Source organism: Procambarus clarkii, chromosome 17 (genome assembly GCF_040958095.1).
Source record: "Procambarus clarkii isolate CNS0578487 chromosome 17, FALCON_Pclarkii_2.0, whole genome shotgun sequence".
NCBI classification, from domain to species: Eukaryota; Metazoa; Arthropoda; class Malacostraca; order Decapoda; family Cambaridae; genus Procambarus; species Procambarus clarkii.
The window spans coordinates 44,324,826-44,396,914 of record NC_091166.1 but is presented as its reverse complement, the minus strand read 5'-3'; the positions used below and the strand labels follow the sequence as shown (position 1 = coordinate 44,396,914).

The 72,089-nt window shown below is 41.6% G+C and overlaps 2 protein-coding genes and 1 long non-coding RNA gene across 7 annotated transcripts in view; 1 reads left to right on the top strand and 2 right to left on the bottom strand.

The window, feature by feature from the left end:
• LOC123772512 (ufm1-specific protease 1) overlaps positions 1-17,004 on the top strand; it is a 28,910-nt gene extending 11,906 nt beyond the window's left edge. For 3 of the 4 annotated variants that reach the window (XM_045765749.2, XM_069325921.1, XM_069325923.1), the window contains one exon: positions 5,896-6,061. In XM_045765749.2, coding sequence (XP_045621705.1) covers positions 5,896-6,045 — 150 coding nt within the window. In that variant the 3' untranslated portion in view covers positions 6,046-6,061. Of the gene's footprint in view, positions 1-5,895; positions 6,062-15,759 lie in introns of those variants that run through there. The other variant, XM_069325924.1, reaches the window with a different exon arrangement.
• Positions 17,005-27,593: 10,589 nt separating this feature from the next.
• On the bottom strand, positions 27,594-62,216 carry LOC123772509 (zinc finger protein 271). Of its 2 annotated transcripts, none has more exons than XM_045765742.2 (2): positions 62,083-62,216; positions 27,594-33,047 (listed from the first exon to the last, which is right to left on the bottom strand). In XM_045765742.2, the coding sequence occupies exon 2, from the start codon at positions 31,182-31,184 to the stop codon at positions 29,793-29,795; it is 1,392 nt and encodes a 463-aa protein (XP_045621698.2). In that variant the 5' UTR covers positions 31,185-33,047; positions 62,083-62,216; the 3' UTR covers positions 27,594-29,792. The 2 variants fall into 2 exon arrangements, with proteins under 2 accessions (XP_045621698.2, XP_069182014.1); XM_069325913.1 differs by lacking the exon at positions 62,083-62,216 and adding an exon at positions 33,879-35,034.
• Positions 62,217-63,450: 1,234 nt separating this feature from the next.
• Positions 63,451-70,798, bottom strand: LOC138365533 (uncharacterized). The gene is made up of 3 exons (XR_011228906.1): positions 70,473-70,798; positions 68,980-69,065; positions 63,451-64,637 (listed from the first exon to the last, which is right to left on the bottom strand). It is a non-coding gene; the product is annotated as an uncharacterized lncRNA (long non-coding RNA).
• Between the last annotated feature and the right edge of the window lie 1,291 nt (positions 70,799-72,089).

Below are 72,089 nucleotides of genomic sequence, written 5' to 3'. Positions count from 1 at the left end.
GTTCTTTCTGTTGTCTTCTTCTTTGTGCTCCCTCTTTGTTCCAGGATGTCTTTTCTGGGGGAGGGGGTGAATGGTGGTTTTTGATAAGTATAAGATAAGTATAGATAATCCCTTAGACTTTGTCTAATAGGGTGATTTGCATGTGTATTGTGTCTTAAGAATAGTGTCTGTTTTATGGGTGTATTTACGTGCCTCACTTGTTGCAGGTACTTTAGTTTGCTACAAGCTGCTTATGATTAGAGTGACCCTTCCCTAAATGCTTCTTAGCATCATCCCTGCTCTGACAGAGTATCTTCTCTGGTGTTTTGGGGACTGTGCCCCTGAGAGGCCAGGCTACTGTGTAGAGTGCCTTGTCTTGGGTAGCACACAAGTCCTTGACTCCTTTGCAAGGCCCTGTGGTTGGGGGCAGTCAGAGTATCAGTATTGTGGGGTGCACTAGGGTTTTGCTTGCTTGTTAATATGGCTGATGTCCAATGCAGCTGCATTTATCTTCAGGTCTGTGTTAGGTGTCAGTTCTCTTGGTGAGCATTCCTATTGCCTGAGGAGGATCCTGCTTGGTGATTGCCTTTAGGCTCTGGTAACTTTCCACTGGTCTTGGATGTGACCTGAAATGGATCGATCCGCCTAGTCCACACTCACAACATGAGTGATTGAAGGATGTCCATTGGTGTTACTACATATCGATAGACACTTTGTCTGCGCTATGCTTCCTTTTCATTCAGTGATACTGTACAGTACTTTCAATCCTGAGGCCTGTAGCATTTGTGTCCATTGGTCCTTTATTTTAGCTGAAAAGCCTCTAGACAGAGGCTTTTCAGGTAGCTCGCATGTGTTGTTTGTGGCAGGGTGCTTGAATGGATACTCTGGAGTTAGCCACCCTTTGGTGTTTAGGGACTCGGAGTTGGAGGGGTTGGTGATTTGCCTTCTTGAGATGATTTCAGGGTTTTTTAGTGTCCCCGCGGCCCGGTCTTGACCAGGCCTCTACCCCCAGGAAGCAGCCCATGACAGCTGACTAACACCCAGGTACCTATTTTACTGCTAGGTAACAGGGGCATAGGGTGAAAGAAACTCTGCCCGTTGTTTCTCGCCGGCGCCTGGGATCGAACCCAGGACCACAGGATCACAAGTCCAGCGTGCTGTCCGCTCGGCCGACCGGCTCCCCTGCCTGCTCAAAGTTTGCTTTCTCCTCCTCCCCCTATTTTGTCAGGTGTGGTTCATCTTACATTTGTTCCTCCCCAGCTGCTTCTGGCCCTGAAACATCTGAATGTTTTCTGGCTGGGCAGGATTTAGCTCTGGGTGTAGCTCGGCTGCCTCCTAGGTTTGTTCCATCCACGTCATAGGTGGAGACTGTTGAACTGTTCCTTCCTGTTAGGGTTTCAGAGTTACCTTTCTGCTTCTCAGGGAAAGGATGGGGGGTTTGCCAAGCTCCACTCCTATACCATGGGTGGATGCCTTCCTATCTGTCCCACCATCAGGCATGGAATATGGTTCTGCTCTGGGGTAGTCATGTGTGACCTCTGGGAGATGACAGAGAGCCTGAGGAGGGTCCCCTGGGTGCCCTTCAACTTTACCTGGTCTCTGATCCCTTCTGCGGAAGGTTTTCTGGGGGGGAAGAGGCTTCCTGAAGCTACTAGCGCTGATAGTGGCCATCAACTAGGTCTCATCAACCACAGCGTTCTATAGGCCTATTAGGAATCAGAGCCAAAATCTGCACCTCCCCCTCCCCCCCCCTCACAGAGGCACAAGGAGTGCTGATATTTATTAACTCAACAAACTGGGAAGCAACCTGAAAGTCAGCGAGACAAAACAGACCCTTGCTGGCTTTTAATGGTGACCGAAAGCTGCCAAAAGAACTACTAGTATGTAAGAAATGATAGAAATCTCTCCAAACTAGTGCAAGCTCGTCAGGTGCGCCTGACAGCTGGGTGGACAGCGCTTCGGATTCATAGTCCTGAGGTTCCGAGTTCGATTCCCGGTGGAGGTGGAGACAAATGGGCAAAAATGTTTCTCTCACCCTGATGCCCCTGTTACCTAGTAGTAAATAGGTACTTGGAAGTTAGACAGCTGCTACGGGCTGCTTCAAAAAGGAAGCAGCCCATAGCTGCTTCCTTTGTGTGATAACAAAAAGAATGTGTAACAAAACAAAAAGGGTGTGTAACAAAAAGGAGGCCTGGTCGAGGACCGGGACACGGGACGCTAAGCCCCGAAACCATCTCAAGATAACCTCAAGATAACCCCACCTTCCCCACTCGTTTGTGGGGAGGAAGGAGGCAACCCACAGTCAGCTGGCTATTTCACCCTCAGATCTATGCTGATGTGTGTGTGTGTGCCTCGTTGCTTCTATGCTACTTGGGCTCTGATGTTTTGCTGTTACAGCTGAGTTGTGATTTTTTACCTTGTTGGCATGTCCTTACACTTTGTAGTGTAATATGAGCTGTATTTTAAGAGTGCTTGGAGCTGCATGTGCACAGGGTTCTCTTCCCTGTCTGATTCCTGGTGCTGCCCTTGCACTGCCAGGGTTCGCTTCCCAGAGGGTTTGGGAGCCTCTTCCTTAGAGGTCCTCCTTGCTTGTCATGGCCCTTGCCTAGTGTGAGGTAAGTGTCTTGGGAACTTCCTGTCTTAACTTGGGTCAGGAGTGACATTGGCTGACCTGGGGTGCACTGCACACTCCAAGAGTGCTGAGGTGGGTCTTCGCAGCTGGGTGAAACAGGCTGTGCTGGCTTACTTCGCTATTTCTATATTCCTATTCTCAAAAATTTATGCGACACCCTTCAATTAAAGGTCTGGCATTGTGTCACAATGCCTGGGTGTCCTGTTTGATCAATTCTTTTGGGGCCTGGAAATCTCCTGTAGGTTAGGTATTCACCTAGTTGTATTCACCTAGTTGTGTTTGCGGGGGTGGAGCTTTGCTCTTTCGGCCCGCCTCTCAACTGTCAATCAACCGATTATTAACTATTTTTTTTTCCACACCACACTCACACCCCAGGAAGCAGCCCATGACAGCTGACTAACTCCCAGGTACCTATTTGCTGCTAGGTAACAGGGGCATTCAGGGTGAAAGAAACTTTGCCCATTTGTTTCTGCCTGGTGCGGGAATCGAACCTGCGCCACAGAATTACGAGTCCTGCGCGCTATCCACCAGGCTACCAGGACCCCCTTGCCTGGGGGTGATTTGTTGATTGATTTTCTTGATTTGTTAGGTGGTCCCATGGATATTTCCCTGTACCTGCTTTCGCTTTGCGCGAGTTTCAGGGTTGCACACCATCCATCCCACGTGGTGACAGTCATTCCTTCTACCTCCACCATGCTGCCTGTTGGGTCTACCTACCTACCTTGTGTGGTTTCTGGGGATCAACAGCCCCGTGGCTCGGTCTCCAACCTGGCCTCCCGGTTGCTCATCTAGTCAACCAGGCTGTTGGCTGCGGCTGCTCACAGCTTGATGTATGTATCACAGCCTGGTTGATCAGGTATTCTTTGGAGGTATTTGTCAAGTTAGCTCTTGAACACTGTGAGAGGCCAGCCAGTTATGCTCCTTACGTGTAGCGGGAAAGTGTTGAAAAGTCTTGGCCCCTTGACGTTGATGCAGTTGTCCCTCGGCGTATCTATTGCCTTTCTGCTTTTCAATGGGGCTATTTTGCACATCCTGCCATGTCTATTGGTTTCAAGTGATTTAATCTCCATATTCAGATTTGGAACCAGTCCCTCTAATATCTTCCACGTATAGATTATTATGTATCTCTTTTGCCTGCACTCTAGAGAATACATATTCAGAACTTTTAATTGCTCCCAATAATTAAGATGACTTATGTAGTGGATTCTAGCGGTAAAGGATATCTGCATGCTTTCTAGGTCAGCAATTTCTCCGACTCTAAATGAGGCTGTTAGTGTGCAACAATATTCCACACTAGAGAGCACTAGTGTCTTGAAAAGTATCATCATTGATATGGCATCCCTTGTTTGGAAGGTCCTTGTTATCCAACCTGTCAGTTTTCTTGCATTTGTGACAGCTACTTTGTCTTCGATAAAGGTAAGGTCTTCCAGCATGATTACTCCTAGATTCTTTACATTGCCTTTTCGTTCTATAGTGTAATTTGATTCCATTTGATATATGGTTTCTGTGTTTACATTTTCGTTATTTTCCATTGCGCAGGAGCTGGAACTTATTTCCATAGCTCAGGAGCTGAAACTTATTTTCATTAAGTGTAGTTTACCCTTCTTCTGAACCCCCCTCCCCCCACTTCTGGTCCTGAAGCATCTGAGAATTTCGGGGTCGTAGCTCGTGATGTGGATCTGGGTGATTTTTATCATCCTGACCCACGTCATAGTGTTGGATGATGTGGGTCGGGATGAAGCCGCCGACAGAACCTGAGCAACACAGTCCTCCGGAAATAACAGGGGACAGAACAGAGATGAGGACTGCAAAACCAGGGCCCAAGCAGAATCTGAAGAGAGCTAGGATGGCCTGCTGACACGCGAGACGAGAGGTAAAAACACACACTGCCTCCCGGAGGATCAATGCAAAAAGCTTAAGCAGAGCAGCCGAAACCGGAACCCCGGCTGAAGACCCTCCCCCCCACTCAACACTGCCACATCCTCTGAAAGACAGTCTGAGGATAGCTCCAGCAGACCAAAGTAGCACAAGACAGACGCCAAATGACCACGAGTTCGATAGTCATCTGCCGCCAAGACAGCTGAGAGAGAGAGAACCTGAGCATGTAACTGCACCAGACCCACATCACGAGAAAGTGCAGGGGTGAAGAGGCACTCATTGAGGAACTCCTAGGAGCCCCCCTAAGAACACCTGCAACACCAACAAAACCTCTCGCCACTCAAGTGTGTGGGTCTGACAAAACCCGTGCCAAACCCGCAAAGAAAAGAAAGGGCAGTCTGCCAGCCAGGAAGACTCCAGACCACCCTCGTTCTACACCCAATACAGTGAATAAGAACTGAACTTAATTAAATGAAGACGGATCCATTATAAAGGCGTAAATCCATTATAAAGGCATAGTGCAGTGCAAATAATTGACACAAGCCAAACAACCACCATTAGTGTTTGAACACGTGTAGTGGTGGCTTAATAATACCTGTACAGTGTATTTGCTTTTGGCTGTTCTGTGTGCATATGTTTAAATATTAGTATTTTATAATATAATTTGTAAAGTTTCAAGTCATATTTAACATTTATTGCATGTTTCTAAGCACTGTACTATTGTTTACATCTTGATTAGGTGCATCATGAATAATAACACAACCATCAGTTGATGCTCAAACTTGGTGAAAACTTGGACAGTCCTCGCTTAATTGAACATGTGTATGTTCCACTGGAAAACTTGTTCTGACCATCTGGGAATTTGTTAGAGCAGGGTTTGCTAGAGTGGGGGCTGCACTGTACTTCATTGGAGTTTGTCGTAGCTTTTCTTGTACATACACACTGGAGTGGCATGAGGTGTCATCTGTGTTGCAGGTTTGTGGTTCTTTAGATCTGGGCTAATGTGGATAACTTGGAATGCCAGGAGCTCCCAGCAGTGCTGTCACCTGTCGGCAGTCGGTCATTACTTGGGGTTTAAAACTATTGTTCTTACCAAGTAAATAATTTACAGAATCTTATTGTTGCTCCATGGCCCGTCTTGCTAGGAATCTGATAGTTGTCTGTATTGCTTCACTTACTTTCTGGATATTTCCTTTGGTGTAGATGATCATTAAAGAATTCCACCTCCCTGTGCCTCTGTGAGGGAGCTGGGTTCTGCCACTGATCCTCCAGTAGGTTATTAAAGACTTCTTTGGCTGATGTGACTTGTAGTGTGAAGCAACCTCAGGGAGATAGGGAGCCACCGAGGCCCAACCAGGAGGAGGCATTTCATTACATTCAACACTGGCCTTCTTTTTCATTGACAGGATCCACACTTTTGGGGTGAAGCTACAAATGCAGCACTACTACAAGCCAGTGAATGGGCTAAATGGCAGCCTCTAAGTGACTTTAATGAATCCTCATTCTATAATGTGTGTCTTCCACAGTGCACTGCCATAGAATTAATAAATAAATAAATGTTTGCTAAATTGTTCTACTCTGTTCATTTTCCATATTTTAATAATTTCATCGTTATATGATTTATGCATTTTCCCATTCAGCAAATTTGACAGGTTTTCTTAAACATATTAATGGAACTAATAATAAATAATACATGTGTAATGCAATACTCTTGTCTTGGTTGGTTTAACATATTTATCTCACTTTTATATTATTCCATTAAGTTAATGTACCAGTGTGGATGTCAGGTGCTCTCTGGGGTATGAGTACACAAGCTATCAGTGTGGATGCCAGGTACCGATTGGCATACCAGTACTTGAGCTACCAGTGTGGTTGCCAGGTACTGTCTAGCATACCAGTACTTGAGCTATCAGTGCAGGTTTCAGGAGTTGTGCACAATGTCACCAGAAGATGTAAACACTGACATCTGATGATATGACTACTGCCACTAGATGTTGCGATTTAAAATAACAGAATTATGAACATCAATATAAATTAATAAACCCTCAACCAGTCTCTCAGAGATGTACCAATCGGCTTAAAACACAATGAATTTACAAAGGAATAGGTTACTGAAATCACCTATAATTTTAATATTGAAATATATTAACTGTTACACATTTATATTATTATCTATTTCACACCATCACAAGATTAAAAATCTCTTAAGCCTGGATAAATACCAAGCCAGGTTACTGCAAACCACATTCCTTGACCATACCGGCCCATACTCCTGGACTCTTAAACCCGGTTCACACAATGAACCCTGCCCAGTCCACATAACACTAACATCCTATCCCTATCTTAGAATTTACTTAGGTCAGTCCCCGGAAAAATCAGTCATCCATACCCATGCTCACCCATACTTACACACCAAAGGAGTTCGACCTACACTGTCTCATGAGCTGGTCCATACTTGGTACTGGGGACCTAATCTTTACACCGAGTACTCCAGCCAATCCTGAGGTCCTGGCTTCCCTTCTCCGAGGTCTTGGCTAGACTTCTCCGAGGTCCTGGCTAGACTGACTCGATGACCACTGATATCTCTGCCATGACATTCTTAAAACCTGGCAACTGCCAAAATGTCAGATCATGTATCACGTGATCAAGTCATGCCTTGCCCCTTGCCGAAAGGTAGCGACAGGATGTGCTCAACCTGTCAAGTCAATTGCCCACCTGGGGTGATCTCGCATCCTCAAAGATCTGACCTTTGTTAATCTCTCTGACCACTGCTATCTCCACACAGCTTGAGCCACAAATCACTGCTCATTGACTTGTACTCATTTGCTTGAAAGACTTAATAAATTCTCTAGCTAAATATATACTTTATAATATACAGGTGCTGCCTGGAATACCAGTACACCAGCTACCAATCTTGATGCCAGGTGCAGTTCAAACAAGCCAGCCTTGTCGGAAAAATCAATACCATTTACTAACATTTAGTATAAAAACTACAGTACTGTAGATACTCGATTATCCAGGATTCGAATATCCAGAAAAAGCCTTTATACGGCCAAACTCGTGACCCGAAAAAGTTATCTCAGTATCCGGCCAAAATATCCATAGGAGCCGGAAAATCGGGTGTTTGACCAGATAAAAAATCTGGGCCGGTTAACTTGCTGCCAATGTTGCACTATCCGGACAGTCAGTCGGACAAGCAGTGAATTGTCCGGATACGAAAGCCAGTCGGCGAGCCGTACCGTATTAATCCCGCATGGCTGTGGCTCAAGGCACATGGTGGAGGAGGGGGTGGGGTAGGTGGGTGGTGTTGGGAGAGAGGAGAGCGTTGGGAGGGATTACCTAGGTACAGGAATTACCATTAATTTTAGAACAATTTATCATAGCCAAAAACAAAAGAAATACTAGTAATTATGTAATAACAAATATATGTTTCCTAAAAACAGTTTGCATAGGCTGAAGTTTCCTTCAAAAATATTGTGAGTTTTTCCTCCTGGCGGCCTACATAACCTGTTATAGCTGCCCCAAGTGGACCCGTCCAGGCCTGGTCAACCCATGTGCTCCTGTCCCTCGAGTTATACCACAATGCCACCCCATTAGTGAAATATTTTTTTAAATAACCTTTTTATTTTCATAGTAACTTTGAACATTTTTGGCCAAGACTATGTCTGGTAGCAGCATCAATCGTTCTGGAGGTGTTAAGAGGAAGAAGGTTGTCCTAACAATTAAAGACAAGTTACGTGTTATACACCTCAACCAGTGAGGTATCACAGGCAAGCCAAGCGCCTTCAACCAGTGAGGCCTCACAGGCAACCCAAGTGCCTGTGATTAATTGAGATTAAAGTATAAAATGTGTTGAGAACAAATAAAAATAAAAAGGGGGGGAACATGGCTGAAAAAGCAGCACAAATACAATTAGGTCGACAAACAGCATTGTTTAAAAATAACAGACATGGGTTGACATTATAGGGGTAAGGTAGGTTACAGGGAGTTAATTAGGTAATGCTCAGTTATTATCTTAAACTGGTTAAGAAAGGTACAATCTTTAACATGATTGGGAAGGTCACTCCACATTCTGGGTCCCTTGATTTGTAGAGCATTTCTAATTTGATTAAGTCGTACTCTTGGAATATCAAAAAGGTGTTTGTTTCTGGTGTGGTGCTCATGGGTTCTGTTACAACCTTCAATGAAGCTTTTAAGGTCAGGATTGGCATTACAGTTCAGCGTTTTATATATATATAATACACATGAGAGGATGTGCAGTGACTTAATATCTAACATATTCAGAGATTTGAGAAGGGGTACCGAGTGATGTCTGGGGCCAGAGTTGGATATTGTCCTAATAGTAGCTTTGTGTTGAGTAATTAGAGGACGTAAATGATTTTGGGTAGTAGAACCCCAAGCACAGATACCATAGTTGAGATAAGGATAGATGAGGGAGTAATAGAGTGTCACCAGGGCAGGGCGAGGTACATAATATCTGATCTTAGAAAGAATGCCAACAGTTTTTGAAACTTTTTTTTTATATATTTAGAATGTGTCCTTGGAAAAACTTTCATAGTAACAACACTACCGTGCAGCATATTGATGAAGTAGAACCTAGGAGTTAGGATCCACATTTCATTGAAAGTTGCACAGTAAGTGGGTGTAGTAAAAAATGCCAACCAACCCCAAGTCAAACGAACGTTTGAATTTAAGGAAACGTAAGTGTAAGTTCAATTACGTAAGTTCAATTTATCCAATTTACCTGAGGGACACTAACCCTAGTGGCCTCGATGAGGACAGGAAGCCGATGGCTTGTCGAAGGTCTCCCCATTTGCCTTGATGATCTTTTCCAGGTAGATTTTAAAAGTTAACAGAGTTTTGGCATTTATGCCTACGGCGGGTATGAGGTTCCATGGGTTTATAACCCTGTGGGTGAAAAAGTGTCTGTTCTCAGTCCTACAGTGTGACTTGTTGAATTTGAAACCGTTGCTCCTTGTTTGTGTTACACCTGACCTTTTGAAGAATTGTTTGAATCAACATCCTCTAACTTGTTAAGTTTCAGTTATTTTAAAAGTTTAAATAAGATTCTCCCCGTTATGTCTGGTTTGCAGAGTTGTTAGTCCTGTGGCCTTCAACCGTTTCTGATACGAGAGATGACTTGGATCTAGAATGACTTGTTGCCAGGTGTTGCATTTTCTCCTGAGCATCTATGTCCTTCTGAAATTGAAGTCTCCATGCTTGGATACAGTAATCCAAATGGGGGCACACCAGAGAATTGTATAGTTGAATCATTACCTTCTTTTCAAAAGTATGCTTGATTATTCCAAGTTTGGTTAGTTTTTACATGTTGTGCAACTTTTAGTAAGTGGTTAGGTCCTTTTTTCCTCAATCTGCTGTAATGTAATGCTATTAATTTGGTAGTTGTGGCGTGGGTTGTTATGCCCTACATGCAAGCTCTTACATTTGTCGATATTAAAAAGCATTTGCCAGTCTTCTGACTATTTGGACTTTTCCCAGAACACTATGCGTATTAGTGGCTTTAGATATTATATGTACTAGTTCTATCTATAAATCCAACATTATGTTTGTAAATCAACTATGTATGTACTTTTCCTGAATAAAAAATTTAATTTAATTTAATTTAATTTGTGGAGTTACTGTAGATCTTTCTGTAAGGGTTCAATATCATTATTTCCCACTTTACAAGTAATCTCTGATACACCCCATCTGGACTACTGTGTCCAAGCAGGGAGACCTCGCCTTCAGGAGGTCACATCTGCTCTGAAGGAAGCAGAAGGCAGAAAGGTAAAAATTATCCCAGAACTAAGTCAACTCTTACCAGAAATAGTTGAGAGCCACAGGACTAACAATACTGCAAACTAGACATGACAGGGGTTACTTGTCAAGACCTTTAAAATACTGTACTGAACAATCTATAGAGGATATTAATCTAGGCTACTTTAAAAGGTCTAATGTAACACATACAAGGATCAACAGCTTCAATCTCCAAAGCCACAAATGTAGGACAAAAAACGGAGTTTTTTTTTTTCACTCATAGGGATAGGAACCCATGGAAACACCTACCCGCCGAAACAGTAAATGCTTTAGTTCAAGATCCAAAAAGGAAAAAATCCTCAGGAGCAATATCGAAGGACCTTTGATAAGCCGCCGACTTTCTGTCCCCAGTCGAGGCTACTAAGAAGATACTGACTCCCGGGGTTATTCCGGACATAAGTGACCTTAAAGTAAACGTGACCCATTTTGAATCTGTATATAAACACCATGGCACCTGAGGCTATTTATTCAAATAGAGTAACTCCCTAATAGTCTTAACATAATAATTATATTTAAGTTAAAGTACATATATACAAAATAGGTTACAAGCTGAATATTCGATTTGTAAATAGTTAGTATATACTATGCTTTAAGCCACTAATAGCTGTGATGCTATAAAGGCGTATCGCAAGTTTTTTGGGTGAAGGGTGGAATTGGTGCGCAGGACGTTGGCTTTTGTTTCATTTTTGCTTAATTTACCGGATAAAGGTGCACTTCAGAGGGGAACCAGACGCTTATCCGGTCACAGATCCTAGACTTGATCTTTACGACAACTACTGTTGCACCACTAGACGTAATCGACGATGGCGGACCCCAACTGCTGTTCAGCAGTGCCACAGCCTAATAGGGTCTGTTGAACCCCACAACTCTCACTGCTCTTGAGGAGGTGCATCTGATTCCCACCCCACCTCGTCACTACCTTGCAGCCAGGACGGTGTTCATCCGCAGAGTGAACACCGATCTCCACCAATTTTCCTGATCTCTGAGAAAGTAGTCACCGACGTCATCGTCAGCATCAACGACCAGAACTCTTCGCTGACTGCTGTCACTCTCAAGTTCATCACTATAACTGACACCCACCTCGCCTTCATGAAGGTTACTTTTACATTGTCTGAGGAAGCTACCTGACAACAGATTCCGGTGCTATAGTATCGCCAGCACACCTCACCAGATCACCAAGAAACACTACTACCAACTTCGTCAATGCTACAAGTGCTACAGCTACGATCACTTCACGAACAAGTGCACCCATCCGGACCAAATGTGCAGCAAGTGCGCTGGGAACCACCATTTCAAGGACTGACGAATATCTTCACTACTTTGAAGAACATACTGCTGTCTGCTGAGTGCTCTGAACGAATCAGAGAAATCAAGAAGATATCTGAAACCAGGCAGGCCTCCGCCACTCGCTGTGCACCAATGACTTTCATGGTTCAAGCCGCCAACTTCTCGGAGCTTCTGGGTGAAGGTGGGGCTACAATGCAGCCTACAAGCCAATGGGGGCCTAGCTCCCAGTCCCCCAACTGTTCATCGACTCAGCCGCCATCGCCACCACCTCCCTCTGGCCAATCATCAAGCCAGCATTCACACCAGTTGTCGGCTCCCTACATCGTTAATATCCCGGCTCCCTACATTGTCAATATCCCGGCTCCCTACATTGTCTTCGCACTTACGCGACTGGCCGAAATAATGACAGGCACGAACTACAAGGAATTCGTTCAAATTCTCAACAAACTCTACTTTGCAAATGGACTTCCAACATTTACTGTTCCAGAGGAACTCCTCACGACTTCAGCGTCAGCCACTACTACTATTTCAGCTTCTGATATTTCAATCTCTCCAGCTGTACTCGCAGATCTCTTATCTGCTGACTCACAACCTTAGCAACCGTCTTCTGGTCAACTGCCTCCTGAAATTACTGCTTCGCCTCCTGCACCTGTCGAATCTGTTCCAGATCCTCCTGCTATGCTTAAGTCTGAAACCTACAGTCATACAATGGCGACTCTGTAGATGTCGTCAACTCTTCTATCTCCACACCTCAAACGCCTGCTCACTCTCTTGCACCTCCTCTACTCTCTCCACACCTCCCAATCTCTGCCAAGCCTGAATATTTTGGAATAACTGATGGGGAAAACCTAGAAATGTCCTATCACGACTACACAAAATCTGAAAAACAGGACACTACAAGAAGCTTCTGCTATGCCCTCTATGTTAATGGCGAGAAGTTTAATGGCAACCACAGCACCAGACAACACCTAGCGCGACAATGTAACTTTATCATCTCCATGAACAAAGAAAAATACCCACATCCCATTGTTGTTCGTGCTAATTCCATGTACTGGTACTCCTTTGTAGACCTAGATAAGACAAGACCTTTCCATACTGAAACCGGAGAACGACGACATGGAATTTCCACAAGATTTCCTAGAGGAACCATACTATAGCTTGAATTGGACGACGATCCTGAAAGAGCCAAACCATCACCGCTGTGCTGTGCACTCATTAGACGTCGCCCGTTGATGCCGACAAAGGAATGGCAATGGATGAAGAAGACAGAAGACTCAAGTTTAGTAGAAAAAAAAAGCCTCAAGATTTACACCTTAAAAAGAAGAAAATAATGACGGAAGAAGAAAAAGAAGAAGAAACAAGAAATGAAGACACCATATCAGAAGACAGAATGTCACCACTTTGAATAAAAAAGCACTGCCATTGCCGCCTTCTCCTGACCCGACTCAACGCTTAGCCAGTTGTAGGGGGAGTTGTTCCAGCATCGATTCAAGACACGCAGCTGGGTTTAGCCCTGACTCTTTTTCTACATCTTCAGCGCTTCCTCTCACCGACTTCTCTTCAGCCGTTCCCACTTCAAGCTTGCCCAATGGGTATCTTATCCTGTACCTTTGTACTTGTGTGCTTGTCTCCCGGCCCCATTCACTTGTCGCGAGCAGTCAAAGCCATGCCCTCGTCAAAAACTTCCCTCAGCCAATTCTATGAACAAGTCAACGCTATTCACGGCTATTCATGTGTGATTAAAAAAATCTTAAAAACTAAGACTTAAAACTAATTGATATCAAAAGCATGATATTGAATTGAAGTATAAAAAAAGAAATGACAATACATACATGTTGAATAGAACAGCAGTTTTTAGTTTAGTTCGTTTATTATGCACCCCATACCCATCTTGTGGACGTTAGTGGAAAGAGTTACAGAGGCACATAATAGGCTCAAGGACTGAACCCCACAATTAATTTAGCTAAGCAAGTTAAAATGTTGATGAGCTAGTTACAAAATTCAATGCACATCTTCACATCAACAATGGGGTCGAGACCGACCACAAGTACAGTTTCTAAATTAAGCAACTGACATGTGAAGAGTTAGTGTCACAACTTTTATTTTTTTATTTGGTCGCCAGGTGGTGTGAGCGTCACTGCCCTCCCAATGTTGTTGCCTGCCTGGCTGCGTGCTGACGTGGCAGTTTTGACATGGGGGGCCTTGCAATTCCTCCTGTTCTGCGGGTGAATTCCGTGGGACTGGAGTTCTCGTGTAAGGCTGGTTATCCAGCCATTGAGTTGGTGATGTAATTACCTAAGTGTAATTACCTAAGTGTAGTTACAGGATGAGAGCTACGCTCGTGGTGTCCCGTCTTCCCAGCACTCTTTGACATATAACGCTTTGAAACTACTGGCCTCCACCACCTTTTCACCCAACTTGTTCCAACTGTCTACCACTCTGTTTGCGAAAGTGAATTTTCTTATATTTCTTCGGCATCTGTGTTTAGCTAGTTTATAGCTATGACCTCTTGTTCTTAAAGTTCCAGGTCTCAGGAAATCTTCCCTATCAATTTTATCAATTTCTGTTACTATTTTGTATGTAGTGATCATATCACCTCTTTTTCTTGTCTTCTGGTTTTGGCATATTTAATGCCTCTAACCTCTCCTCGTAGCTCTTGCCCTTCAGTTCTGGGAGCCACTTAGTAGCATGTCTTTGCACCTTTTCTAGTTTGTTGATGTGCTTCTTAAGATATGGGCACCACACAACCGCTGCATATTCTAGCTTTGGCCTAACAAAAGTCGTGAACAATTTCTTTAGTATATCGCCATCCATGTATTTAAAAGCAATTCTGAAGTTAGAAAGCGTGGCATAGGCTCCTCGTACAATATTCTTTATGTGGTCCTCAGGTGATAGTTTTCTATCTAGAACCACCCCTAGATCTCTTTCTTTATCAGAATTCTTTAAAGATTTCTCACATAATATATAGGTTGTGTGGGGTCTATGTTCTCCAATTCCACATTCCATAACATGGCATTTATGTCGCACCCGACATGTGCGACATGCTTCGTGTCCCGGTGGAGGCTGTCTACGGAGTTGAGCTTGTTACGGCCCACCGGGTGATTATCAAGTTCGTGCGGGAGGAGGAGTATCGGGACTTCCTCCGTCAGTACGAAGGGCGTTCGTTGCAGTTGCCGGATGGCGCCGGCTCTGTTGCGGTCTCGGACCGAAGTGGTGCCCTGACTTATGTCAGTGTACACGGTGCGCCCCTGGAGTTTCCTGAAGACCTTCTCCGGCACTTCTTCGGGAGGTATGGTGCAGTCATCCGTGTGCGGGTGAACACACTTTCCTCGGGGAAGTATGCTGGGAAGGAGACGAACATCCGTACCTTAGGCATGCGCCTGCGGTCGGATATCCCATCTTCTGTCCGGCTGCTGGGTTACTACGTTCGGGTGTATTATGCCCGGCAGCCCCGTACCTGTTTCCGATGTGGCCAGTTAGGGCATCAGGCTGCCGGGTGCTCTGAGGCCCCTGCTGCACCTGTTAACTTGTTCCGGGTAGAGGATTTCCCGCCGCTCCCTCAGGGCATGGATTCCGGAGATGAAGAGGGGCAGGTCCCGTTCACTGCTGATGCGGCCCCCCCCCCCCCCCCGCGTCACCCGACATGCCCCCGGTGGTTGTTGTCCCTCCTCCGGGTGTTCCGGTGGCTCCTGTCGCTGGTCACTTCTCTGTACCAGTTGCTCCCGAGGGTCTTCCGGATGGTCTCTGCGAGTCGTCTTCATCTTCCTCGTCTCCTGCTGCTGCGCCTGGTCCTGCACCCTCGCCAGGTGTTACGGCTGTGCTGGGTGTTGGGGGGGCTGTGGAGCGTCCTGTTGTGTGCGGCCCGGTTTCCCCTGTGGTTGAGGCTGCTGCCGTACTGCGACGGGCGTCGGTTCGCCCGGTTTGTGAGGCCCGTGGTTCTGGGTCCACCTCCGGCTGTGAGGATATGCGGCCAGTGCCCAAGCGTTCCAGGCGTTCTTCTACTGCTTGAGCTGATGTGGAGGGCTTCGACGCAGGTGGAGCTTCGGATGATGATGTGGCGGTTCCGGGTGCTTCGCGCTCTACGTCGCTGGTGGTTGCTGACGTCCATGTGTCTGCTGTTGACGATGGTTGTGTGTATGATTTACCTCCTGTTCTTTCTCCTGCAGAAGGTTCTCCGCAGTGGGAGGTGGTTGCTCCTACAGACGTGGGTGGTGAGGGTTCTGGTGCGAGCCGAGGCCTCAAGCTGGTGCTGAAGAAGGATGCCAAGCGTAGGGGGTCCCTGCAGGTACAACGTCCGGTGGTTGACGCGGAGCCCTGTGAGGCAGCCGAGGAGGCTCCCAGTGCGCTGCCCATTGCCCGGCCTCGTGGGAAGGAGCCTCTCCCTCTCGTCTTGGCCTCCGGCGTGGCGTATGATGATAAGAATCCTTTGCGGTTTGAAATTGTTGACCACGTGCATCCTGTTCCGTGGTGCCCTTCTTCCATCTGGGTTCAGCGGGCTCGGTGTTTTGTTGTGGGTGTGCCGGAGTTGATGTCTGATCCTCGTACGGTTCATAATGAACCTGTTCTGGAGGACGTCATGTTACTTTGGGAGGCATATTGTGTTCGTTTCCCGGCGGCGGAGTGGCCGGATAAGTATGAGAAATTTGAGTAGTCTGTGTGCTTGCTGTGTGCTTGGACCTGTGGTTTGTTTGCAATGTGTTGTACCTCTTGTGCGCCCTTCAGGCCGGTGTTATGTTTGTTCTCATGACCGTTGTTTTGTTGTATTTCTTGTATGTCCGGTATTGTTTCTTTTTCCTGTGTTTCATTATGTTTCTGTTCATTGTTGTGTTTTTGTTGTCGGCCCTTCAGGCCGGTATTTAGTGTCTTAGTATAAATTTGTATTAATTTGTTTTGTGCTGGAGTGTCTTGTTATGTTTCTTGATGTACTTTCTGTTGTGTTTTATTCTCGGTCCTTCAGGCCAGTGCATGTATGTTGTTGTGTTTGTACCTGTTTTGTTTTCAGGTGTGCGTGTTTTGCTTGTTTATTTTTATTGTTTATTTTGGCCTCGCCCTTTGTTTGTTACGGGGCGGATGGCTTGGTGTGTGTGTTTTTATTCCTGTATTGTTTCTGTGCTGTACGTTTGACCTGGTGTTTTCATATTGCTTTACCTGTTGTACGTGTTTGTTCTTTATGTTTCGTTTGGAATGTATTGTGTTTGCCCTGTTATGTTTCCTGTTATGCCTCTTGATGTATGTTTTGTTTTATGAAGGTTTTGTTTTGTGATGTTACTGTGATTGCTAGTTTGCCATTGTCTTATGTTTTATGCCTTGATGTATGCTGTATTTTTCTATGCATTTATCATGTTTGTGTTTTGTTGTGCTATGCTGTCGGCCCTTCTGGCCAGTGGTCTATTGTTTTATTTTGTTCTGTTCTGTATTCTGTATTGTTTTTATTGTATTTAAATTGCATGCTTTGCATGTAAAAATAAAAATGAAAAAAAAACTTTTATTCTTTTCAGATACATACAAGAGTTGTTACATTCTTGACTTGAATGATATATTGATATATTGATATATTTATCCTGCACACCGCCCCCCATCCAGTGGGCAGCAGTGGATCACTTAGTTACTACCTACAGTTAGCAAACTGGAGACATTTGGCTAAAATTTCTGGTAGCAGATCACGCTGAATGAAATATTTACACATATCTCTCAAATGCACTTCACAATATTAACTGGGAATCTGAATTCAATAATACCCAGGATATAAACTCATTAACTAACCTCTTTCTCTTCAAAACTCTAAGCCTCTACAACACTCACTGTCCCCTCCTTACCAAACAAGTAACTGACAAAAGAATAAACAATCCGTGGCTCACAAGTGGCATACTCAAATCAATCAACAAAAAACATGAATATGAAAAGAAATTTAGAATTGGCCTAGTTACAAAGGAAGTAGTTAAAAGATACTCATCAGTGCTTACCAGTATCATAAGAAAAACTAAACTTTCATATTATGAGACTAGATTCAAAGAAGCAAAAGGCAACATGAAAAGCACATGGAATACCATCTCTAATATCCTAGGAGCTAAACAACACTCCCACAACCAGATAACACTCTAAGGATGGCTTCACACCATCAACTGATTTAGAAATGGCAAATGAATTTAATAGCTTCTTTCCATCGGTTGGTGCTAACCTTGCCAGTAAAATCCCACAGACTCAGACACATATCAATACATATCTCTCAGGCAGCTATCCAAACTCTCTTCTCCTTTCACCAGTCAGCCCGACAGATGTTGTGTCCATCATACACTCACTAAAAACCAACGCTGGGAACATCAGTGAAATCCCATCCATTGTATACAAGAGCGCCTCCCATGCCCTTGCGCCACCCATAGCTCTGCTATTCAACAAATCCCTTGAGTGTCATACCTTCCCTGATATCCTTAAAAAAGCAAGAGTAATGCCAGTTCATAAAGAAGGTAATCCGGCAGACATAAACAATTATAGACCAATATCAAACCTACCCATACTATCAAAAATATTTTAACAAATTATCTACAAACAGCTCTACTCCTACCTCGTAAAATTCGACATACTTAGCCCCTGTCAGTTTGGCTTCCGCTCCCAAAAGAGTACCAACGATGCAATTATAAATCTCCTTGATATAATTTACTCAGCCCTTGACAAAAATGAGTTTCCGATTGGACTCTTCATTGACCTGAGAAAGGCCTTTGATACTGTTAATCACAACCACCTCTTACGTAAACTCCATCATTATGGAATCCGAGGCCATTCACTGGACTATATCATATCCTATCTTAGTGATAGACACCAATGTGTAACCATCAATAATATAACTTCTCCCACTCTACCAATAACCATTGGAGTGCCACAGGGCAGTATCTTGGGACCTTTCCTATTTCTTATATACATCAATGATCTGCCTAATATCTCGAACATTCTGAAACTTATATTGTTTGCTGATGATACTACCCTTATCTACTCTAACCCCAACCCACATTCACTAAATAATGAACTAAAAAAAAATCTACTTATGGATGTCAACCAACAAACTACCACTTAACACAGAAAAGACCTACTACATCTTATTTGGAAGCAAATCTACAAATGCAATTCAGCTTCAGATAGACAATGTAAACATTAGCAATATAAATGATGGAAAGTTTCTTGGCCTACTCCTAGACAAGAGACTCAATTTCAGCACCCACATACAACACATAACTAAGAAAGTCTCTAAAACAGTTGATATAGTCTCCAGAATCAGATATTATGTACCTAACTCTGCTCTCATCTCTCTATATTCTGCACTAATGTATCTCTATCTTAATTATGGTATCTGTGCATGGGGTTCAACCACTGCAAACCACCTCAAGTCCATCATCACCCAGCAAAAATCTGCTATCAGAATTATAACAAATTCTGCTTTCAGACAATACTTGGCCCCCTTGTTTAACTCCCTAAACATGCTAAACATAATCTCACTCCACACATTCTCTTGTGTCAACTACATTTACAAAACCCTGTTCTTAAATGCAAATCCTGCTCTGAAACTCTCCCTGGACAGATGTAATAGGACCCATTATCACCACACCAGAAATAAATATCTCTTTGATATCCCCAGAGTCAAACTTAATTTGTGTAAAAACTCTATGCAAATAAAGGGACCCAGTCTATGGAACTCACTCCCTAATGAATTGAAAAGCTGTCCAACTTTTGCATCATTCAAAAACAAAACTAAAAAGTACCTAATTTCATCTTCATAGTTTTTTACCTTGTTGCTTTAAAATTGCACTGTATCTATTGCTACCCAATCTCCCAATGTTTATGTACCCAATCCGTACATCTTTACCATTGCTGTCTTCTTATCTATGCTATCAATCTGCTGTATGGTGCCTATTAATCTTGTTTAAACTACCAATCAAGCTGTTAATGTAATCAATCAGAGCTTTAATATACCAATGTGCTTTACTATACTTACTAATCTCTCTCATCTCATTTTTTCTTGCAATGTATTTTGTTATCATTTTATTAATTCTGCTAGAATTTACCTACTTAAAATTATCTGTTAGATTCAGGACCTGCCCGAAACGCTGCGCATACAAGTGGCTTTACAAAATTGTAAATACAATACTATGTATTCTCACAAAGCCAATGTACCTTCTTGTATATAAATAAATAAATAAATAAATAAATAAACTGTAATTAGAGGATGTAGTCGATTTTGGGTACGAACCATATTCAAAATAGCATAGTCTCCGATAAAAAGTGTCACTTGCTGACAAATAGTTACAAGAAAAATTACATATAATAGCAGAAACAACTAAAAGATAACATTCTTCTTAAAAATAATAAGATAATGATAAATGAATAAGAAAATCTTAAAAAGTTTAAAATATTTATAAGTATTTAGGGAAATTTTACATACAACTTTAAAGAATTTTTAGAAATAAACATTAAATTAAGCTTCTATACATAATTTGTACTATAACAAAAATTCACAAAATTCACATAATATACTTTTTAGATATACCCTTAAGGGTATATTGAATTAAATTTGTAGTACAAATATGACACGTCTATTTTTATTTCACTTATTTATTATGTACCCCATACCCATCTCGTGGGCGGTGGTGGAAAGGGTTAGAGCAAACAATAGGTTCGGGAACTGAACTCCATAGTTCATTTAACGAAGCAAGTAACAATCTTGTGAGCTAGTTACACACTTTTTTAATACACACATATATATAGATTTAAAACTCAAGATAACTTAAGATTAATGATATATTTTGTTGGGGGAAGAGGGGGGAGAACAAACAGTATATATAATCAACTCATTGTGTCGGGGGACTATACATATACTGTACTACATGTTAGGATTATATCAAGGTCCCCTAGGGTTGAATTATTACTGACCCCGTCCAGGATGCAACCCCACAACAAGCTGCATGACTAACTCCTGAGTACATATTTTCTGCTAGGTGAACATTAAGTAATTATCAAAAGAAGGCACGATTCACCAAGAATTCTATCCAGGGACAAGTGACCGCGAGGGACAGTTGCGAAGCAAGACACACCTTCATCCTGGAAGTCAGGACATTCAACAAGGATGTGTGCACGACTGTAAGAGGGACAATGCATTTTGGACAATTAGGAGCAGGGCGGCGCTCCATTAAGTGAACGTGAGTTAAGCATGTATGGCCAATACGTAACCTTGCCAGAGCCGTTTCCCACCGCCGGTTACGGTGGTGGGAGGAAGACCATAGGGACACACTACTCTTAAGAGCATGCAATTTGTTACCAGTAGCAGAAGACCAACAACCCTGCCAACGGGCATAATGGGACTGGATTAAAGGACTCCAGAGCCATGAGGGCACTGCAAGAGTCAACTACAACAACAAAGGATCGAGGATTGACTGCGAGAAAGCAGTTGACGAAGCGCATAGAGAATAGCATAAAGTTCTGCCGTGAAGAATGCTAGTCTCTGGAGGCAGGCAACACATATAGGTGTGGTCAGGAAAAACAACAGAGTAGCCTACACCGTGTGCAGACGTGGAGTAGCAGGCTACTACGTCACCCATCGGTGAAGACGGAAATGGAGTGGGAGTGTGAAGAAAAATGTCCAGTGAACTGGACATTTCCTACATTGGAAATGTGAACTGGACATTTACCATACACTCAAAGAGCTTAGAGACACAACTCGTGAGAGCAATAGGGCGGAAGTCCTTATGGGACGTACCGAGAGACCCTGGTTTCTGAATAAGGAGTACAACGGCATCGAGCCAGTCCTCAGGGATGGACGACGACTCCCAGACCTGGTTATACAGACTCAGCAAATACTGAGACGTGCACGGAGGGAGATGGCGAAGCATCTCATAATGAACATCATCCGAGCCCGCTGCCGTAGATCCGCAGAGGGCCAGGGCAGACTGAAGTTCAGAAAGAAAGAAAGGATCGTTATTGGGAAGGAGAAGATGAGTGTGGAAATCTAAAGGATAAGTTTCAGGAACAGGCTTACGAAGAAGGAAGGATTGAGGAACATGAGAACCAGAGTTAAAAGTGGAAAAGTGGGAACCCAGTTCGGTCGCGACCATCACTGGGTCCACCACAAGAGTACCACAGTGGCGGAGAACCGGCGTGACATCTAGAACGAACTTGCCCGCAATCTTGCGGATCTTCTTCCAGATCTGCGGCAGAGAATTATTGGACGTAATGGTGGAAACATAATATTTCCAACTCTCATGTTTAGCTGTACGGATCGTCCTACGGGCCACCGCATTTGCCTTCCGGAACAAAATACTGTAAAAGAATCAGCCGTCTACCAGCGGCGGTGTTTCTTCCAGGCCGCACGCTTACAGCGGACAGTCCGAGCACAGTCCTCATTCCACCAGGGAACGCACTTCCGTGTTCCCCGAGAGGAAGAGCGAGGAATAGAGTAGAGGGCAGCGTCAAAGACAGTGTCATGAAAAAGGAGGGAGCGAGGGAGAGGCAGAACGGAGAGGTTGGAAATAGTAGCACATTGAGTATAGAGGCGCCTGTCAGCCTTGGCAAACGCCACCTAGGTAAGGAGAGAGGAGGGTGAAAAGAGAAAATGTAACAAGGATAGGAAATTGGTCACTGCCATGGAGGTCATCAAGGACCCGCCACCCGAAACCTAAGGAAAGGGATGACGAGCACAGAGAAAGATCGAGACCGGAAAGGGAGCGAGTCCGAGAGTCCAAATGAGTGGGCTCACCAGAATTCAGAAGAGACAAGGAAGAAGAGAGGATGAAAGGTTCAAGGAGGCGACCCCGGGTGTGTGTCAGCACATCACTCCAAAGGACATGCCGACAACTGAAATCACCCTGAAGGAGCACAAGCTCCGGCAAGGAGTCTAGGAGGTGTTTAAGATCGGGAAGAGAAAGTGGGACAGTGGAGGGGAGATAAATGGAACAAACCGTGTACCATTTACGCACAAAGACATGGGCAGCAGAACAGTGGAGAGGCGATGAAAAAAGTAAGGGGACGAAGGAAATTCGTCTCTTGAGCGAATCAAGAGAGCAGAAAAGTTATGGGCCCCAGAAACAGCTGGGAGGAAGGAGAGAAAAGAATAGCACTGGAAGTGACCAGGACAAGCACCAAGCATCGGCTCCTGGAGACAGACACAAAGGGGTGAAAAGTGTGAAATTAGAAGTTGGAGGTCAAGGAAATTCACATAATATCCACGGATGTTTCACTGAAGAATAGACATCGACAAAAAGAGAAAGGATAGCAACAGAGAGCAAAGAAGAAAGAAAGGTGAAAAAGGAACACAGCACGTTAAAGAAGCACAGGGTCAGGATCAGGGTCAGCGAAGTTAGGGTTAGGGGGCATGGGTAAACTGAGTAAAGGAGGAGGGAAAGGAGCAGGACAGACCAGAGGTGAACGAGCAGGGTCTGGAGAAGGAGACAACTGAGAGGGGCGGGCAAAGAGAACAAGAGGAGGGGCAGAAAGAGGGGAGCGCACCTCAGCAAAGGCAGTAACCGAGACGGAACCAGGGGCTAAAGAAACCTCCATAGTAGGAACAGGAGGCCAAACGCCCACCCCAGGGGGCTCTACCACCAAAGTGTGAGGGGAAGGAACGGTAGAATCAGAGATAGGGGGCGAAGAAAAAAACGAAGACTTTTTACCTACTGGGGAGGAGGAAGGAGAGGAGCCAGGTTTCCGCTTCTGACTCAGAGACAGGTGTCTCAGCAGCAATGTACTGGGCAACAGACTCTAGCGTCTCAATAGGAGAAGAAGAGTGAGAGCGAACAACATGACCACCAGGAGAGTGATGGACATCGGCCTGCAGTTAGGCAGCGTGGAGAGCCAAGAGACGGAGGAGAATGATGGGAAGGAGGACCAGAGGGAGAGGAGAAAGAAGACACAGGAGACTGGGTAGAAAGAAGGGGAACCCTAGACAGAGAACCAGGAGGGGGACCCTCCAGGACAGAACGGAAAGAAACAGAGGAGGTGGTGGTGGGCGTGTCCGGGTCTAAAGCATGGAAATGGTTGTGAGACTGAGAAAGGTGGGAAGGATGAGGAGGAAGAGCGCACCAAGCGAGCATAGGAGACGCCAGCGAAAGGGGGGAGACGATGAACTTAGCGCCGAGCCTCAGGAAAAGACAAACAATCCCAGTGCTTCAAGTTGAGGACGGCCGCCTCAAGTTTGTAACATATACATGTGCGGGAGAAGGTAGGGTGGGCCTCACCACAATTGAGGCAGCGGGCCTGGGAAGAAGTGCACTCCAACTTAGAGTGACCCTCGCCTCCACACATGGGACAGAGGGAGACAGGACTAGAGCATTTGAGGGCACCATGCAGCACTTATTGCAGCACAGCAAACCTCCAGCACTTATTGCAGAGCTGAGGAGATGAAATATACTCTTGAATGGAGCATCTGGCACCAGCAAGAATGACAGAGGGTGGAAGGGTCCTACAATCAATGGTAATTATCACAACCCAAAGGGGCAGACGGCGATGACCACGAGGGGGACAAGTAAACATATCCACCTGAAAGACAGAATGACCCTGGGCCTCGAGGATATGCTTGATATCCTCGTGGCAGTCTTTTAGATTCCTAACACCGGTTGCAACATGATGCGGGAGGAGAACAGTGCCAACACTGGCATTTGACCGAATGTTCTTAAGAGACCCGAACAGGGGTCTCGCCAATGCAGGATAAGGCAGCCAAGCGAGTGGCTGCATCCTGAGAAGGTGCAGCAATGACACGGGTACCAAGAAGGGTGGGGTTGAAGGTAACAGAGGCATCTACTGAATCTACAAGATGCCTATGAAGGGAAAAATTGCCAGGAGTTGAATCTAAAGGATGGAGGTCAAAGTACTTAGTCCACGTAGCAGGACCAAACAAAGCATGGTATGAATCAGTATGGGAAGGGAGCATACGAGAGCAGCCGTGGCAGGGACGGCGATGAGAACCTTTAGAGAGAGACCGGTCATAAGGCGCAGTAGTCACAATAAGAGATGGAGCTGTGCAAGGGGACGAGGCGGTCACCACAGCAGGCTTGGGGCTCGACCCAACCACAGAGGAGGGAGGGGAGCAGGGAGGAAGAGTCCGATCTGGGCCTAAACCTCCCTGGATTTATCTGGGCTCTATTTATAGATCTGGGCTCTATAGCCCCCTGTAACGGGGGCTATAGAGCCCGGTCTTCCAGAACGGTCTGACTCAGGGGCCTGGTCGCCCACCCCATGAGCCTGGGTAAGAGAAGTCGTGTCGTCATCCATGCAGCAAACAATTTCAAAAGTTTGGGACCTGGAACCAAGGGATACCACCTACCAGGGCAGCCAGGAAGGCCAAGCGCGGGCCAGTGCAGGAAGGGTGCGTCGTCCCCAGTGGTGCTCCTCCTTTTCAACAGGGAAGTCCTACTACATCGTCCATTCTCCCACACTGGTGCTAAGACCCCATTCCCCCCAGTCTGGACACCCAACCATCCACTCAGGGCGGCCCCTCACGGGCAACCCCTCCAGCAGGTGGTCCGATAGCTCACAAGGCCCCTACGTGGTGCCCTTCAGCACGTACAGCACCCAAAGAGGGGGCAGGAGAGAGGGCAAAGGCAACCCACACCGGTCCCAGGGAGGTGTACGTGAGCCCCTCACCATGGCAAGGAGGCACCACGGAAGAACGCGTGCCGTACGGCAAGGCTGTTATTATGTTCACATAGTCTTAACAGGGCACATTTAAACGTATGTGTAACAAACAATTTTATCTTGAAATATTAAACAAAATACACTAAAGTGATTATATTTTACTAACCAAAAGTCCAATAAAGCAAATTAATGTGGAAATTTAATAGGAAATAGGTTTACTGATAATGTGAGACAGCAAAGTTAACTTGCTTGGATGTAATTAGAATATTTCATGGAGCTACTGGTTCATCCCAATTTCTTACATTCATAATGTGGCAGACACTAGAATGGGTGCTCTTGTTTCAGATGACATTTCCTTCACGTCATTGTGAATATTGTCATAAACTTTTGATATGCCAAATCTTTTGAATCTTAAACATCAACATACCAGTATTGTATTTGGTATTTGAAAATGTAATTTATGGTGTAAACGTGTATTTATGTGCATATAAACAAATACAGTATATACTGTACATGAATAATGAAACAAACAAATGACAAAGGCAAATAAAGCATAAACCAGAAAATAGAATGCAATAATTCTTTGACTAATGAAAATGTTTGAAACATTTATTATCATTCATTCATAATACAATGTCATTTACTATTATACACAAAAAACAGCTTCTTGCCATATGTTCCCTGGTAAGCTAAATTTAATGTTATATATTAGTGAGCAGGACATATTGTGGAACAATGTTTACTCCATAAATATACTTCAAATACTTATTTATAATCCAATATAATTCCCAGCATATTTGTCCATATCCGATGTAATGTAAATAGGGAATTCATAACAGTTCATGGACACCCAGTCAACAGTGTTACTAATCCATGTATATATCCAAAACAGAAAGGGACTTATGGCTGAGACTGTACCTGGATGAAGTTCTGGGGGGTACTTCGACTCTTCAAGCCCGGCCCGGGGCCAGGTTTAACTTATAAGAGCTTAGTCCAACAGGCTGTTGCTTGGACCAGCCCACAAACCCACATATTCAATACAACCCAGTTGGTCTGGCACTTCTTCCCAGAAGATTCTTGAAGATTTCCACTTTTGCTCTGGAAAATATATGCATTACATATGGATTATGAAAATCACCGGCCAGCTTCAAAGATGTCTCCTGTTCCCTAGCAAACCATATAGGATTTCTCTAAAACCCCTTATAGGCTAAATGTTTGTGGATAGTATCATTAACCATACACTAAGGTGATTTAGTTAAGATCATTCAAGACACTGTACCTCGGATCTGTAAATATGTCCTTCTTTCACTGACATACATCAGAATAACTTGCCCCTTTATTCTTGACATTATATAAGAGAGCTGTTAATAGGGCTTAACACCAAACCAGAGACTGAAGTAAATTAATAAGTTACCATAAGGATGTCAACAATATCCCACTTTCTTCACAGTACTGTATGTATGCTAGTACTGAATACTGCAAAGGCATATACACATTTGTGAAACAAATTATAATCCATAAAGTGATATAAACACTGAGTAGTGTACCCCCACCTTCTTAGTTTATGTATATAGTGGGGCCTCGACTTACGATGGTAATCCGTTCCCAGAGACTGATCGTAAGTCGAAATATCGTAATTTGAAGCGATTTTTCCCATAAGAAATAAAGGGAATTGAATTAATCCGTTCCCCACCCTCCAAAATATTAACTTACAATACATTTTATACTGAATACAATTTTGTTTTCTAACTTCAATACAGTACATATGTTTATCTTACTTTTATGGAGGACTCTTGATGGCGTATGGAAGATGGTGATGAGGGGGGGAGGAGGAGAGGTGTTACTGTTTGAAAGGGGAGCCCCTTTCTATTGTAACATCAGGCAGTGAGGACTTCTCTGGTGTGCACACACTGGCATGTTTTCCCTACATACCACTAGGACCTGCTTGTGGCTCACTGCTTGCTTGTCTTACTAAGAATGTCTAAAAACACTTTTTTTCCCTACATTTTAACACTTGTCTGTAGTAAGACATCACATTGTCATTTAAAAGGTCAATGGAACGGCCTGCTACAGCTTTATCTGGGCGAGTTTTTTCAACAAAACTTTGCAGTTCTTCCCCGTTGCAACCCGTTCTTGCAAATTTAATAAGTCAATATTGACTTATTAAATATGTGCATAGGTGAGATACTTAACATAATAGTTTCCCTTGAAAAGCTTCATAGAAAACACCGACCTTACCTAACCTACTTAGTATGTTAAGATAAGCATCTTATTGCTTCGTAATTACAATTATTACCTAACCTATAATAGGTATAGGTTAAGTAATAATTGTAATTACGAAGCAATAAGATGCTTATCTTAAGATACTAACAAGGTTAGGTAAGGTTGGTGTTTTCTATGAATCTTTTTAAGGGTATCTATTATGTTTAGTATATCACCTATGCACGTAGTTAATAAGTCAATATTGACTTTACGAATTTGCGAGAACGGGTTGCCCTACTTCACACATTTTCTTAATGAGGAAGGGATATCCTCTATTGCCTCAACTCACAACTATTTTCTTAGGTTGAACCTTACCACTGACTTTCTGAGACCCATGGCATGATATATAATAATCAGTTTAATGTTCAAAAAGCAAAATATCACCACAAAAACTGAATTTTTTATAGGCGTGATCATCACTAAGCAGGCAGCTCTAGTAAACTGAGGCAGGTTGGCCCGCGTGACCGGGAACCACGCACTCGGTCAACCCAAACGTGTACCAACAAATATTGTTAGTTGACGACACTATCGTAAGTCGTGTCGCATTTTTCGATCAAATTTACATCATAACTCGAAATTATCGTAAGTCGGGGCAATTGTAAGTCAAGGTGTTACTGTACTGAGTTTACATTAATCCTGGAATATGTTCAGGAATAAAGTATGTATCTGGAGGTCAGTCTTAAAAGTCCTCAAGAGAATAATAGGCCTTAAACCCAATAATCATTTAGTCTTAATAATAAATCCTCATCTATCCCTTTTTTCAAGATGGAAAACCTACTGCAATGTTTATTTGTCTACACAGATGCAAAGACTTCCTCCACCCTCACACCCTGGCTTGGATACTAACATTCATCTAAACAGGGTAATATTCTCTCACGGACCACTCCACCGACTTTTGGTTCAATGGTTCACATGGGGTACTAAAGACAGGGAACACCTGAGCCCATTTGCTGCCCTAACAGATAGGAAAGTGGGGGTTGAAACTATGTACACCAGCCATGAAAATGTAGGACCTAAGAGGGGAGAACTAGATCAAGCTTATGAATAGTCTTTGGAACAATAAAAAGCACTGTAACTTCTTAAAAAGCACTTCTCTACTCCAGCTCTACTCTACTACATTATTGAAATTTAGTAGTACTTAATTACTATCGAATGCTATTGTTTTCCCATCAGAAGTTTCATGTCTTTCTAGACTTAATTTACATGAAAAGTATTTAGACACAGAGCACTGACACTGCTTTTGTTACATGAATCTTGAAGTGTCTCATTAGATGTGATTTGACTCTTAGACAACCGTTATGGTCAATTGCTGATTTACAGGTTAATGCAGTTATCATCATATGAAGATTTAACAAATTATTGTCAGGGTTTTACATGTATAATGCAAATATGGACATACTAATAGGTTTATGTGGAAGTAATGAAGTTTACCTTGACCCGGGAAAAAATCCTGCTACCATTTCATGGTACAAATGCTGTTATCATCATATGAAGATTTAACAAATTATTGTCTGGATTTTACATGTATAATGCAAATATGGATATACTAATAGGTTTATGTGGATGTAATGAAGTTTACCTTGACCCGGGAAAAAATCCTGCTACCATTTCATGGTACAAATGCAGTTATCATCATGAATTACTAGGAGAATGAGGTCATCATCATATGATGATTCAAACCTCAGTCTCTGTCAGTTTCCATGGTGAAGTGGTAAAACACTAGCCTGGCATTTCGCAAGCATTTTTGGCGTCAATCTTTAATTGTAGCCTCTGTTTACCCAACAGTAAAATGGGTACCGCGTTCTTAAATGATTTGGCAGGTCATATTCCGGGGAACATAGGATTAAGGACTTGCCCAAAATGCTATGCATGCTAGTGGCTTTACAAGAATGTAAGCACTCTTGTTTAGAGTGTATAAATAATAATAATAATAATAATAATAATAAACAATTATTGTATGGGTCATACATGTACAGTATAATGCTAATATGGATGTACAGTATATATAAAAGCTCTTTGTGGATGTAAATAAAGAAAAACAAGTGGTAAAACAATCAGTAAAACATCGGAGGATAAAACATGAAGCGTTAGCAAAGTTGAGCACCAGGCATTGACAAGTGCCAGAATAGTGTATTACAGAGCACCTCCACCCAGTAAAACGATAAATATTCACTTATTTTTGTATTTTTCTTACATTCTGCATAGAAGTTAATAATTCTATAATGAAAAATTATTTGTTGGCTTTTTTTTTTTATTTTTTGAGCATAATAGTTGAGGTATGAACATTTCTCCATAGCCGTTGTCTAAGGGTTAACTGGAAAGTCTTTTAGACACAATGAACTGTGATATTATTTTTCTCCTTATGAATCTTCTTATGTTTTATTAGAGTTGTTTTCTGTGAAAAGTTTTTTAAACACATCGAACAGTGATATGGTTTTTCTACTGTATGAATCCTCATGTGTGTTATTAGATTTGATTTCTGTGAAAAGTTTTTTAGACACACAGTACACTGATATGGTTTCTTTCCTGTGTGAATCCTCATGTGCAGTATTAGATTTGATTTATGTGAAAAATCTTTCAGACACTCTGAACAATGATATGGTTTTTCTCCTGTATGAATCCTCCTGTGCAATATTAGATTTGATTTAAGTGTGAAGTCTTTTTGACACTCTGAACAGTGATATGGTTTCTCTCCAGTATGAATTCTCATGTGTTTTATTAGACATGATTTACGTGAAAAGTCTTTTAGACACACTGAACAATTATATGGTTTCTCTCCAGTATGAATCCTCATGTGCAATATTAGGTTTGATTTACGTGAAAATTCTTTTAGGCACTCTGAACAGTGATATGGTTTCTCTCCTGTGTGTGTCCTCGTGTGTGTTATTAGAGCTGATTTATCTGAAAAATCTTTTTGACACTCTGAACAGTGATATGGTTTCTCTCCTGAATGAATTCTCATGTGTTTTATTAAACTTGATTTTTCTGAAAAGTCTTTTAGACACTCTGAACAGTGATATGGTTTTTCTCCTGTATGAATCCTCATGTGTTTTATTAGAGTTGATTTCTGTGAAAAGTCTTTTAGACATTCTGAACACTGATGTGATTTATCTAATGTATGAATTTTCATGTGCGTTATTAGATTTGATTTCTGCGAAAAGTCTTTTACACACACTGAACAATGATATGGTTTCTTTCCTGTATGACTCCTCATGTGTGTTATTAGAGCTGATTTAACGGAAAATGCTTTTAGACACTGTGAACAGTGATATGGTTTCTCTCCTGTGTGAATCCTCATGTGTTTTATTAGACTTGATTTCTCTAAAAAGTATTTTACACACTTTAAACAGTGGTATGGTTTTTCTCCTGTATGAATCTTCATGTGTTTCATTAGATTTCCTTTCTGTGAAAAATCTTTTAGACACTCTGAACAGTGATATGGCTTATCTACTGTATGAATCCTCATGTGTGTTATTAGATTTGATTTCTGTGAAAAGTCTTTTTGACACTCTGAACAGTGATATGGTTTCTCTCCTGTATGAATCCTCATATGGGTTATAAGAGCTGATTTATCTGAAAAGTCTTTTGGACACTTTGGACAGTGATATGGTTTCTCTCCTGTATGAATCCTTGTGTGTTTAATTAGATTTGATTTCTGTGAAAAGTCTTTTAGACATACAGAACAGTGATATGGTTTCTCTTCTGAATGAGCACTCATATTTAACTTTGATACAGTATTTCTGAATGTTTTAAACAATGAATCTTTAACATTGAGTTTTTTCTCTATAAAGTCTTGTATGTTATTATATGATATGCTTTATTATATTGTTTTTGAAAATTCAACACTGATGAGGTTTTTCTTTTGAAGAAATTTGTGTACAGTTTAAAATGTATAGATCTGAAAAGCTATTTAATAGAAAAAATGCTAAATATTATTTAGTATTTTTATTCTACAAATAAAATGTAGGATACAATATTTCATTTGTCTTGAAGACACTGATATTTATCATTACTCCCCAGAGTAAATTCTTGTTTACTTCATAAATATTAGAGAAAAGTCTTAATAACCTTTATTTATGATGTGGTTTTAACCAGCACGAGTTTGTGTGTATTACTAAAGCAAATGTTGTTAAGGATGCCTAATACTTGCATTAATTACATGTCCTACAATCCAAGTTATATACTACCTGGCAGCCAGCGCAGAGCAGCCAGGTTATGAAGCGTTACCTCTGCTGTCAACTGACGGCACTGGAGATCAAATAAACTACTGGAAAAAATCCCTTTCTATTTGGTATGAATACAAACAAATTAATTACTTATTAGGACATAAAAGTATGCAAAATTGTACAATACTGTATGTAAGCCACTGGTGTTACTGATTCATAAATAAGAAAATATTGTGCTGTATATTGTATAATATGCTAGACTTTAAATATACTGTACAATATTTCCTGTGAATTAGTTAATATGAAAGCATTTACAAACAAATGCACTTGCATATGCAGCAAAATTAACATCTGTGGATGACTTTAAAACATACCAAACAAATCATGTGACAAGATTTTCTTTTTAATTTTTCAAAATCATACCTTTTAACTTTGTATCACTTCCAGAGAAAATACATATTATATATATTTCTTTTAGTGTACTGAGGAATATCTTATTATACATATAGCTGCAGCACAAGGATCAAGCATAATATGGGACCTTATGTGGCTTGTCATTTGTGTGAATATGTGTGTGTCTTCTATATTTACAAGAATATACCTATCAGGTGTACCATGTACATGTCAGATTTTTATATTTATATTTAATATATCAAATCCACTATACCCTCATGTCAAGAAAGAAATAATTTCTGAACACTAAGAGCACTGATATTTTATCTTATCTAGATAACCCTATCAAGTTTAAGATCAAATTACCTAAAATAAGAATCTATATTTACTATATAGTATATGGATTTTTGTTCATTTTTTCTCTTACAAAACATACAAAAGTTCATTTAGGAGAAATAGTGTCTAATGTTTTGGAATGGGAAAATATTTATATTAACTTACTGTGACACTAAGAACCAAGAATAAACTTATCCTGCCAAAAAATCATTTACATAACCTTGAAATGTTTTCTAACCAAATAAAATTAAGAAACATATTTAATACTTACACACAATTTGTTATCAATAAATAGTGAGATCGTAATATATATGATACACTAGATTTGTATTTAAATACACATATTTCCCATAGTAGCACAGTGTATCAGATGTTGATAACAGATGTACAGACAACTCTTCAGATGAAAAACGCTTTACTACAATAGGTGATAAGGCACCACATGACACTATCTGAAGGTGTTGAGAAAACATCCATCCACAAGATGTTGCAGATGTGGATGTAATAATTCAGATGTTTAAATGGTCTCAAGGCAAAGTCTTACCCCACATGTAGTATTTCTGACACAGTAATGAGTTTCACGACACTGCTGATGACCTGATCGTGTATGCAGTATTTCTGACATATGAGCTCTAGTGCCAGCAAGTGTTGGAACTGCAAATGTTGCTGTTGTTCTGACTTCTGGACTGCAAAAGAAAACATTGAGATATCATCAGGTCTTTTAAGTCAACAAATATATACAAAGTACAGAATCTTTGACAATAAATAACAATTTGTCTCACAAAGTACACGATAAAATTGATGGAATCATACAATGGGAATACAATTGGTGTTTCCAAACAAACCTGACAAAGCCAACAATCATATATTTCTGTAACAAATGAGAAAGCACAGCTCCACTAAAACTCTATCCACAATCTCCCACATCCATATTCATACCTGTCTCACCAACAAAAATAAAAACTTACAAATACACACAAATATCACCCCAAAGCATGAAATCACACAGAAATCACTTTAACAACTATACAGACTAAGACATTCACAAACATGGGTGAAGATACACTTATACAAAGCTCTAATATACCCACTCATCCCTAGCATCAAAAACATCAAATGAAACTACAAGGAATACAAAGTAGAAATGGGTCTTCAACACATACTGGCAGGACTTCATCAGTGAAAACATCATTAAATATACAAGCACTCAGTACATACTGGAAAACCCTAGCCAACAAACAAAAACAAAGACAAAACACAATATGAACACCACACATTTTGAAATTTTGAAAAAGGTATAGCAGACAAATGTATTACAGAACCAGGCCTATTCTATAAATTTATTAAAAGTAAACTGCAAGTAAAGGACAATATTCAGAGGTTGAAAATGGGAAACAGATTCACAGAAAATGAAAAGGAAATGTGTGAAACATTACCCACTTAACTGCGCCAACCGAGTATTCTCGGTTAGTGGGAAACTACGTCAACCGAGAAAACTCTCTTTGATTTTTTCGTACCCATTCTAAATGTGTGCGAGGTTGGTTGTGTACGAAAGAGACTCTTAGGACCTCCAGTGAAATGCAGCCATCTTGGAAAAAATTCCCAGAATGCCCTAGGGCTGCTGGCTGGTTGATGGCTGGGTTAGTACTGAATGAGCAACCATGGGTGGAGCACGCACCTCTGGGTCCCAAACAGCTATCCGACGCAGTGTTGAAAGATTGCGCTCTGTCGGTGAAATTCAAACCTTATTGTTTGAAGAACATAAGGGTCATAATATTGGTGAAGCTAGGTGCAATAAGGACCTAACACAAATGTCGGATGCAAGTGATGCAGCACCTATGAGGACGATACAGCGAGCGTATCCAATTGTAGCTCTGAGTGCCACCCTGGCCCACCTATGATATTTCCAATTTATTTAGATGATACATAGATGAATCGTTTTCTGTGTTCAGCGATGATGCATCTGATACAAGTAGCATAGATGAACAGTGTTAGCGGCTTCCATGGTGGTGTTTTCCATAGATATTTTCAAGAATAGCTGAATCTTTTTTTTTTTTTTTTTTTTTTTTTTTTTAGATATATACAAGAGTTGTTTACATTCTTGTACAGCCACTAGTACGTGTAGCATTTCGGGCAGGTCCCTGGAATACGATCCCCTGTCGCGAAGAATCGTTTTTTCATTCAAGTACACATTTTACTGTTGCGTTAAACAGAGGCTACAGTTAAGGAATTGCGCCCAGTAAATCCTCCCCGGCCAGGATACGCTATACCATGACATAGCGCTCGCGGAACGCCAGGCGAGTGTCTTACCACTACACCACGGAGACTGTTAAGTCTTGACTGACGGACACTCTTTGAGGCAGGATGAATCTTTTCCTGTGTGGAACCTTACAAAGCAATCTTTTCCCGACTATCTTACAAATTGATCTTTTCCTGTAATCTTTTCAAGACTACCTAATGTTTTACAAGCTTGGCTACATACCACCTACAGGTACTAATGCCAAGGGTGTACGTGAGTGCGTTATTTGCAAGCACACAGAACGAAGAAACGGGAAGCGAAAATCTATCTGTACCTGGTGCAATGAGACCGAAGTCGCGCTGTGTACCATGGACTACTACGTTGATTATTACTCACTTCCGAAGTACTGAGTGTGTAATACAGTGTGTTACTGTATGTGTGTGAATAGTGTATATAGTGTGTGAAATTGTACATATTGTAATTTTAGTGAATTTTTAACAAGTAATATTGCGACAATATACATTTATCGTGAACACATTACTAACACATGTATCACAGTTTCATGGAACATTATGAACGTTCAACTCTATACAGGTATATATATATTGTAAAGGACACAAATATGCATCATATACGATAAAAAACAAATAAAACCGCATTGGAAATACATAGAACAAATAATTGAAAATATATTTGTGGCAACACTCGGTGCTAGAATGGCCCGCGCGACCGTGTCTGGGCGAGTCGCGCACAGGCAACCAACCCCTGATGACGTCACAGTGCACCTTGTCCACGTCCCCACAGCCAAAGTAAGTGGAATTTGGTATTTATTTTTATACAGACATGTTCAGGGAAGGGAATTTATCATTTTATGAAGAAAAAAGATTTTTAGGGAACACTTTATTTCATGCGCACAGGGGGAATTTCACAATAAACTCGGCACAGTACGGTGGTTAAACAAACAGTTCCAAAGTGTGTGCAAAATGAAAGCTTCAGAAAACCAGACTCAGTAAGAAAAAATTACTGATTGAGCTTCAACTGTAGTGCCTCAGGAATTCTTGGGAGTTCAGTGGAATCCCAGGCTGCATTGATTTTGACCATGTTGTGACATGGTGGTCTAGGGAGTTAGCTTGGGAGTACCAAGTGAGCAGGTTTGAATCCTCCTCATGGCTCTTACTGATTTTCTCATTCTTACATCACGTTAATGTGATTTAATTGTGTACAGACACAATACTTCCAAAGAACAACAGAGCACAGAGAGGTGTCTAGAGACGAAGTGAAAAAATTGCTCAAGGAGCAAAGTAAGAACAAAGCAATTGGCCCAGATGGAGTTTCACCTTGGTTTCTAAGAGAATGCATACCTAAGCTCAGAATTCCACTTCAATTAATTTTTTAGGAATCCATGTACATAGGAGTCATAGCATATGTGTGGAAAAATGCTAACTTAGTTCCAATCTACAAAAGTGCAGCAGGGAAGATCTCTTTAATTTTATACCTGAATCATTGACAAGTGTAATAGTCAAAATATTAGAACACCTGGGTAGAAAATGGGTAGAACACCTGGAGAAAAATTATATAATGACAGACAGACAGTATGATTTTCAATCTGGAAGATCCTGAGTAGCGAATTTACTTAGTTTCTATAATAGAGCCACATCGATTTTACAGGAAAGAGATGGTTGGGTTGATTGCATCTATCTGGACTTAAAAAAAATAAAAAGGCTTTTGACAGAGTTCCACATAAGAGGTTGTTCTGGAAACTGGAACATACTGGAAGAGTGACAGGGAGGCTTCTAACATTAACTGACAGAAAAATAAGGGCAGTAATCAGAGGCAATGTATTTAACTGGAGAAATGTCAAGAGTGGTCTACCGGGTTCAGTTCTTGCACAGGTAATGTTCATTGTCCATATAAATGACCTCCAGAAGGAATACAGAATTATATGAACATATTTGCTGATGATGCTAAGATACAGTGGAACCTAGAGTGAAGAGCAGCTCCAGTTACGAGCATTTCGAGTAACGAGCAAGCCACTCGCAGAAAATATGTCTCAACTGATGAGCTTTCCCTCGATTAACGAGCATTCCTGCTGGTTCTCGGAGACCTCAGATGACAGTTTTGTTGTTGTTTCACAAGACGAGTTTTCCACATGATGAGCTCGGTGCCGGTCGGATTAAACTCGTTAATTGAAGTGCCACTGTACTAGGGAAGATAAATAATGTAGATGACTGGCATGCCCTTCAAGAAGAACTAGATAAAATAAGTGTATGAAGCACCACTTGGCAAATGGAATTTAATGTGAATAAAACCAGCGTTGAATGTAATGAAACGCCATTTTCTGGGTGAGTCCCGGAGGCTCCCCGGAGCTATCCCAGGCTGATATGCTAATGTCAGACTTTGGCATCAGTCATGTGTATGGAGTTCTTAGGCCTACCGGGGACCACGGCCAGAACCGGGCCCCCTCAGAGAGGCAAGGGGAGCAATGGCCTATAGAAGCCCCCGTGTAGTTGGAAGCATTCTATGTCTGCCATCGACCGGAACAGGCACCCAGAAAGGTAAGCGCCCCAAAACAAACCCCTATTCTGGTTAAAATTGCTACCTAATACCGAACTAGTGGATAGAACTCCCCAACCGAAAACGAGCAAATTAGTGTGACGTCACACACTGCCGCGCCGCTGTCTGCGCAGCTCCCCCCTCCCCGGGAGGGGGAAGGGGGAGCCCCAGACCCCCCGCGCCGGCTACCCACACCTCAGTTCTTGAGGCTGGATGTCAAAAACGCGAAAAAACCGCCGACCGGAGGGAGGGAGGGATGCCGGGGAGCCTCCGGGACTCGCCCAGAAAATGGCGTTTCATTACATTCAACGCTGGTTTTCTGGGGGGAGCCCCGTCGGCTCCCCGGAGCTAACTACCCACAGACAGAAAAAGAGGGACTTACCCGGGAGGCGGTCGTCGCTCACCCCTCAACTCGAAGCCGAGACAACTGGCTGCAACCGCCGACCCAAAGCAACACAGGCCCGACGAGGGCCAGGGACATTCACAAGGTAACGAGCAGCCAGGACCCTGTTCGACCGCCAAAATCCCCGCGCCCGAATATCAGACCAAGACATATTCCCAAAGACGGCAGCAAGAGCCGCGAACTTACGAACGTCATGGGCACGGGGATAGACCGCAGGCTGGCTAGACCTAATAACCCTGCGGACGACCTGAGAGACCCGAACCCGCGAACAGGGAAGAAGGGAAACCGGATCAACCCACAGCGCGTCCCCGGACACAGAAGCTGTGGCGCGCAAATAACGGCGAAGCGCCGCAACCGAGACACAAAACATGATGCACCCCCAAAACTAACACCACACTCAAAGCACAGTGCAGTAGCGACACCGGAGCCAGAGCACACGACCATCGCCTATAGCATCAGCCTCAAGAACTGAGGTGTGGGTAGCCGGCGCGGGGGGTCTGGGGCTCCCCCTTCCCCCTCCCGGGGAGGGGGGAGCTGCGCAGACAGCGGCGCGGCAGTGTGTGACGTCACACTAATTTGCTTGTTTTCGGTTGGGGAGTTCTATCCACTAGTTCGGTATTAGGTAGCAATTTTAACCAGAATAGGGGTTTGTTTTGGGGCGCTTACCTTTCTGGGTGCCTGTTCCGGTCGATGGCAGACATAGAATGCTTCCAACTACACGGGGGCTTCTATAGGCCATTGCTCCCCTTGCCTCTCTGAGGGGGCCCGGTTCTGGCCGTGGTCCCCGGTAGGCCTAAGAACTCCATACACATGACTGATGCCAAAGTCTGACATTAGCATATCAGCCTGGGATAGCTCCGGGGAGCCGACGGGGCTCCCCCCAGAAATACCATGTTATGAAATGTGGAATAGAGGAAAACAGACCACACACAACCTACAAATTATGTAACAAAAGCTTTAAAACATTCTGATAAAGAAAGATATCTAGAGGGTGAACAAATCCATATTTGTTCACACAGTTCACACAGAGATCCCACTAACGTGATGCATCACGTTAGTGAGATCTCTGTGTGTCCAGAGGGTGTTCTAGATAAAAAAAAAACTATCACCTGAGGACCACATAAACTACATTGTGTGAGGAGCCTATGCTACATTTTCCAATTTCAGAAATGCTTTTAAATACATGGATAGTGAAATACTAAAGAAATTGTTCAAGACTTTTGTGAGATCAAAGCTGGAATATGCAGTGATTGTATGGTGCCCATATCTTAAGAAGCACATCAACAAACTGGAGAAGGAGCAAAGACATGCAACTAAAGAGTTAGCAAAACTGAAAGACAAGAACTATGAGAAGAGGTTAGAGGCATTAACTCTGCCAAAATTAGAAGATAGAAGAAAAAGAGGCAATATGATCATACATACAAAATAGTAAAAGGAATCAACAAAATTGATAGGGTAGAATTCCTGAGACCTGGAACTTCAAGAACAAGAGGTCATAGATTTAAACTAACTAAACAAAACTACTAAACAAAGAAATATAAGAAAATTCACTTTCACAAGCAGAGTGGTTGACAGTTAGAACAAGTTAAGCGAGAAAGTGGTGGAGGCCAAAACCATCAATAGTTTCAAAGCATTATTTGACAAAGAGTGCTAGGAAGATGGGACACCATGAGCGTAGCTGTCATCCTGTAACTACACTTGGGTAATAATACAACTTTCCTCAATGACACAATTAAAAGAACCTTAAACACCAGAAAATCCCTTTAACAGAATACCTGTCTTAACACTGTAGCAGGCATCCATCAGTCACAGGAGACTATGGATTTGCACTCTGGTTGTCAGCCTGGAGTGGCCTCTCCAGAGCATAAAGCCAGGGTAGGTTGATATGAGGGGGAGAAGCTGTCACCTATGCAGCAGCTCCCCCCCCCCTCCACAGCGCCAAAAGTCTCCAATGGAAAGGCAAATGCCAATACGATTAGTTTCAGCGCAATCACAGTAACTGTCAGAATGAGGTTGAAGGTACCAACAAACTGCCCTAGGGGCTCCAGCTCCGGAGTTTACTTCGAAGTTGGTAAAAGAAGGCATAGGGACTCCAAACCCAGAGACTGCCATGGTCGGGGCCAGAGAAGAACTACCACAGCATGGGCAAGAATCACCCCAGCCTCCTGAAGCAGAGCTCGGGCCGCACGAGCCCCTGTAGGTGGATGTCTGAGCCCCTCACCTACGGTTCGAAATGGAGATCGTCACAGCCTCTTTTCACCCGAGGCCGATTTCCTTCATGACCCAGCAGAAGGAAGAGTATTAATTATTAATTACAACAATTACTATAATAATTATTATTATAGTAATAATATAATTAACACTACAACCCAAATATACAAACTAAACACGAAATGAAAAATGAAATACTGTACAGGAAACGAGGCACAATCAGATCAAATAATAGAAGAAAAAACATGTAAAGGATCTGGAAATTATGATACCTGATGACCCAAAGTTTATTGACCATAACCAAGCAAATAAAGTGTCAGCCAGAAAAATGATTGGATGGATTATGAGAACATTCAAATCCAGGGATCCAACCACAATTTTAATACTGTATTATTGAAATCACTGGTGTTGTCCCACCTTGAGTACTACTCATTACTCACTTACCCTATCATAGCAGGAGAGATTTCTGAAAAGAGGAAATACAGAGAACATATATGGCAAAACACGATAAAGCACCTAAATTATTGGGACCTTTTCAAAGCTCTCAAAATGTATTTCCTGGAAAGGAGACGAGGTGCCTACCTGTTGACGATTTTTGGGATCAGTGTTCCCACGGCCCAGTCTCTGACAAGCCCTCCTAGTTGGTGGTTTGATCAACCAGGCTGTGCGATGCAGTTGCTTGCAGCCTGACATAAGAATCACAGCCTGGTTGATCAGGTATCCTTTGAAGGAGTATCAGATAATATATACAGTAGTACCTCGAATAACGATCGCCTCAAATGGCGAACATTTTGGGTAACGACTGACAGATCGCCGACAATTCGTCTCATATGGTGACCGCTCGTTTGAATAACGATGACACCACATGGTGGGGTCGCGCTGCTTCTTGCACATTCTCAAATGCCTCCGACAATACAAATAAATTATGTTGTTTTTGTTTAACCCTTAAAGTGCGCATCACTTCATATGAAGTGTAAATCGTTTTACCAGTCAACTGCGCTTCACTTCATATGAAGTGTATGGGTACCGCGCACGATTTGAATGGCCCGCGGTGTAGCTGGGGGTCCCATACGCTGCCCAGGGGCTCTAGTAAACAGCGGCCATTTTGAAAAAAATTCCCGCTCACGATCCGAAGGCATGGGAGGCCTCAGTTTAGCGAGAGTCACCATGGCGAGCGCACGGTCAAACGCCTCACGGGCACGCACCACTAAGTCCCTCACCCCAGAGCAAATACCCCACGAATTATTCTCTGAAGGTGAAGAAAGTGTGTTTGACGATTCAGACAACGATGAGGATTATACACAGTTGTCGGGTGATAGTAGCAGCAGCAGTGAAAGTGAGAATGACCGCCATGCCATGGCGAGGCCTATATGCTCACCGATGCCTCCTCGCCCAGTTTCTACCCCAATTCTACCACGACCTCACAGTTCCTGTGGATATTTTCTGTTTGAGGGTGACGAGTCAGAGGGAGGTGACTCCTTTTCTGGGTTTAGTGACTCAGATCAAAGTTTTATTGAGCCTGTGGCTGGTACCAGTGGTGTAACTGGGCGAGAAATTGTCGCGTCAGCAGCATCTCGCCCGGCCAAGCGCCACCGCATGGCACCACATGAGGGACCAAGACCCTCGTGTTCACGTGCATCCACCTCACGTGCACCCACCTCACGTGCACCCACCTCACGTGCACGTAGCCGCCGTGCTTCTCGCAGACGGTATTCAGCTCCTGGTCGCCGGTATGCATCGCTTCCTCGCCGTCTTTCCTCTGCATCTCGCAGGACGCCTGGTGTACTTGAGTGGAGTGATGGTGACGATTTTATTCCTAATATTCCTCACTTTGACGATAATGATGTAGGGATTACAAACCTTTTCCCTAATCAAGGTGAGGACATGGCTGAGATGGAATATTTTACAGCATTCTATGATGAACCACTCATGGAATACATTGTACACCAAACGAACCTGCATGCTGCTTACCTGATTGAGAGGGAAATCACAGAATTTTCACGACTGCAGCGTTGGAAAAATACCACAGTGGCGGAAATGTATGTGTTTTTGGCACTCTGTTTGTTGATGAAGCACTGTCACAAACATGCAATAAATGACTATTGGAGCAAGGACAAGACAATACCAACACCTTTATTCGGGAAATATATGTCACGAGACAGGTTTCAGATACTCCTCAGGTGTCTACATTTTGGAAGTGTTCAGGACCGAACACCTGATGATAGACTGTGGCGAGTGAGGCACTACATGAACGATGTTATTGGAAAATTCAGAGATTTTTACGTACCAGCACAGAAGCTGGTGGTTGATGAATCTCTCATACTTTTCAAGGGACGTGTTCCATTCAAACAGTACATTCCCTCAAAACGAAACCGATTTGGCCTGAATTTTTTTGTTCTTTGTGATTGTGAGACAGGATACGTGTTACACATGATTCTGTACTCGGCTAGTGATGTAGACATTCCCGGTAACGCCGAACATGGATTCTCGGGGAGTGTAGTGAAGACCATCATGGCTCCGTGGATGAACAAGGGACACATTTTATACACAGATAATTACTATACAAGTCCCTTGCTAGCTCGGTTCTTGCTAGAAAATAGAACCGGATTGGTTGGTACAGTAAAGCCACAACGAAGGGAAATGCCTGTGTTTGACAACGACATTGCAGTCAGAGAAGGAAAAGTGATAACATTCTGTCAGTTCGGTGGAAAGACAAAAAGAGAGGTGAACTTGTTGACAACAATTCATGATGGAACAATGGTGAACAGTGGGAAAGTGAGCCATAAAACAAACGCACCACTATATAAGCCAGACTGTGTTTTAGACTATAATATCAACATGCGGTTGATTGATAAATCAGACATGATGATTGGCACTGCAGAGTGTGTGCGGAAGACATGTAGGTGGACGAAAAAAGTGTTCTTCCATCTTGTGGACATAAGCATGCTGAACTGTTTCAACATGTACCTTGTGAGAACTGGACGTAAGCCCACTTTCCGTGACTTTGTATTTGATGCTGCAATACAGTTATTAGGAAAGTTTGCAAAAGATGTCCCAGGTATTCAGCGGCCCATCATAAACCCACTGTAGCAGCATGCTGGTACTCCACGCCTCGCTCACACTGAAGGCTTCCTAGCACACAAACTTAAGTATTTGCCACCTGGTGTGAAGCGTGCAATAGCCCAACGTGATTGCTTGGTGTGTAAAACAACGACACGTAGAGACAAGAAACGGAAGCTTGTGCAAACATGGTGTGAAACGTGTGGTATCCCATTATGTGCTGTCGACTGCTTCAATGACTACCACAGTCTAGAAATCTTCTAAGTGTGCTTCAAAGTGTGTATAGCGTGTGCGAGTGTGTAAATATGTAAACATATAAGCAGATAGCGTGTGCGTGTGTGTAAATATATACAAATATAAGCAGAACATACAATATAATAGACTGTAATGACATATTATATTGCCGTAATTGAAAACATTTGTGTGCGCCTGTGTATACTCAAATATGCAACAATTATTGATACAAAATATGTTCAAACAGTATTTGAAACACAATTAGTGAAAAAAAATTAGATAAAATGTGCTTAGACATTGTAAATAAATAGCGCGAAAATATATTTGTGGCAACTCTGGCTGTTTGAGGACCGCGCGCAACACCTCCCGGGCGTGTACTGCATGAGCGAACATGCAGATTGTAATTACCTAAGTGTAGTTACAGGATGAGAGCTACGCTCGTGGTGTCCCGTCTTCCCAGCACTCTTTGTCATATAACGCTTTGAAACTACTGACGGTCTTGGCCTCCACCACCTTCTCACTTAACTTGTTCCAACCGTCTACCACTCTATTTGCGAAGGTGAATTTTCTTATATTTCTTCGGCATCTGTGTTTAGCTAGTTTAAATCTATGACCTCTTGTTCTTGAAATTCCAGGTCTCAGAAAGTCTTCCCTGTCGATTTTATCAATTCCTGTTACTATTTTGTATGTAGTGATCATATCACCTCTTTTTCTTCTGTCTTCTAGTTTTGGCATATTTAATGCTTCTAACCTCTCCTCGTAGCTCTTGCCCTTCAGTTCTGGGAGCCACTTAGTAGCATGTCTTTGCACCTTTTCCAGTTTGTTGATGTGCTTCTTAAGATATGGGCACCACACAACAGCTGCATATTCTAGCTTTGGCCTAACAAAAGTCATGAACAATTTCTTTAGTATATCGCCATCCATGTATTTAAATGCAATTCTGAAGTTAGAAAGCATAGCATAGGCTCCTTGCACAATATTCTTTATGTGGTCCTCAGGTGATAGTTTTCTATCTAGAACCACTCCTAGATCTCTTTCTTTATCTGAATTCTTTAAAGATTTCTCACATAATATATAGGTTGTGTGGGGTCTATGTTCTCCTATTCCACATTCCATAACATGACATTTATTAACATTAAATTCCATTTGCCAAGTGGTGCTCCATATACTTATTTTGTCCAGGTCTTCTTGAAGGGCATGACAGTCATCTAAATTTCTTATCCTTCCTATTATCTTAGCATCATCAGCAAACATGTTCATATAATTCTGTATACCAACTGGTAGATCATTTATGTACACAATAAACATCACTGGTGCAAGAACTGAACCCTGTGGTACTCCACTTGTGACATTTCTCCATTCCGATACATTGCCTCTGATTACTGCCCTCATTTTTCTATCAGTCAGAAAATTTTTCATCCATGATAGAAGCTTACCTGTCACCCCTCCAATATTTTCCAGTTTCCAGAACAACCTCTTATGTGGAACTCTGTCGAAAGCCTTTTTTAGGTCCAGATAGATGCAGTCAACCCAACCATCTCTTTCCTGTAATATCTCTGAGGCTCGATCATAGAAACTGAGTAAATTCGATACACAGGATCTTCCAGATCGAAAACCATACTGTCTGTCTGATATTATATCATTTCTCTCTAGGTGTTCTACCCATTTAGTTTTGATTAGTTTTTCCAATACTTTCACTATTACACTTGTCAATGATACAGGTCTATAATTGAGGGGGTCTTCCCTGCTGCCACTTTTGTAGATTGGAACTATGTTAGCCTGTTTCCACCCGTCTGCTACGATTCCTGTACACAGGGATGCCTGAAAGATCAGGTGAAGTGGAATGCTGAGCTCAGATGCACATTCTCTCAGAACCCATGGTTAAACGCCATCTGGGCCAGCTGCTTTGTTCTTACCGAGCTCCTTGAGCATTTTTTCCACTTCGTCTCTAGACACCTCTATGTGTTCTATGTTGTTCTCTGGAATTCTTATTGTATCTGGTTCCCTAAAGATTTCATTTTGTACAAACACACTTTGGAACTTTTCGTTTAGTGTTTCACACATTTCCTTTTCATCTTCCGTGAATCTATTTCCCATTTTCAACCTCTGAATATTATCCTTTACCTGCAATTTGTTGTTTATGAATTTATAGAATAGACCTGGTTCTGTTTTACATTTGTCCGCAATCCCTTTTTCAAAATTTCTTTCTGCCTCTCTCCTCACTGCCGTGTAGTTGTTTCTCGCATCTTTGTATCGCTGGTATGTTTGGGGGTTCGGCCTCTTCCTGTATTGATTCCATTTTTGTGTCTTTCGGTCTCTAGCCCTCTCGCAATTTTTATTGAACCAATCCTGTTTCCTAGTTCTGCATCTCTGTTTTGGTATAAATTTTTTTGTGCCTTTATCATATATTTCACAAAACTTGCCATACATCTCATTCACTTCCTTGCCTAGCATCAAGTCTGTCCAATTATACTCACTAAAAAAATTTCTAAGGTCACCATAATGTCCTCTCCTGAAGTCTGGTTTTTCAACTGCTTCAACCTCCTTATTTTCTTCCAGCTTATAACGCATTGCATACTTTATTCCCAAAAAGACATGGTCACTTTTACTCAAGGGAGGAAGGTACTGAATGTCAAATATCTCTTCCTCCTTCCTGGTAAATATCAAATCTAGCATGGAGGGAACGTCCCCTTCCCTCATCCTCGTAGCTTGTTTAACATGTTGATACAAGAATGTTTCCAGGATGAGGTCTACAAATTTACAGGTCCAAAAATCTTCTGTTTTAGCTTCATATGCTTCCCAGTCTATGGATTTCAAGTTGAAGTCACCGACTATCAACAGTCGTGATCTATCGTTATCCGCTCTCGCTATAATCTCTCTCATTATTGTTATAAGACCTTCACGTTTACTATCTAGCTCCTCCTTTGACCATGTGCTGCTTGGCGGTGGACTATATGCATTTATCATCATTAGTTTATCATCCTCATAGCAGATCTCTAGTGCTATTATGTCAACTTCTTGTGGATTGGCAGTCATTATTTCCTTCACCTTTAGGTGTTCTTTTACCAGCACAGCAACGCCACCGCCTTTCCTAATTTTTCTGTCCCGTCTCCAAATTGAGTAGCCCCTTGGGAATATGACCTCATTTAAAATTACATCTTCAAGTTTTGTCTCCGTGAGTGCAACAATGTCTGGTGTCTGCAGCTGTATTACATCACTTAACTCCAGTATCTTCGATCTTACTCCATCTATGTTGGTGTATGCAATCTTCAGGAACTTGATCCCCCTCTCCTTATTCTTCACTCCCCCTCTCTCTATTGATTTTGTTGGTTTGCCTTTATGTACCACTTTACTGGTTTGCCTACCCCTATCACTTTGTAGAAAAAAGAATTTATTTCTTCTTCATTCCTGCTCTCATTTAAATGTTTTGCCTCGGCGAGGTTCAGTTTCAGCTTCTCTCTATCTTCTGTTGAAAGATCTCGTCTTAACGACCACCCTTTCCCATCCTCATCCCTTTGCAATTTTCTAGCATTCCTTAGTACTTCTTCCATCTGTTTGGCACCGTTTAGGGTGATCCTCAAAGGTCGATCTTTCCCTTTTACGTACCTGCCTATTCTCCTGTAGTCGCACACATTCTCTCTGTTTGTAAGACCTTCCACGAGGCCAACAATTTTATCTACTACTTTAGCTTCTTCTACAGCTCTTTCTGACCTAGATGTTATCGCCTTTTCTTTGCAGCCAAAAATGATCAGGGACTTACTCCGATTAACTGTGTTTTGCACCAACTTCGGGTTAGATGCCAATTCTTTCCTCACTTCTAGCCTAATGTTTGTTTTATCTTGGTTGCTGCAGTGTTTGACTTCCTTTACTGCTTCTTCTATTTTTTCCTTCTCCTTGGCCACTTGTGCATAAGTGAGTTGCATATCTTTCTTGCACTGTTCTATTCCCTGTGTAACTTCCTCCATCTGTGCTGACAAAAGCTGTTTCTCCTGTTGAATTTCCTTGCCTAACCTATTGTAGTCATTTATGTTTAAATTTACTTTAACTTCTTCCAAAGCTATTTTTAAGAGTTTATTTTCTTCTTCCATGGCTTTGCAATTTGTTTCCAATTGATTCTTATCCTTGCGCAAGTCTTTCACTAAACCCTCAAGACATAAAACTTTGCTATTCAAATGGTCATTACTTTCTTTCAATTTACTAATTATTTCTACATGAGAGTTCACTATAGTATCTAAATTTACCAACTTGTTATGTAGACTACTAATATCAATGCTTTCTTCATTGAATCCCTCAAAATCAAGCTCTGTTTTGTTTTTCCCCTTGCCAGTGGCCATCTTGAATGTTCTTCTCTGCACTGTAAACACTAGGGCAACTTTTTCTCATCCGATTTTTCACTTCCCTTAGCACTTTCCTGTTATCTCACCTATTTTTCAGGAGCACTATACCTTTATGTTCTCATCACTGTGCTTCTCGGCTCTATTGCAACAAAAGTAAGTACAATAGAATTTTTTTTTATTTTTCCCGTGATCAGTGAACAGAACTTAACAGATTAGCAAAAAAAAAAATTTTTTTTTTTTCAAAATGACATGCGCCTGTGCGGATGGCAGGATATTAGACCCCGAGCATGTTAAGGGTTAAAGATGCTAATGATGCTGGGACATAAAGGGGTGACTGCTGAGATGTTGCAAAGCAATGACTTTTTTGTAGAAAAAAAAATATTTTTTTTTAAAATACAACAAATGTCAAAAAGGTTCGCTCGGTGTTCAGCAGGTAGGCTGCTCCATGTTTCTTAAATAAAAAAATGAAATAAAAAAAAAAAATAAAAAAAAATTAAAAACAGAACAAATGTCAAAAAGGTTAGTTCGGTGGTCACCAGGTAGGCTGAAGTCATTCCAAACAAGGAGAGAGTGGAGAGTCATGGCGGCTCGAGTAGGGTGTGTACACAAGACAACGAGGCCAGTTTTGGAGCCGCAACCCTTAATAAGTGAATCTGAACCCCTCTCCAAGATCAAGATGCATACAGGGTGATCACCTAGGTAAATTTCAAGCACTCCAGTGTCCATTGCTGGTTGACCAAAAGTAGTGGGAGTGTGGCTGCCAAGGTCAGCTGTTGTTTTATCATGGAGTGATTTGGGACTCTGTCTGCCTGTATGCAAGTAACATTATAGTGCAACAACCAGAGCCCTGTTTTGGGTTTAAATCCCTAACCAGCTCATTCCTGACATAAGACTCTGCTAGTTACACTCGCTCCCCTTACTAGTGTTAGTGGGTTTCCCCTGGTGTCACTATGCAGAGGTCTGCTGTATCAGCATCTCTCCCTGCAAAATGACACTGTGTGATGTTGCATGGGAAACTGACGGAAAATCAGTGTCAAATCCAATTCTTTGTGCCTGTCCTGTGTATACTGTGTATATTAGACAAGCTTAATCAGCCAACATAATTTTGTTGGAGGTTGGATTCATGCTCATGGTGGGGTTGGTGGTGGTGGTGGTGCCACAAACAGCATTAGTGTACTCCTGTGGGATGATGGTGATGACTTTGTTCCACAAATATCTACATTTGATGATACAGATGTAGGTGTTAGACATTTTCTCATATATGTGTGAAGATATCTGTGAAAGTGATTATTTTACAGAATATTTTAATGAGATGCTCATGGACCATGTCATTCTGGAAAAGAACAGAAATGCAGGCCAAATTTATTGAAAAGAGGGCATATTGTCGGAAAACCCGACACCATTTAATAATATCAATTCAACAGGCAGATAATATTGCTGCTGTTGTATAAACAAGTTACCCATAGAAAATGTAGCTTGTAGTGGAATTTTTCGTCAATAGAGAACGGGATATCATTGACCCTCATTGACCATCATAAAAACATTACATATAAATTAACTTCAGTATTAATTATCAGTATCAAAATAAAGTAAATGTGACCCTTCTATCACTTATTGACATTGGACAAGGATAGCCAGTAGCGTCAGTCGTGAGGAAGTGGTCAGCCATTGTTTGTTAGACCAGAGTCGTGGAGCAAATTCAGCTCCTATAATTTCTCTTGGATGAAGTGTTATGGAGATCAGAGTAGTGTTCTGCCATCATCAACACGCTGTGAACAACCACAGGGAGAGTGTCTTTCCGAAACCCGTTTATCTAATCATTTCTGGCCATTAATGTTAGTAGATATAGGGCGAGCCGGTTAGAACACAAATGATCGACTCAATAAAGGTAATTAAGTCTTGGTCCTTATCTTATCTATTATACAGTGTTTTCTCTGATATAGCTGTCATATATTAGGATTCCCCTTTGACAGGAACAAGAGGAAGCAAGAAGACTTGGTATATCAGTTATCAGGGTGATGGAAGCTAGCCTCAAACGAGGATAATTTGGTGTCTACATCCTAGTTATACCTGGTGGACTGAGCCTGCTGTACAATAAGATAAGGAACCTCCTCAATGTATACTAATATATATAGTTAATATTGTAGTTTGATTGGCTGCATATATATAAATTTAATATAAACCCCCCCTAATGTGTAAGGATCGATTTGTGAGATTATTGCAGAAATACAGTCCACTTAACATCATACAAATTGCTATCGAAATATATAAATTAACGTAAATATAAATTCATATAAATATAAATCTCACAGGTCGGTTCCCACACACATCAAATATTCATGTATGCAGCATTAGAAAGACACCACTGAACCTGAAATGCATGTCTTGCCCAATGTATGAAACATTCATTTAAACACATCATCCAAGATTATTGGAATAAAGACACCAATGTTGTAAGGGGGTGCTGTCAATTTGGTAGTTGTGACATTGTTATGCCCCACATGTAAGGTCTTGCATTTATCAACATTAAAAAGCATTTGCCAGTCATCTGACCATTTGAGGAGTTCATGTATCTCTTTGTATGGTCTCAATATCACTTTCACTTCAAACTTTACCATAGATCTTAGTGTCATCTGCAAATTTGATGATGTGGTTTGTAATATTCCCCTCCATGTCATTGATGTACAGTATATGACAAAATGGGTTGGCCTCCAAATAGACCCCTGTGGCACCCCACTTAGCACATCTTCCCAGTCAGATTCATTCCCATTTAGCACGACCCTTTGTTTTCTATGTTTTGACCATTGTTTTATCCATTCCAGTATTCTCCCATTTATTCCATGTGCCAGTAATTACCTTGCCAGTCTCTCATGTGGTACCTAGTCAAAAGATTTAGCAAAGTCCATGTTAGCTACATCTACTGGAAGTCCTTTGTTTGGATAGCTGGTTACCATTTCCACAAATGTGAGCAGGTTAGTAAGGCAGGATCTATTTTTAACAAACCCATGTTGCACTGATTTTATAAGATTGTTCTCTGTGAGATGTTGTATGATTACCTCCCTTAGGATTCTCTCCATGAGCTTGCAGATGTGTGATATCAAGCTGATCGGACGGTAGTTTTCTGCCGAACTCTTTCTGTCTTTTTTGAAAATAGGGGTAACATTTGCATATTTCCAATCCAGGGAAATTATCCCTTGGTCCAGGGATTTTCTGAAAAGGAGTTTCAGTGGTATGCATAGTGCACTTGCCAGTTCCTTTATGACTTTAGATTGAAATCCATCGACACCAGGGACTTTTAAGTCTTTTAGTTTGTCAATGCTCTTCCTAATTGTGTTGCATGTAATGGGTATATCACTTAATTCATTCTCTTCACCTCCTTCAAACATTTGTGTGGGTGATGGGATGTCGTTCAATCCTTCTAGTATGAGCACTGATGTAAAGTATTCATTCAGTGTGTTTGCTGCCCTTTTTATCATCCAGTATAACTTGTCTTTTAGGGGTCCTACAGAGTCCTTTGTTTTGGTTTTACTTCTTATTTGTAAGCATAGAATGATTTTGAATCTTCCTTCATATTTTGAGCAAGTTTTCTTTTGTAGTTTATTTTGGCTAATGTGATTTCCTGGGTAGCTGAATTGAATGCCCTTTTATATATCTCATAATCCATGATGTTCATCATGGATTTATACCATCTCCAGAGGTTCCGTTTAGTAATTAACACTTTTTATTTGAGAGACTGGAATACCAGCTAGCTTACAGATGTGTGGTAGTGAATGCACACCACATTGTGCTTTCTCACATGAGTGCACAGAGAGAGTGCACCAAAGCTAACTCAGTTAATATGTACCGTAGGGGTACATTGTTGGGTATCATTGGACAGTAGATGACACCAGCTGTCAGGAAATAGCATGGTGACCACTGTGGCAATTTTGATAAAGGAATTACACCCATTATAATTACAGTGGAACCTCGAATGATGAGCAGCTCCAGTTACGAGCATTTCGAGTAACGAACAAGCCACTCGCTGAAATTATGTCTTGACTGACGAGCTTTCCCTTGATTAACGAGCGTTCCCGCTGGTTCTCGGACACCTCTGATGACAGTTTTGTTGTTGTTTTACAAGACGAGTTTTCCACATGACAAATCTGCGTTCTTGCGTAGGTTCGTTACTGTATTCGGACCTCCTAAAGTTTTAGTCTCTGACCGGGGTCAAGAATTCAATGGGAATATATTTAGAGAAGTTTGTAAGATTTTAGAGACAACTTCGGCTTTTACAACGGCCTACCACCCACAAGCAAACGGAATGACGGAACGGACTAATCGTTCAGTCAAGGATATGCTTGCAATCCTTGCTGAACATGATGCAAACACCTGGGATGAACACCTACCCTATGTTCAGTTCGCCTTGAATACTGCCATCCACCAATCAATTAACACCCAACCACTTCATTTGTTTACTGGTAATTCATGCAATTTCCCCTCAGGTCTGCTTAACAGACATAATGTTGCATACGGGGAGGACTATCCTTCAGAGGTCCTTGGTAAAATGAGAAATGCATGGAATATTGCAGCTGAAGCGTCCAAGAAGGCACGGACTCGGTATGCTCATTTTTATGACAAGAAAGTGCGCCCTCTTGAGTTGACGGAAGGAAGCCTCGTATTGAGAGTGAATGAGGCTGCACCCACCAATCAGAGCAGGAAACTAGCTCCGAGGTGGCGAGGACCATATAGAGTAATTAAAAGGGCGGGGCCGGTTAATCTTGTTATAAAAGGAGTGTTCGAGGACCAGGTGGAAAGGACAATTCATGTAAATAAATTGAAACAATATCATGCTAGAGAGGAATTAGAACTGCCTTCAGCGGGTCTAGTTCCTGACTCAGCAGTGCTGACTCATGGCTTCACCGACGAGTCAGAGGATGAGGATGACCCTCTGTCATCGCTCATTAGTAGTCAGGTGCAGTCTCGCCACCCTATGGTGACGAGATCTCGCGCTATACAGTAAAGTAACTTCCTTGGTTAGTATAATTTAGTATTCATTAGATTTTCCTGTAAAGGCAATGAGATGTACTATGTCTATACTTAACTCAGGTAGCAACTTTTACCGTGCTCTTGGGTTCCACCTCCACCAAACCCAGAGTATATCTATGCTTCCGCTGTGTTGTGTCTGTCTATTCCCAGGTCTGATTGGTACACCGACCCAGTTGTTCCAGCCACACGTGAACCCTTGTCTGTAAAGACCGAGGGGGGAGGCACGTTACACAAAGCCCTCCCCCCACCAGACCCAGCAACCCATACATCAGTTACTTTGGGGATGAGTGACTGTCCAAGAGTCACCCGGCCGACGCCTCACGTCACTAACGAGGTTGTCAGGGCCAGCGAGCTGTCCACATTATAGCAGTCACCGGAGGTGCCATACAACGCCGGGGTAGCTGTCTCGAGATCACCAATACCCACCTGCTGCGTCATCAAGACTGCAGCCATTCCAGCAGTGTTGGAGGAGAGGTCAAGAAATGGAAAGCACGTAGCAGTACTCAAGAATTTCGCCGGAAGATTAATGATTACGTCATCTGAAGTAACAAGAAAGCGGAAGTAAGGCGGTCACAGGTGGAAGGCACGGTTTCCCTACAGAGTACCGGGACTCGCCAATAGAAGGTCGCAAAATTGTCTCCTTTGGCCTAAAGTCGGCGGTACGAGGGTATACACAGTTGGTGTTTACGGCCTAGTAACCTGGTGACATCAAGACACGCCTGAGATGACGTGAGCAATGATGGAAGACGAGATTCACCTGTTCTGCAAACAAGCAACCCGCCTCTACGACCTTCTGACACCACTCCTGCTAAGAGACACTGTTGGTACATCCAGTTCTGTTCTGCTGTGGTCATCTGCGCCGTCAAGTTTAACATCAAGACTGCCGTGTGAACTGTGATTGATATGAAGGCGTGTGGACTGTCGAGAGCAAGATTAATGGCCGAAGTAACAGTATTCTACAGCTGTCACTTGGCACTCCGCTCTACTACACTCTGTCGTCATTCAGGAGTACTGGATGGGAGTACAAGAGGACCAGGTATTGATGTCTACACATGGAGAGAAGCAAGATCGACACTGTCATCGTCAGCGACTACATTCAGCATCCAGCAGCATCGATTTTTTTTTTTTCTCGATTACTCAATATGAACAATTGATACAAACAACAAAGTTGGCTCTGAACATCTGTGTAAAAGAATATCTGGACACTCTTGTTTAAATGTTGAAAAACAGAGTTAGAATCACTATTTTTTTAAATGTTGAAAAACAGATTTAAAATAATAATTCTGGTATAATATATGAAAATTTAACTCTATAAATTGGTCAGTAATCAAAATCGAAGCCCCTGTGTAATTGTCTCAGCCCAGAACAAACGGTTATGGAAAATTATGTTGTGCTATTTTTTTCAGAATGTTTGAACACAGGAGAGGCGGACCAATATAAACATTGACACTTCTAGTGAGTGAGAACACTTGGCTGTACAGTCAGCTGAAACCTGTGATATAGTATAGGAATTTTTTTTTATTTTTAGATACATGTAATAAACGTTAGGTGTGTTCCTTAACATGTCAAGGTTGACATTGATGGGGAGTGGTTAGTACACGGATGTGTACCTGATAGTTCCGTAGTACGCTCCCGGATGACTGAAAGTTCAGTCTGATGATATAACTTTAATGTTTGTTTGAGCACGGAGTGGCCGGCTCTAGAGGACACATGGACTTGGCTAGTGAAGAGCCAAGAGTTTAATAGCTAGTCTTTGATGGTAGAGTAGGGCCATGTTATTTAGCTAGGTCAGTAAGGATAGGATGTATGTTTCCTGATGTTTGAGGATTGCTGTCAGTTGACAGCTGAGAAATTTATGAATTTAAACATGTTGATGTTGGACACTCAAATATTTGTCAAATTTTATTAGTTAGGTTAGCTTTTGTTTATGGCATGAGTTGAATTGTGGGTTTGGATACTAAACCTCGTGATTTTTAACAAATTAACAAGGTTTACTAAGTGCTTGTGCGGGGGGGGTTGTAACAAACTAGGCTGTTGTAAGAATTATCCAGAGTGGTTTATCGACAAAAGAGAATGGGAAGCTGAGCCCGCATGGTGACCTGACCCCCAGGGGAATACGCGGTGGAAATAACCGACGCTTTGTTCATAGCTGCGTATAATGAACCATCCTATAGTATTCAGTAATTTAGAGAAAATTAGCCTTTATTCATTTTGCATTAAAATTGTATTGTATAATAGTACTGGATACAATATCAAGAGTATTCTAATTATTGAGTTTGTCACCATCAGTGACGTCACGAATCAGATCTAACTTATAAGGCGGAGTGACCGGCGGTCATAGGTCATCAGGGGTTGACAGGTCTACTATTTCTCAAAGTTTTAATAACCATTTTTGTGATCGGGAACAGCTCTGCCGTTAGATGTTTGTAATTTAATTCAGTAAAATAATTCAACCAGTCTGGATCAATTAAGTACAACAGAGGTTAATTGTTATAACTTAAACCTGGCTAGTAACTTGGTAAAACTTTGACTAGGCGGAAGGATACAATGTTCTAGTCTGGGCTAGGCCAGACGAGGACAAATCAGTGTGAATACGGGAGCAGCTGGGAGAGGTCAAACATCTTACCTCTCCCCAAGACCAGCCCAACACCTAGAGCTGGTCGCCCAAGGTATAGTTGCTATTGTTAATTATAGGGATAGTCTTCTCATTTGCCACTCAGGTCAAGTAGGGAGTGTTAAAGTGACAGGGAGTGAACATATTTAGATTTTGTTTTAGTTTTCTTTTAATAAATTAAATTAGTTAATATTTTGCATTTCATTATTTCCATGTGTTTTATGTGTAAACTTGTCCTGGTCACGTGGTCCACACGAGGTAGAGTTGGATTGGGCGCCGATTCTAACATCGAATCATTCCCGTGTAATTAATTTCACACTTAAGTTTCCACGGTCATCGAGTGGGGATCAAGCCCCTAGGTGATTAATTAGCGTGATCGATTCAGACCTCGATCATTGCTCTTGTGTTACTGGTCTGGTGGTGGCAGCGTAGAGGCGACTCTAGGGTTTTGCTCAGAGCCTAGGTCACGCCATACTGGTTGTAGAATCCTAAGTCGGTCAATCGTCTTAGGACCACGTGGCGTGGAGTTGGCTTTGTTAAAAGTTTTGGAGTCCCTTGGTTTAGAAATAAAAGTAAGAATACGGGTAGAGGGAGAAGGAAGAGAAGTAGAGAGAGGAACCCGATCCCGTGTTACAACAGGTTAAGACCTTTTCCAACGATCTTGTAAGCAAGAGGCCTCTCCAGTGATGTCAGAAGATACAACGTGACCCAGGGAAGATACGTGATTCATGGCGGCACCATCAGCCTACACTCTGATTGGCTCCTTTCAAAGAACAGAGGGGACAGTGTGCAGGGCGCCAGGTTATGACGCCCGGGACACCCAAACACCATTCTGTACCTGTGACTCGCCCTGCTCGAACATGAAGGATTGTACTATCAGCCAATAGTACCAATCTCCGTTAACAGAGCGTTAATATTCATCTCATCAATCTGTTCCGATTCCCGCTACTGTGAATTGCTGCCAGAATCCAATTGGAACGAATGTGGAAGATTAATTGGGATTTGAGATAAGTGAAAGAGAGTGTACCACTATGTGAATTGTTAAGATTCGTGATCAGCAGCAGCATCCATAGTCACCCGTCAACATATTGCTACGATAGCTGACTAGAAGGGAATGAGGAAAGTTTTCCCAGTGTTTTGTGATTTCTTCTGAAGTAATTAAGTGAATTAGACACTTCTGTGGACATAGTGTTATTCCCACCAAACTGCATCATCACCCCTGTATACCTTTAACAAGTGGTTACCACCTAATGTCTCCTAAATCGTGTGTTCATCCCGTGAGCTCACGCACTTTCACCGCCAGTGACACCGTGCGCCGCTCACTCTCCCGGTTGGACTGTACAAATTTTGCCGTTGTGATGCTACACCCCTCTTCTGTGCCACCCACACATCCCGTGCGAGTGAACCCAGATGCCACCCACCACCTGGTACCATTTTACTTCATGTGGTCTTTTTATAACCACATGTGGAGAGTGCTGAGCAGATCTTCGATCAACTGAAGTATTTATTTCTGTATGTATGAGGAGAGGTTGAATGAGAAGGCTGGTCTAATGTGAGTACTCAAATACTGTCTCTGTGATTGTTTGTGCTCCAGTTTCTATTGTTGACTTAACATCAACATCCGACTTGACGTTGTCCCATAGCATCTGTACAGGTAAGGGAAGCATAGTCAAGGAAACGCACATGAAAGGGACGGTTACAGTACGTCTGCATGACCACTATAATTTATTCCCTGGTTGTGTATGAGGTATTCACACTTTTAGTCACGATTTTGATATCGTGTTGAAGTGTGGTTTGGTTCAATTTTTTACCGTTCTGTGAATAAATTTCCATGTGTATGTTGTGAATTCATTCCAGGAGAAACCAGTGAGTCCAGAGGTAAAGGGGTGATTTGTTGTGATACCCTAAATTTGATAACTGTAAAATGAATAAATTCACAAGGGCCGTGAAGAGGGTTCAAACCTACGTCCGGGATGATCCCAGATGCGCCTTAGTCGACTGTGCCACAACGTGGTCAAAAGAATTGCCACCTGGAGTATTATTGCCCTCACAAGGATCCCACAGCTTCTCCGAAGCACAAACTGAAGGTAGAAGCAGTTGAAAAACCTCATTTCAGGAGAGGACATTATGGGAACTTAGACATTTCTTTAAAGAATTTGACTGGAAAGACTTGCTGTTAGGCTAGGAAGTAAAGAGATGTATGTCAAGTTATGTGAAATATATGATAAAGGCACAAAGTTATACCATAGCAGAGATGCAGAACTAGGAAACAGAATTGGTTCAACAGAAATTGCAAGAGGGCTAGAGATGAAAAGACACAAAAATGTAAAACTGTAAAAATATAAGAAGAGGCCAAACCCCCAAACATACCAGCAATACAAAGATGCGAAAAACAACTAAACGGCAGTGAGGAGAGAGGCAGAAAGAAATTTTGAGGAAAAAGATAGTGGGCAAATGTAAAACAGAAACAAACCAACTCTGAATTTATCTGAGGGCCATTAATACTAGTGGCCTCGATGAGGACAGGAAGTCAGTAGCTTGTCAAAGGTCCCCTGGACTAAAGTTTCATCAACAACAAATTCCAGATAAAGGATAATATTCAAAGGTTGAAAATGGGAAACAGATTCTCAGAAAATGAAAAGGAAATGAGTAAATGAAAATGAAAAAGAAATTAAACGAAAAGTTCCAATGTGTATTTGTACAAAATTAAATCTTCATAGAACCAGACACAATAAGAATTCCAGAGAACAACATAGAGCACATAGAGGTGTCTAGAGACGAAGTGTAAAAAATACTCAAGGAGCTAAGTAAGACCAGAGCAGTTGGCCCAAATGGAGTTTCACCATGGGGTCTAAGAGAATGTGCACCTGAGCTCACCATTCCACTTCAACTGATTTTTCAGGCATCCCTGTGTACAGGAGTCGTAGCAGATGTATGGAAATGGGTTAACATTGTTCCAATCTACAAAAATGGCAGCAGGGAAGACCCCATCAATTATAGACCTGTATCACTGACAAGTGTAATAGTCAAAATATTGGAAAAGTAATTAAAACTAAATGGGTAGAATACCTGGAGAAAAACTATAATAACACATACAGACAGTATGGTTTTCAATCTGGAAGATCTGTGTAACAAATTTACTCAGTTTCTATGATCAAGCTACAGAGATTTTACAGGAAAGAGATGGTTGGGTTTATCTGTGATTAGGTCCATCTATCTGGACCTAAAAAGGCTTTCGACAGAGTTCCACATAAGAGATTGTTCTAGAAACTGGAACATACTGGATGAGTGACAGGTAGGCTTCTAACATGGAATGCCAATTTTTTAACCGACAGAAAAATGAGGGCAGTAATCAGAGGAAATGTATTAGACTGGAGAAATGTCACGAGTGGAGTACCACAGGGTTCAGTTCTTGCACCGGTAATGTTAATTGTCTACATAAACAATCTACCAGATGGAATACAGAATTATATGAACATGTTTGCTGATGATGCTAAGATAATAGGGAAGATAAGAAACTTAGATAATTATCATACCTTTCAAGAAGACCTGGACAAAATAAATGTATAGAGCACCACTTGGCAAATGGAATTTAATGTGAATAAATGCTGTTATGGAATGTGGAGTAGGAGAACATAGACCCCCAAACAACCTATAAATTATGTGAGAAATCTTTAAAAAAAATTCTGATAGAAACAGATCTAGGAGTGGTTCTAGATAGAAAACTATCACCTGAGGATCACATAAAGAACATCATGCAAGGAGCTTATGTTACTCTTTCCAATTTCAGAATAGTGTTTAAGTACATGGATGGCGAAATATTAAAGAAAGTGTTCATGACCTTTGTGAGACTAACACTGGAATATGCAGTGCCCATATCTTAAGAAGCACATCAACAAACTAGAAAAAGTGCAAAGACATGCAATGAAATGGCTCCTGGAACTAAGACAAAACTAAGAGGAGTAGTTAGAGGCATTAAGTATACCAAAACTAGAAGAGCAGAAGAAAAAAAAGAGGCAATATGATCACTGCGTACAAAATAGTAATGGGAATCGATAAAATTGATAGGGAAGAATTCCTAAGACATGGAACTTCACAAACAAGAGGTCATAGATTTAAACAAAGCAAACAGCCGAAGCAATATAAGAAAAATTACTTTCACAAACAAAGTGGTAAACAGTTGGAACAAGTTAGGCAGAAGTTGGTAGAGGCCAAAACCATCAGTAGTTTTCAAGCATTATATGACAAAGAGTGCGGGGAAGACAGGACACCATGAACATAGCTCTCATCCTATAACTACACTATAACATCCACTATAACTACATCCTATAACACCACTACTATAAGAACACCTGGGATATAGACATAACTGGCAGCTTATACTCTATACGAATGATCACCAAGTGGAATGCACTAAGAGAAGAAGTTGTGGAAGCCACCTCCATTCACAACTTTAAGGAAAGGTTTGACATTTTACTCTTAGGTAATTACACCCCATTCCCCATGATATCATGGGTTGTGCAGTACAGTGGTTAACATTATGATGAATACCATGAAGATACATTAATATATAATTCACTTATTCAGTTATATATAATTTATAATATGAAACTAATAGAGCAAGAACTTTGCAAATATGATGCTATAGTGGCCAGAATACACCTGGGATATAGACATAACTGGCAGCTTTCTCAAAACTCAAATGTCGAATACACCATGTGTCAAATTTGTGAAAAAGAAAACATGAATTCCCTTGAACATTATATTGTAGAATGTCCCATATTGACCGACTTTCATTCCCCTGGGTTGAGATATGCTGAACTCTGTAAATACTATCTGAAAACTGGAACACTTTTTGATATACTGGACATGTACCCAAGACTGACTATGTAATGCATCAGTTAGGTAATATATGTGAAGTAACTAAAACTTGATCTTGTAAATGAATCTTAAATCATCCTCTACAGTTAGGTGTTTAATAACTACTTTCTGTATGTTTCTGTAATGTATGTATATGTATGTATAAGCAAGTAAGAAATACATTTCACTTTTGTAATTAAGGGCTATTCATGCCCGTGCCACCGCTTGAGCGGCTTAATCTTCATCAATCAATCATCTTTGTAAACACACACATGAATCACATTATGTATAAAAGAACATACCTCCAACACTGTTTATGTAGGACAGACATAAATATTTGTATTAATGTATGCATTTATGTATGTACAGTAATTAGGTAAGCATTTTAAAAACACTACAATCACCTTCTATGGTTGATTGTTCAATCAATCACTGAACTATATGTTTAACAGATCTCAACCCTATCCATGAACAACAGAAGAAAATGTATATATGCTAGTTAGTACAGTATTGTAAATGTATCTCTTGAACATCTATGAAGAAAATAAAAAAAATAACGTTTCTCCCAGTCGGACATATCAGTCCACAGTGGGACTGATACCCCCATAGTAATGTCTCCACCACTATCACAGTGGGACTGGACAGCTTCTTTAAGTTTAAAGACAGTAGGACAAGACGACACAAATGGAAGCTGGATCACAAATGAGTCAAAGAAATTTAACCCTTGCACTGCTCACCTATTTTCGGCAAAAACGTCTTGGTGCAATTGACAAGGACATATTTTTGTTATTTTTACAAATGTTCAGGTAAATTTAATGTCAAAATGTTTCCAAAGTCAAATATTTCCATTTCAAAACACAAATAGTAATGAAAACATTAAAAAACATTAAAATATAGCCAAATTAAAAACAAAAAGCACAACTCTCTGAGCGCCTAAAGGCGCTTTGCGCAGTGCAGTGGTTAAGGAAACACTTATACTCTATACGAATGATCACCAAGTGGAATGCACTAAGAGAAGAAGTTGTGGAAGCCACCTCCATTCACAACTTTAAGGAAAGGTTTGACAAAGTGATTGTTAGAATAGTGAAGCTTTTAGCACAATGGGTACAACAAAGCTAGTACCAACAACAAGGCACCTGGCTTAAAGAGCTAGACCTCATTTCCCCAATCACTGATAGGTAAGTACTGATAGGTAAGAAGCCCATAGTAATGTCTCCCCACCACCACAGTGAGACTGGTACTCTATAGTAATGTCTCCCCCATCACCACAGTGGGAACCCCATAATAATGTCTGCCACATCACCAGTGGTTTTGGTACCCCATAATAATGTCTGCCACATCACCAGTGGTTTTGGTACCCCATAATAATGTCTGCCACATCACCAGTGGTTTGGTACCCATAATAATGTCTGCTACATCCCCAGTGGTTTTGGTACCCCATAATAATGTCTGCCACATCACCAGTGGTTTTGGTACCCCATAATAATGTCTGCTACATCCCCAGTGGTTTTGGTACCCCATAATAATGTCTGCCACATCACCAGTGGTTTTGGTACCCCATAATAATGTCTGCTACATCCCCAGTGGTTTTGGTACCCCATAATAATGTCTGCCACATCACCAGTGGTTTTGGTACCCCATAATAATGTCTGCTACATCCCCAGTGGTTTTGGTACCCCATAATAATGTCTGCCACATCACCAGTGGTTTTGGTACCCCATAATAATGTCTGCCACATCACCAGTGGCTTTGGTACATCATAATAATGTCTGCCACATCCCCAGTGGTTTTGGTTCCCCATAATAATGTCTGCCACATCACCAGTGGTTTTGGTACCCCATAATAATGTCTGCTACATCCCCAGTGGTTTTGGTACCCCATAATAATGTCTGCCACATCACCAGTGGTTTTGGTACCCCATAATAATGTCTGCCACATCACCAGTGGTTTTGGTACCCCATAATAATGTCTGCCACATCACCAGTGATTTTAGTACCCCCACAGTAATGTCTCCGGGCCCTCCCCTACCACCACAGTAGGACCGGTACCCCATAGTAATGTCTCACCCCATCACCTCAGTGAGACTGGTTACCTCACAGCAACATTTGACAAGTACTCCAGTTTTTCTGACGCAATTACAGCTTCTCTCTACGAAACAAATTACTATATGGACATTGCAACTTACCTCAAATATCAAAATTGCCAATATAAATCTTCATTTGATGAAGATAACATGGCCAACTACGGGAGCAGGAACCAGCTCAGCTGTTGTTGGTAAACATTACAGCCGATCTCTGCTGCAGGGTTGCCAAATCTGAATTTCTGCAAGTAACGAGCTGAAGGACTAAAAGTAGCGAATTTGTAATAAAAGGTACTATTATTAGTACTTAAGATATATATCCTTACCATGGTAATCATCTCTGTCAACTTATATTGTAGTTATTTGATGATATAAAAAATCTTGCTACAATGTACCCTTTCATCGTGCCTGATATGTTAGAGTAAGGACCTGCCCGAAACGCTATGCGTGTTAGTGGCATTGCATGAATGCAAAAATACCAATCTTATGTAATTTAACCAACCCATTGTACTTTCTTCTTCTTGCAAATTAGAAAGGTTAAATATCCCAAAAGGAATCCACAGGGAAATAGCAGTTAGGTTATTCTTTTCTGCTAGGTTATTCTAGGTTAACATAACCTAACCTAGGTTAGGTTATTCTACAGTTAGGTTATTCGTTTCTGCCGAAACGCTTTGCGTGATAGTGGATTTAGGCATTGTATGTACTAGCTCTATCTATAAATTCAGCAATATTTGTATCACCCCTAGTATGTATGTACTTTACCCGAATAAACATTTTAATTTGAATTTGAAACATTTGTTATATGGACTACGTCTAGGTTACAGATGCAACTGGGAGATTGGTAATGCTGTGTTTCCTCGTGGCCGTCCTCCTACCACCGTAACCGGCGATGGGAAACGGCTCTGATGAGGTTGCATATTGGCCATACCTGCTTAACCCATGGTCACTTGATGGAGCACCGCCCTGCTCCTTATTGTCCTAATTGCATTATCCCTCTTACGGTCGTGCATGTCCTTCTTGAATGTCCTGACTTCCAAGACGAGCGTGTGTCTTGCTTTCCGACTGCCCCTCCCGGTCTCGTGTCCCTCAATAGAATTCTTGGTGACTCGGATACTTTCGATATCGTTCGCCTTATGCGTTTTTGTTCTCGTATTGGCATCCTTGGTAATATTTAGCGCCCTCTGATTATTCCGCACATTTGGTGGTGCTACATAGCCTTCCCGGTTTGGTGCCTTCTTTGATAATTACTTACTTACTTTTGTTTATAAGTATTGTAAATAGGATGTCATGTAACATATACCGAACCGGTGACGTCATTGTTTGCTGTTGGAATAAAGCCATGTGAAGCACACGCAACTTTCTCTTCCTTTCCCAACATTATATCCAGGTACCATTTAATCGTTACATTTATTAACGAATGTCTTCTTGTGCTGGAAAATATGAGATCTTAATACTGGTTTATATAATAATCCATTAGTTAGGGAGCATTTATTATTTATCACATAAATAATAAAATACAAAAGTAATAATAAAGCTTAAATTGCATTCACTGGAAAGGCGAAGAGTTAGGGGTGTCATGATAGAGGTTTCTCTTCTTGATAGTAGGTGCAGTTTGCATGAAGGATTTGTCCTCCTGATGACTGCAGATAGAGGTTTACAAGTGGATGAATGGACATAACGAAGGGAATATTAATAGGGTATTAAAAGTATTAATACAAGACAGAACACGAAACAATGTGTATAAATTGCTTAAGTTTAGATTTAGGAAAGACCTTGGTAAATACTAGTTCGGTAACAGGGGTGTTGATTTGTGGAGCCAATTACCGCGTAAAGTGATGGAGGTGGGGTCCCTCGATTGTTTCAAACGTGGGTTGGACCTGTATATGGGTGCTTATAAATCGGAGCTGCCTCGTATGGGCCAATAGACCTTCTGCAGTTACCTTTGTTCTTATGTAATATAGGTCCGACGTCTATTCATTCCTTATAATTCATTTTATATACACCTCGTTATCTTGCATAGCTATGGAATCTTAAACTCGCACACCCACAGCTTGGAATCCAGAACGTAACAAATGAACAAGGCAACCTTTTATATATGTTAAGATAAACTAAAATAAATTATTGTTTTGATTAGAGACAGTGGGACAGCTTACCTCCTGCAACAACCGAGCGGGATTAACTAAAGTCTGTTTCTTTCAATCAAAGAGCGGTTTGTTAGTCGCTCAATAACCTTATTGAGGTTACTGAAGGACTTAGAATATATAAGACACTGGCTGCACACTGTTCCGTTACGATTAATGAGATTTTTTGTTTTAATTTTTGCCCTGAGGGGTGAGTTTATTGGGCAGCGCCACACATCCTGTGAGTGAACACACCGCCATAACAGCATGTTCAACACTCCCCAATAGGAAGAAAACCTGTTGGGTTGTTCATCCTGATGTTATGATGGCAGCAACTAGGTGATAGTTAGCACTAATCTCTGTTGATTGGTTGAATGATTGTTGAATTGAAACAAGGAAAAACAGGCCAGCCAGTTGGGTCTGGGTAAACGATGATGCCTCTGCCAAGGAAGGCGCTGACGAAACCAAAAGTTCCATATGTTATCACATGGTGGTCTCCGAGGGACAGCAAGACCAGGTCGGAGACAGGATCACGGCTTCCTGCAAGTCAGAAAAGTGCAATTTGGATAATTGTTATATGTAACTTGAAATTATAATTTTTCATATGTCTTGAAAAGACATATGAAAATATTCAACTGTTCCACTTACTTACGAAAAGGCGAACACCCCTTTGTTGCTACAGTAAATTGTAGCCCCAGTAAAGTCACCTCAGATATGCCGGGTAAAGTTTCCAGATCAAGATAAAAAAAATCTAAATATCTTGGGCAAAAGGATTTGTTATCCTTCGCTATTGGCTCAAACGTGACAGCTATAAGATTACTAAAGTCATAATAATTAGACTAATTTAATACAAAACTTTATAGGAATTTTAACACGGCTATTGTCACATAAATTATACTTTAAAAATGGAGAAAATATAATAATGCACGTTGGTTAACTTTGTGATCCTCCGCGGCGAGTCAGTTAAGGAGGGTCTGGAATGATGTTCACTGATATATCACGCCATTGTGATTTCATTACGGAATATACATAAGAGAACTTTCAACACTCAACAACATTTAAAAATTGAAAACCAAAAACATTGTTTGAGAGGACTCTTGTAGAAACTGGTAAAAAGTTATTATTATATAATATTTCCATGATTAAATGAACAAATTCACAAGGGCCGTGACGAGGATTCGAACCTGCGTCCAAGAGCATCCCAGACGCTGCCTTAATCGACTGAGCTACGACATGATCAAAGGAGTTGAAACCGAAGTTCTACAGAACTTACTGGATCTTGCAGTCTGTCCGAGACAGAAACCAGGGTTTTACACAACTCCCCCCATGCACTGGAGTTGTGTAAAACTCTGGATTTTTCACATACAAAATCCTATTCACTGCCAAAAAATTATTTTACTCCTAGTTACGACTAATAAATCATTTATATATAACTATATTTAAATGGTACTTTCTCACTCTAACATTGGCATTCACTGAATCCTCAGTAGCAAATAGTCTGGAGTACCAAAAATAACAGCGGAAGAAATTTAATTATGTGAATAATATATTACTGGGGTTAATTTTATGATTATACATAGATTAGATTAAAGGAATGAATAATGCAGTACTCACTTAGTTGTGTTTGCGGGGGTTGAACTCGGGACCAAAGAGCCAGAGTTCAACCCCCGCAAACATAACTGAGTATTGCATTATTCATTTCTTTAATCTAATCTATGTATAATCATAAAATTAACCCCAGTAATATATTATTCACATAATTAAATTTCTTCCGCTGTTATTTTCGGTAGTCCAGACTATTTGCTACTGAGGATTCTGCAACTATATGCATGAGGGATATCAGGGGAGCTGTCTCTCCAAGGCCTGGCCAAATATATTTCCTATATCTCACTCAGACGTGAAGTAATTCTAATTCACTCCATTATTTCATTTTGCCTGGAATTGGTATATTTACATTTCTATTTTGAGTGGGGAGCTTTCAAAACACTGGGCCTCTACCCTTCAGACCGAACTACTTGCCTTGCTTCTTGCGAACTATTTGCCTTGCTTCTTGCACAGAAATGTGTACAAGTCTCCAAACTTGACACATTAATTATAAGTGACTCTTTATCATCCTTACTTTCTCTCAACTCTTTAAGACATAACTGTAACATGCTCATGTCTGAAGCTAGACACAAATACAACAAAATTATTAATGATGGTAATAGAGTCCATTTCATGTGGACTCCATCTCATGTTGGCCTCCGAATGCATGATAGAGCTGATGAGTTAGCCAAAGAATCTACCTTTAAAGGAGAAATTAAATATAACCTTGGATTGTCAATAAGCAGTCTGAGAGCAATAGTACACCAAGAACTTCAACAAAATCTTGTAGATCTGAGGCAAAGTGAAATCGACACCAGTAATTCCATCTATCATCATACTGTCATGCAAGATGAGTCACACATCTATGGATCATCCAATAAAATCAGCAGACTTCTAGATGTTACTACTGCTCGGCTTAGACTCGGTTACAAGTATCTCTGGGAATTCTTATTACCTGCCGATGTAGACCTGACCAAATGTAAACTGTGTCAACACAGTTATTCGCACACCCTCCGTCACTATGTGATGGAGTGCGAAAAGATACGTGAATTTAGAGACAATTCTGTAACAAATGTTCCAAAGGTGTGCAAATATTTAATTCAAAATTATCTGCTACATTAAATTTTAGCCAAATATCCCCAGTTTGCTAACTGTAGGTAGTAACTAAGTGATTGTAACCTATCCACCGCTGCCCACTGGATGGGGGGGGGGGGCGGTGTGCAGGATAAACATATCAATTGTGACACTAGCTCTCCACATATGTCAGTTGCTTAATTTAGAAACTGTACTTTTGGTTGATCTCGAACCCATTGGTAATGTGACGACGTATATTGAATTTTGTAACTAGCTCATCAAGATTGTAACTTGTTCAGCTAAATGAATTAAGGGGTTCAGTCCCTGAGCCCATTATGTGCCTCTGTAACCCTTTCCACTACTGCCCACAAGATGAGCATGGGGTGCACAATAAATGAACTAAGCTAACTTCTGGTTGACGAGATTTGACAACTCAAGATCAGTTGTACTCTCGTCCGCCACGTATAGTCCTGTGTCCTTTGTTCCACTGGTAAATTTACCTGTAACTGTCTATACCTGTATTTTCCGTTTATATCCAGGGACGTGTCTTCACCATTACACACTCTGGTAATCAGATCTGGGCCCCACCTTAATCGTGGAAATCTCTACAAATTCTCGGTAGCTCTCGAATTCCGGTAATCGCACAAAATAGTCTCTCATTCACACAGGAATTTGGCGAGCCTCACTGTTCGCCCGGGGCTCTGTCTCTTGGCCCCTCCACTCTCATCCTATATCTTTATATATCAGAGTCCCTTACACAGGGACTCTGCAACCCTCACTGTTTGCACATGGCTATAACTCTCGGCCCACACTCTTGTAAATCTTTAAAGTATCTCATTATGGGCTCGTTCCTCACACCCCCCCTTGGGCCTCAACCTTCCATTATTTCATTAAAACACTTCACAGCCGCTCACTCGGCTGACGGCCTTGGCCACTAGGAATTATGTTCTAGTCCCTCACTGATCACTTAAATCCCTCAAAGACACTACAGGCTATTATCTCTGGTACTTGTAATCGTACCGTCACGTCAGCTTCTGTCCACTGGTCGATGGTGTATGACACTTGACGATCGCCGAGTCACTTCTCTCTGGTTCCTATTGATCTTCGTTATCCTTCCAGTTTTCTTCAGCGTGGAACTGTTGCCACGGTGAAGCCTTCTTGTGTCTCAGCCTCACCTCATCTCTTAGGTGCGGCTACTGAAGAAATCACTTGACGATAACCGAGCCTCTTCTCTTTGGCTCCTATTTATTTTCATTATCCTTCCGAGATTTCTTTGATGTGGAATCCTTGTCACGGTGACACCTTCTTGTGTCCCATCCCCCCGCCTCTGCTTTAGGTGCAGCTGTCGAAGACTGTCGCCCTCTTCACGACAAATGACCTCCTCAGTGTGCTCACCTAGTTGTGCTCACCTAGTTGTGTGTCAAGCTCCCGGTAGCCGCAATGTGACACGACCTCATCTCAACTTCTTCACAATCCTGGCGAATCCGGCAACATACGAGAACAGCTTCTGGATTACGTTCCTCCTGGAAATCTCGGCCTTAACTATTCTTGGTCGGTCGGGCCTTCTCACAAGCGTCAAATTGTCGAAACTAGCACAGGTAAGGACGGGTGTAGAGACAAGACGTCCTCTAGCTCTCTTTGTTGGAAGTGAAGAGACGATTTTACCTCCCATCAGCGTCCTCTCGGTGTGACGTCACCGTTTTGCAAGACATTGATTGGTCCACATCGCCTTCTCTAACAGTCTAGATCCACTCGCATGCACATTGGACCTCCTTAGGAATCCCAGCCTTGTTCAAGACGAGGTACATCGACTTCTGACTCCTCCTCCTCACAATATTTCCTCTTTAACTTACAAGAACCTCATGATTCTTGATCTTATTAACCTACTTTCATTTATTAACCATATCGCAATATGTACAGAGCCTCAAATATGGAAGGAACATCCAGGAACATCCAGGAACATCCAGGAACATCCAGGAACATCCAGGAACATCCAGGAACATCCAGGAACATCCAGGAACATCCAGGAACAACTCTCACCTGAAGGCAGCCTAGGCTATGTTCACATGTAATCATAACACGTTACCAATGCCACCAATGTTACCCATACCATTACTGCTACCTGACTGATACCACCAACGTCACCATTACCAATACCACCAACATTACCAATATCACAGTGCTGCAGTGCTATCACAGTTACCAATACCATCACACTTTTTACCAGCATAAACAACATCCTTGTCCATAATATTGCTTTGGCACCACTTGGGGTCATCACTGGTCACCACGAACACTGGAACAGCTGCTCTGTGGAACATCAACAACAATTATTTTAATAAAGTTATAATACAACTGAACAAATCCACAGGGGGCCTTAATGAAGGTTCGAACCTACGCACGGGATGATCCCAAATGCGCCTTAGTCAACTGTACCAAGACATGGTAAAAAGAATTGCAACCTGGAGTGCAATTCAAGCCCTTTTGGATTTGTTCATTTGATATATCACGCTATTGTGATTTCTGGGTGTATTGTAATACAACTGTAATGCATGCTAACAATGTACATGATATTGCCAGAAATGCATAATGAAAAATGCAGAAGTCCTTGGAAACATCTCCGGTAAAATATTTAGTTATTTACTTGCCATTAAGTGGTTCACGATCTAGATATGAAGTACTCAAAACAAACATTATAAAAGTGTTTGTTTTATTTATTATTATTGAGAAAAACAGGAGCCATGGGGTGGATTTGAACTTGTATACTCTGTACTCCCAAGTATACGCCCTAAACACTATGCCACAATATGCTTGAAAAAGTAATGCAACCTGGAATTCAGCTTAATCCTCTAGGGGGTACTGCAACCCCGACTTAGTTTCATTGGAAGCCTCAGGACCCCTAAAGGGTTCAGTTGAATCTCGGGTAGCAGTACTTTTGAACATGTCGTGGACTAGTGTCCAGGGCGTGGGCTTGGAAGTACCAAGTGTGTGGGTTCGAATCCTCCTCATGGCTTCTACTGATTTTCCAATTATATTTAGTATTAATGAAATCATTTTGTATGTATCTACTGACACTTTTATTTGAGAAAATGTAGATGATTTAGTTGATGATGTTTATTAGTTTTGTATCTCCTCTTTCTTAATATATCAAATTAATGTGTTTACTGTTATAACTTTTGTATTTGCTTGCATTGTCTTTTCCATTTTGTTTGATATTGTGTTTCCATGAATACTGAAGCATTATAATGTATAATTATATTGACAAATATTTTACACGATAGGCCTTATATAAATTTTAGACATTTATAAACAAGACAATATTTATATATTAGCTATACTAGAATCAAAAATAGATATAAGAAATATCAATGTAACATGATGGTAAGCTTCAACAATTGTATCATATGTAACAAACAATATTTAATACTACCACTGTCTCCTTTCTCGGCATAAAACAAGCAAAAAATTTGAGTTTCATGAATTAGTAGACACAAAATTAAATGTTTAAAATTTAAAAAAAAAAAAATTGGGTATTAACAAGCTTAGAATGAGTTGATGGTAGCAGCAAACAGCAATGTGCTGCTATCCTATTGTTTACAAAAGATTACAGTGTAGATATAGCTAGTTTTGACCACGAATTAAAAAGATTGGCGTCAAGGTAATTATAATCAGTCTTACGGTTAATTTAGTTGATGTAAATTATTCCATCTAACTTACCTGTTCCTGTAGAAATTAAATGCCCGTTGAAAATATGTCTTATCCAAGGGATCTAAGTTGTATGCACCTTTGATAAAAGAAAGATGTCGGTTCTACGAACATGAACAGTAACTACTGTAATATTTTGTGAAGTATTGTTGTGCAGACTTTTAACAGCATTATCAAGCCGCTCTTTAGCTTTGTCAATGATGTCTTGTCGAAAAGGCAACTCATGACGAAACAGATCCCTTAATGGAACCAGTAAATGTGAAGGACACGGACAATCTTCGACGTAAGAAGACACGCTGAGTGGGTAATGCCGCAGCCGTGAGTTGGACAACACTATACCATTGCCTGTTGTTATTGATAAACAACTTCCTGTAGAGGTTGCTGAAGGGCAGCTTCGCAGAGTACCCAGGGAGCACTTGTGGTCTTCAACGGCAGGCTTAGCTTGTGGAATAATCCACTGATAGATCCATTCATTGCTTCAAGAATCGCAACCTGTAGGTCAAAAGGAATAATCATTGAAACTTTTTTAAGTATAAAACAAAATATTGTTCCATTACTTCCAATAAGCTAACAATGGTTATTGTCCAAAAGAGTAACATATGTGGGTCATTATTTTTGTTTATTAACACATTTAGGTATATCTGTATTTGTGCAGCTACCCTAGACTATATGAAGGGGAGTACAGTGTGTCACAAAGCTAGCTACGTGATTCTAAAATCCACATCACACAGGATGGTTAGTCATACAGAGGCACGTGATAAGTAGTCTGCACTGGCAGACTCTGAGTGCATTATGAGGATATCATCAACACAGGAGTGAATAAGGTAGAAGTGATACTGAATTAGTGTGTAACAAAGATGAATTTAAATTAGATCTAGGTATCCCCATCTCTGCTGTCAAAACTATATTGTACCAAACACTCAGGTCTGATAAGAGAGAAATTACTGACTCCCAACGACCTGAAAACACCAGTATAAGAAGCTATGATTTGTTCAGATCTGAAACCTATGTTTATGGGCAGCACAAAACGTCCACCAGACTGTGCGACACAGTGGTTGCCAGACTCAGGTTGGGTTACCGTTACCTGTGGCAGGTGGCTACAGGTGACGGATCTCCCAATCCTGAGCACTCCAGGTGCAAACTTTATGAGCAGTAACTGCGGCATGATCTCCCACACTACATCATCGAATGCCCAGTTATCAGACCATTCAGACCCGTTGGCATGAGGTACCTGGAGCTTTGCAATTACTTTATTCACTCCCGTGTTCTTGAGGATATCCTCATATTGCACCCAAAATTTGCCAGTGTAGGCTTCTGATCGTATAGCCCTGTATGACTAACCATCCTGTGTGGGGACTTTCAGTGTAGGTCACGAAAAACCAATAGGTCAAGAGTAATTCTAATAGATCACAATAAACTATCAAGGCTGCAGTATCTTGTTATTGCTAGTGGATCGTAACAGGACTTAATAGTCCGGCCCCCAGGACTATGGGGCAGTAGTCTTTCTGCAACATTGCTTGCTTTTTAAGTTCTTCAAAAATATGAAATAAAGTATAAATAACAATGACTCCACTCACTAGTCGTGAACGTTTGATGATGCTTCTCACCGTCCTAAATTACCAGATCAAA

Bases quoted from the DNA above. Each gene is read 5' to 3' on its own strand.
- LOC123772509 (XM_045765742.2), bottom strand. From the start codon at position 31,184: ATGAGTGCTCATTCAGAAGAGAAACCATATCACTGTTCTGTATGTCTA.